This window comes from Homo sapiens, chromosome 3 (assembly GCF_000001405.40).
Source record: "Homo sapiens chromosome 3, GRCh38.p14 Primary Assembly".
In the NCBI taxonomy this organism is placed as follows: domain Eukaryota; kingdom Metazoa; phylum Chordata; class Mammalia; order Primates; family Hominidae; genus Homo; species Homo sapiens.
The window spans coordinates 153,117,436-153,178,383 of NC_000003.12; the positions used below are offsets into that span (position 1 = coordinate 153,117,436).

The following is a 60,948-nucleotide window of genomic DNA, read 5'->3' on the forward strand; positions in this document are numbered from 1 at the left end:
ATTTCTCACTAGTGCATCTATTTTTAATTTCTTTTTCTTTTCTTTTTTTTTTTTTGTTTGAGACAGAGTCTCGCTCTGTGGCCCAGGTTGGAGTGCAGTGGGCAGATCTTGGCTTAATGCAACCTCCACCTTCCAGGTTCAAGCGATTCTCCCGCCTTAGCCTCCCGAGTAGCTGGGACTACAGACACGCACCATGCCTGGCTACTTTTTGTTGTTGTTTTTTTTTTTTGAGACGGAGTTTCACTCTTGTTGCCCAGACTGGAGTGCAATGGCCTGATCTCAGCTCATTGCAACCTCCGCCTCCCGGGTTCAAGCAATTCTCCTGCCTCAGCCTCCTGAGTAGCTAGGATTACAGGCATGCGCCACCACATCTGGCTAATTTTGTATTTTTAGTAGAGAAGGGGTTTATCCATATTGGACAGACTGGTCTTGAACTCCCGACCTCATGTAATCTGCCCGCCTTGGCCTCCCAAAATGTTGGGATTACAGGTGTGAGCCACTGCGCCCGGCCTATTTTTAATTTCTAATTCAACATGAAATTCTTAGTTAACTGTCTCTAAATTGCTGGCTATCTACAAAGGCTTAGGTGAAACACTAAACTTTTACTGAGTATTTTATTTTATTATTATTATTATTTTTTTGAGAAGGAGTTTTACTCCTGTTGCCCACACTGGAGTGCAATGGCATAATTTTGGCTCACTGCAACCTCTGCCTCTGGGTTCAAGCGATTCTCCTGCCTCAGCCTCCCTAGTAGCTGGGATTACAGGTGTGGCCACCATGCCTGGCTAATTTTTTGTATTTTTAGTAGAAATGGGGTTTCACCATGTTAGCCAGGCTGGTCTTGAACTCCTGACCTCAGGTGATCCACCCACCACGGCCTCCCAAAGTGCTGGGATTACAGGCGTGAGCCACCACACCCATCCCCTGAGTATTTTATTTTTAACTTTTCTCTTCCCTAGCAAAAACATAAAATGGATCTCTTTTTAAAGTGTGATAAGGATATATCTGGTGAATTTTTCTTCTGAATATTCAAAAATAGATTTTCTGCATCAGCAATGACAGTGCTCTCTCAACCACACAAGTATCAACAAAGTGCATCTGCACATAAAATATACAGTGAATCAACCTTAATGTATGAAGGTTAAGCAAAGAGTGAAGTCATTTCAAAACAACAACAAAAAATTCTTTTTTCTTTTCTTTTTTTTTTTTTGAGATGGAGTCTTGCTCTGTTGCCCAGGCTCTGGAGTGCAGTGACGTGATCTCGGCTCACTGCAAGCTCCACCTCCTGGGTTCACGCCATTCTCCTGCCTCAGCCTCCCGAGTAGCTAGGACTACAGGCGTCCACCACCACGCTCGGCTATTTTTTTGTGTTTTTAGTAGAGATGGAGTTTCACTGTGTTAGCCAGGATGGTCTTGATCTCCTGACCTCGTGATCCGCCTGCCTTGGCCTCCCAAAGTGTTGGGATTACAGGTGTGAGCCACCGCGCCCGGCCTTTTAAAAAATTCTTAACAGAGTTTAAGATTGTTAAAAATTATTAATGCTTTCATCTCTTTGGTACGTTTTCATGTCTGGGTTTTGGATTTGTTGTTGTTTAAAACAAACGCATGGGCAGTTGGCATTGTACAGGGCAGTTCTTTCTAATTTTATTTTTGTCATGATTTGGAACATGATGAATAACACCTACTTGGTTTGGATCTCAAAGTATAGAAGATGTTGATTAGGATGTTAGCTCATGTCTATAATCCCAGCACTTTGGGAGGCTGAGGCGGGAGGATCACTTGAGGTCAGGAGTTCAAGACCAGTGTGGCCAACACTGTGAAACCCCCGTCTCTACTAAAAATACAAAACAAATTAGCCAGGTGTGGTGGTGAATGCCTGTAGTCCCAGCTCCTCGGGAGGCTGAGGCAAGGGAATTGCTTGAACCCAGGAGGCAGAGGTTGCAGTGAACCGAAATCACACCACTGTACTCCAAGCGACAGAGCGAGACTCTGTCTCAAAAGAAAAAAACCAAAAAACAAAGAATACAAGATGGACATTTAAAGAAGATATCATTTTCATTTCTTCCTATAGACAGGTATGGACTTTCAATAATCTTCATTGTTATCTTTATATCCTCAGCCTGACAAGGAAGCAGCATCTTACAAGGAGAGGATTTTTTAGTACACAGTTTTTCGTAAGCTTATGATATAATCACTTCTAATTCATATAACCATGAAGCAACAAATAAAGGTTATTATGAGATTCTGAGATTTTGTTTTGAAAAGTGACTATGAAAAACTAATCTTTGGTGATAAAAGTAAGAATATAGTTATTATAGGGAATAATGATGTCTAGTTAATCACTGGGAAGGAGCCTGACGGAGCTTTTCATTATCTTGTTATGGATAGTAGTTTCATGGGTGGAATTATACATATATTTCATCTAGCTGTACATTTAAAGTTACTGCCCTTTCATCTGTATATGATATATACTTCAAGAAAAGTATGGACCAGGCGCCATGGCTCATGCCTATAATCTTAGCACTTTGGGAAGCCAAGGCAGGCAGATCACTTGAAGCCAGGAGTTCCAGACCAGCCTGGCCAACACGGTGAAACCCCGTCTCTACTAAAAATTCAAAAATTAGCCGGGCATGGTGGCATGTGCCTGTAGTCCCAGCTACTCAGGAAGCTGAGGCACGAGAATCACTTGAACCTAGGAGGCAGAGGTTGCAGTGAGCCGAGATCATGCCACTGCACCTCTAGCCTGGGTGACAGAGTGAGACCCTGGCTCAAAAAAGAAAAAAAAAAAAAAACAGACCCAGTTTCATCAGAAAGACATATTACTATGATTCAATAGTCAATTGTTATTTAATACCAATCAATAATATTTGACAGAAAGTCTATATAGAATAGAAATATATAAACAAAATTAAATTCATTTTCTTCATTTCTCTAATTTGGAAAAACTAGACATTTAGTCTGTATTACATCATATTCTACACTTCTTACTCTTTTATATTCACCCTTCTTTCTCCACACTCTTTGGCAACAGAAATGCCGTTCTCTTTCCACAGTGGGCCCAGCCATTTGTTCATTTCTTAAAAAGGATAAAGCTGAAATTGAATTACGCTATAAATCCTCTATGACTCTGATTCTGTTCTTTTTGAGTTAAGAGTATTAGGACAATGTAGGTTATGTGTATGTGAGGTTTTGTTTGATTTTAGAGACATGGTCTTGCTCTGTTGCCCAGGCTGGAGTGCAGTGGCATGATCATAGCTCAATGGGGTTCACTGCAGCCTTCAACTGCTGGGCTCAAGCAATCCTCCCACCTTGCCTCCCGAGTAGCAGGGACTGTAGTCTGAGCCACTGTTCCCAGCCATATGTGTACTTTTAAGTATGGTAAATTAAAGGGTTTAGGACTCAGAAAAATCTCAAGAGTTTATTTTTTTTGGGATGGAGTTTATTTTTTTTGAGATGGAGTCTAGCTCTGCCACCCAAACTGGAGTGCAGTGGCACAATCTTGGCTCACTGCAACCTCCACCTCCTGGGTTCAAGCTATTCTCCTGCCTCAGTCTCCTGAGTAACTGGGATTGCAGGTGCACACCACTATGCCTGGCTAATTTTTGTATCTTTAGTAGAGATGGGGTTTCACCATGTTGGCCAAGCTGGTCTTCAACTCCTGACCTCAAGAGATCCACCCGCCTCGGCCTCCCAAAGTGCTGGGATTACAGGCGTGAGCCACTGTGCCTGGCCTGAATTGTTTCTAATACAAAGGATAGATGCTTGAGGGGATAGATACCTCATTCTTTATTATGTGATTATTATACATTGCATGCCTGTTTCAAAATATCTCATGTACCTCATAAATACATACGCCTACTATGTACCCACAAAAATTACAAATTAAAAAATTAAAAACAAACACAAAACCAAAAACAAAACACAGGAGTGCAGATATCTCTTCATTACACTGATTTCCTTTCTTTTGGATATATACCCAGCAGTGGGATTGCTGGATCACATGGTAGCTCTGTATTTAGTTTTTTGAGGAATCCCCATCCTGTTCTCCATAGTGTCTGTCCTAATTTACATTCCTGCCAACTGTATGAGGGTTCCACTTTCTTCACATCTTCACCAGCACTTGTTAATTCCTTGTCTATTTCTTTCTTTCTTTATTTTTTGAGACAGAGTCTCGCTCTGTCACCCAGGCTGGAGTGCAGTGGCATTACCTTGGCTCACTGAAACCTCCACCTCCTTGGTTCAAGCAATTCTCCTGCCTCAGCCCCGAGAGTAGCTGGGATTACAGGCACAGGCCACCATGACTGGCTAATTTTTGTATTTTTAGTAGAGACTGGGTTTGGTCATGTTGGCCAGGCTGGTCTCAAATTCCTGACCTCAGGTGATCCACCCGCCTCAGCCTCCCAAAGTGGTGGGATTACAGGCGTGAGCCACCTCACCCAGCCAATTCCCTGTCTTTTTGATAAAAGTCATTCAAACTGGGGTGAGATGATATCTCATTGTGACTTTGGTTTGCATTTCTCCGATGATTAGTGATGTAGAACATTTTTTCAGATGTTTGTTGGCCATCCGTATGTCTTCTTTTGGGAAGCGTCTGTTCATATCTTTTGCTCACTTTTTAATGGGATCGTTTGTTTTTTGCTTGTTGATTTAAATTTGTTCTATATTCTGGATATTAGACCTTTGTCAGATGCATAGTTTGTGAATATTTTCTCCCATTCTGATAGTTTGTTTTGCTGTGCAGAAGCTCATTAGTTTAATGAGGTCCCATTTGTCAATTTTTGTTTTTGTTGCAATTGTTTTTGAAGACTTAGTTATAAGTTGCCAAGGCCCATGTCCAGAATGGTATTTCCTAGGTTTTTTTCTAGAATTTTTATAGTTTGAGGTCTTATATTTAAATCTTTGATTCATTTTGAATTAATTTTTGTATATGGTAGTTAATTTTTGTGTATGGTAGAAAGGTAAGGGTCCAGTTTCATTCTTCTGCATGTGGCTAGCCAGTTACCCCAGCACCATTTATTTAATAGGGAGTCCTTTCCTCAGGGCTTATTTTTGTTGACTTTGTCAGAGATCAGATGGTTGCAAGCTTGTGGCTTTATTTCTGGATTCTCTATTCTGTTTCATTAGTCTATGTGTCTGTTTTTGTATCAGTACCATGCTGTTTTGGTTATGTAGCTTTATAGTATATTTTGAAATCTGGAAATGTGATGCCTCCGACTTTGTTCTTTTTGCTTAGGATTGCTTTGGCTATTCTGGCTTTATGGTTCCATATTAATTTTAGAATAGTTTTTCTAATTCTGTGAAAAATAGCATTGGTAGCTTGATAGGAATAGCATTGAATCTGTAGATTGCTTTGAGCAATATGGCCATTTTAACAATATTGATTCTTCCAATCCATAAGCATGAAATGTTTTAACATTTGTTTGTGTCAACTCTGATTTCTTTCAGCAGTGTTTTGCAGCATTCCTTGTAGAGATCTTTCACCTTATTGCTTAGATGTATTCCTAGATATTTCTTTTTTGTGTGAGGCTGTTATAAAGGCTTATAATGTTATAAATGACAATCTAAATGACAACTGCATTCTTGATTTCTCTGTCAGCTCGAATGTTATTTGTGTATAGAAATGCTACCATTTGGCTGGGCATGGTGGCTCACGCCGGTAATCCCAGAACTTTGGGAGGCCAAGGTGGGCAGATCACCTGAGGTCAAGAGTTTGAGACCAGCCTGGCCAACATGGTGAAACACCGTCTCCACTTAAAATAACAAAAATTAGCTGGGTGTAGTGGCACGTGCCTGTAGTCCCATCTACTCAGGAAGGCTGAGGCAGGAGAATCACTTGAACCCAGGAGGCAGAGGTTGCAGTGAGCCAAGATCATGCTACTGCACTCCAGCCTGAGCAACAGAGCAAGGTTCCGTCTCAAAAAATTAAAAAAAAAAAAAAAAAGGCTGGGTGTGGTGGCTCACACCTTTAATCCCAGCACTCTGGGAGGCCGAGGTGGGCAGATCATGAGGTCAGGAGTTCGAGACCAGCCTGACCAACATGGTGAAACCCCATCTCTACTAAAAATACAAAAATTAGCTGGCCATGGTGGCGTGTGCCTGTAATCCCAGCTACTCAGGAGGCTGAGGCAGGAGAATGGTGTGAACCCAGGAGGTGGAGGTTGCAGTGAACTGAGACCTAACCACTGCACTCCAGCCTGGGTGACACAGTGAGACTCCATCTCAAAAAATGAAAAAATAAAAATAAATAAATAAATAAATAAATAAATGCTACCATTTTTGTACATTGATTTTGTATCCTGAAACTTTATTGAAGTCATTTATGAATTCTAGGTGCCTTTTGACACAGTCTTTAGGGTTTTCTGTTTTCTTTTTTTTTTTTTTTTGAGATGAAGTTTTGCTCTTGTACCCCAGGCTGGAGTGCAATGGTGCAATCTCAGCTCACTGCAATCTCTGCTTCCCAGGTTCAAGCGATTCTCCTGCCTCAGCAATCCAAGTAGCTAGGATTACAGGCGTGCACCACCACACCCAGCTAATTTTGTATTTTTAGTAGAGATGGGGTTTCACCATGTTGGCCAAGCTGGTCTCGAACTCCTGACCTCAGGTGATCCACCTGCCTTGGCCTCCCCAAAAGTGTTGGGATTACAGGCGTGAGCCACTCCAACAGGCCTAGGGTTTTTTAGTTACAGAATTACATCATCATCGAAGAGATAATTTGACTTATTTTCCTATTTGGATGCCTTTTATTTCTTTATCTTGCCTGATTCCTCTCGCTAGGACTTCCTCTTCACTTTGTTGCTTGTTTTCTTTGCTGTGCAGGAGATTTTTAGCTTGATATAATCCCATTTGTCTATTTGTGCCTTTGAGGTCACACAAACACACACACAATCTTTCCCCAGAACAATGTCCTGGAGAGTTTTCCCAATATTTTCTTCTAGTAGTTTTATAATTTCAGGTCTTAGAGTTAAGTCTTTAATCCATTTTGACTGTTTTTTGTGTATGGTGAGAGATAGGGGTCTAGTTTCATTCTTCTGCATATGATTATCCAGTTTTCCCAACACTATTGATTGGAGACTGCCCTTTCCTCATTGTATGTTCTTGGCAACTTCGTCAAAAATGAGTTGACTATAAATGCGCAAATTTATATCAGGGTTTCTAATTCTGTTCCATTGGTTTACATCTCTGTTTTTATGCCAGTGCCATGTTGATTTGGTTATGATAGCTTTGTAGTATATTTTGAAGTCAGGTAGTGTGATGCTTCCAGCTTTGTTCTTTTTACTCAGGATTACTTTGGCTATTCAAGGTCTTTTGTAGTTTTATATAAATTTTAGGATTGTTTTTTCTAATTTTGTGCAGAATATCATTGACATTTTGATAGGGATTACACTGAGTCTGTAAAATGCCTTGGATAGTATTGTCATTTTAACAATGTTAATTCTTTCATTCTATAGGCATGGAAAATCTTTCCATTTTTTTGTGTTCTCTTTAATTTTTTTCATCCATGTTTTATAATTTTCCTTGTATGGATTTTTTTTTTTTTTTGACAGAGCCTTGCTCTGTCATCCAGGCTGGAGTGCAGTGGTGTGATCTCGGCTTACTGCAACCTCTGTCTCCTGGCTTCAAGTGATTCTCCTGCCTCAGCCTCCCGAGTAGCTGGGACTACAGGTGTGTGCCACCACACATGGCTAATTTTTTGTATTTTTAGTACAGACTGGGTTTCACCATGTTAGCCAGGATGGTCTTGATCTGCTGACCTTGTGATCCACCTGCCTCAGCCTCATGATGTGCTGGGATTACAGGCGTGAGCCGCCACGTCTGGCTTGTATGGATCTTTCACATCTTTGATTAGATTGATTGCTAAGTATTTTATGTTCTTTGCAGCTATTAGAAATAGCTTTTCTGCTTTCTTTTTCAAGAGTGTTCACTGGTGGCATATATAAATGACATTAATTTTTGTGTGTTGATTTTGTATCCTGCAATTTTACTAAATTTGTTTATCAGTTGTTTATCAACCCTAACAGTTTTTTGGTGGTGTCTTTAAGCTTTTCTAAATATAAGATCATGTCATATGAGGCTAATTTGACTTCTTTCTTTTCTATTTTGAGACCCTTTATTTCTTTCTCTTGCTTAATTGCTCTGGCCAGGACTTCCAGTACTGTGTTGAATGAAAGTGGTGAAAGTGCATCCTTGTCTTGTTCCAGATCTTACAGGAAAAGTTTTCAGTTTTCCCCCAATCAGTATGATGTTGGCCATGCGTTTGTTATCTATGACCTTTATTATTTAGAGGTATAGTCTGTCTATGCCTATTTTGATGAGGGTGTTTTATCATAAAGGGATGTTGAATTTTATTGAATGGTTTTTCAGCTTGTATTGAAATAATCATATGGTTTTTGTTTTTGGTTATGCTAATATGATGTATTAGATTTATTGATTTGCATATGTTGAACCATCTTTGCATCCCTGGGATGATTCCCATTTGATCATGGTGAATCATCTTTTTAATGTGTTGTTGAATTTGGTTTGCTATTATTTTGTTAAGGATTTTTCTACCTATTTTCATTAGTGATATTGGCTTGTAGTTTTTTTTGTTGTGTCATCGTCTAGTTTTGGTATCAGGGCAATGCTGGCTTCAGAATGAGTTTGGAAGTATTCCGTTCTCTTCAGTTTTTCTGAAGCGTTTGATAGAACTGGCATTTGTTCTTTAAATGTTTGGTAGAATTTAACAGTGATGCCATCAAATCCTGAGTTTTTTTTAAGAGACTTTTTTTCTTTTCTTTTTTTTTTTTTTTTGAGATGGAGTCTCACTCTGTTGCCCAGGCTGGAGTGCAGTGGTGCGATCTCGGCTCACTGCAAGCTCAGCCTCCCGGGTTCACACCATTCTCCTGCATCTGCCTCTGGAGTAGCTGGGACTACAGGCACCCGCCACCACACCCAGCTTGTTACTGGTCTGTTAAGGTTTTTCTGTTTCATTATGGTTCAATCTTGGCAGATTGTATGTGTCCAGAAATTTATCCATTTATTCCAGGTTTTCCAATGTGTTGGCATATAGTTGTTCATTATAGTCTCTGAATGATTCTTTGTATGTCTGCAGCATTAGTTGTTATGATCCCTTTTCCATTTCTGATTTTATTTGTTTGGGTTTTCTTTTTTTCTTAGTCTAGCTAAAAGTTTGTCAACTTTATCTTTTGAAAAAAATCATCTTTTCATTTTGTTGGTATTCTGTATTACTTTTTTAGTTTCAGTTTCATTTATTTTTGCTCTGATCCTCATTTTTTCTTGCCTTCTACTAATTTTGGGTTTGATCATTTTATACTCGCTTTTCTATTTCTTTGAGGTGCATCATTAGGTTGCTTATTTGAAGTTGTTCTGCTTTTTTGATGGGCTGTTTATTGCTATAAACTTCCCTCTTAGTACTGCTTTTGCTTTATCACATAGATTTTGATATGTTTTATTTTATTTTTTATTTATTTATTTTTTTAGACAGAGTTTCACAGTTGATGCCCAGGCTGGAGTGCAATGGCGTGATATTGGCTCACTACAGCCTCTGCCTCCCGGGTTCAAGCGATTCTCCTGCATCAGCCTCTGGAGGCTGGGATTACAGGCGTCCTACACCACACCCAGCTAATTTTTTGTATTTTTAGTAGAGACAGGGTTTTGCCATGTTGGTCAGGCTGGTCTCAAACTCCTGACCTCAGGTGATCCACCCGCCTTGGCCTCCCAAAGTGCTGGGATTACAGGCTTGTCCGGCTGATATGTTTTCTTTCCTTCTTTTTTTTTAAGAACTATTTTTTTTATTTGTACAAATTTATGGCATACATGTGATATTTTATTACGTGTATATAATGCCTAATGTTCAAGTCATGGTATTTAGGGTATCCTTCACCTGTTTACAATACATTTTTGTTAACTATACTCACCTTACTCTGCTCTGAAACACTGAATTTATTCCTTCTAACTTACTGTATTGTACCCTTTAACCAATTTCTCGTCATGCTCCCTCCTCCCCTCCACTCACCATTCGCAGTCTCTTATCCTTCTGCTCTCTACTTGCATATGATCAAATTTTTTGGCTCCCACACATAAGTGAGAAGATGATGCGATATTTTTCTTTTTTTGCCTACCTTATTTCACTTAAGATAATGACTTCCAGTTCCATCCACGTTACTGGAAATGACATGATTTCATTCTTTTTTATAGCTGAATAGTATTCCATTGTAGATATACTACATTTTCTTTACCCATTCATCTATTGATGAAAGCTTAGGTTGATTCCAGTATCTTTGCTTTTGTGAATAGTGCTATAATCAACATGGGAACACATGTATTCCTTTGATATATTGATTTCTTTTCCTTTGAGTAGAGACCCAGTGGTGGGATTACTGGATCAAATAGTAATTCTATTTTTAGTTTTATGAGGAACCTCCATACTATGTTCCTTAGTGGCTGTACTACTTTACATTCCCACCAACAGTGTAAGAGTTCCCTTTTCTCTGCATCCTTGCCAACATCTGCTATTTGTTGGTTTTTTTTTAATATTAGCTATTCTGACTAAGGTAAGATGGTATGACACTCTAGTTTTGATTTGCATTTCTCTGATGATTAGTAATGCTGAGCACTTTTCCATACACCTGTTGGCCATCTGTCGGTCTTCTTTTGAGAAATGTCTACTCATGTTCTTTGCCCACCTCTTTTTTTGAATTTTATATCATCTTCAAAATTTTTTATTTCCATAGGTTTTGGGGAAACAGGTGGTATTTGGTTACATGAGTAAGTGCTTTAGTGGTGATTTGTGAGATTTTGGTGCACCCATCACCCAAACAGTATATGCTGAACCCAATTTGTAGTCTTTTATCCCTCACTCCCCTCCCACCCTTTCCCCTAGGTCCCCAAAGTCCATTTTATCATTCTTATGCCTTTGCATCCTCATAGCTTAGCCACCATTTATAAGTGAGAACATACAATATTTGGTTTTTCATTCCTGAGTTACTTCACTTAGAACAATAGTCTCCAGTTCCATCCAGGTCACTGCAAATGCCATTAATTTGTTCCTTTTTATGGCTGAGTAGTATTCCATCATATATATATATATACTACAATTTCTTTATCCACTCATTGACTGATGGGCATTTGGGCTGGTTCCATATTTTTGCAATTGTGAATTGTGCTACTATAAACATGCACGTGCAAGTATCTTTTTTGTATAATGACTTCTTTTCCTGTGGGTAGATACCCAGTAGTGGGGATTGCTGGATCAAATAGTAGTTCTACCTTTAGTTCTTTAAGGAATTGCCACACTGTTTTCCATAGTGGTTGTACTACTTTACATTCCCACCAACAGTGTAGAAGTGTTTTCTTTTCACCACATCCACACCAACATCCATTATTTTGTGATTATGGCCATTCTTGCAGGAGTAAGGTGGTATCTCATTGTGGTTTTGATTTGCGTTTCCCTGATCATTAGTGACGCTGAGCATTTTTTCATATGTTTGTTACCCATTTGTGTATCTCTTTTGAACACTGTCTATTCATGTCCTTAGCCCACTTTATGATGAGATTGTTTATATTTTTCTTGCTAATTTGTTTGAGTTCCTCGTGGATTCTGGATATTAGTCCTCTGTCAGATGTATGGATTGTTATATAGCTGCTGTTCCTGCATTCTAGCAGCACCAAGTTCTGAGAGAGACATGGTGAGCTTCTCTTGTTCTTCTGATAAATATTTCTGATACAGGCTTAGAAGTTCTTGGCATTCTCTATACTGTAGCTGAAGAGCTTCCCTTTCTTTGATGATCAGTTCATTCTGTTCTTCTAACTGCCTGATCTTCTTCTCAAATGACTCCTGCTCAGCTTTCAATCTTTCCTCTGTCACTTCCTTTTCCTCATTTACTCTGGCCAGTTCTTTAATTAAGTTTGCAATGCATCTTTTGTCTTCAAGACATAAATCCTTCAATGATGCACTCTTTATTTCTCCCCTGCGGGAACTCTGTTCATCTACTGAATCTCCTGCACCTTTTAAAGACTCCATGGAGATTGAAGCATCAGTCGCCCTGGAAGTCTTAAGTTTAACATCAGCTTTTGGACTCATCAGCATGTGTCTTGATCTGACATTTCCTTCAGTAGAAATTCCTTGAACGTACACTACGGATTGTTCTTCTTCAGAAAAGTCCCGGCTCCAGAACGCCGTGGCGCCGGGGCGGGAGGGGCCCGCCACCTTGAAAACGACATGTTTTATTTCTATTTTCATTTGTTTCAAGAAATTTTTAAAGAAAACTACACTTCCTTATTGAACTCTGAAAGCAGAAGTTTAAAAACATTTTATATGTTTTATACACACACACACACACACAAATAATAAAAACTATTAGCAACATAGTATTCCATAGTATTGTTTTCAAGGATCCTGTGTCAAGAAAAGTAATGTTGAGTGATAGAATTTTTTGTTTTTGAAACAGGGTCTTGCTTGTTGCACAGGCTGTAGTGTAGTGGTGTGATTACGGCTCACTGCAGGCTTGACCTCTTGGGCCTCAAACAATCCTTCTGCCTCAGCCTCCTGAGTAGCTAAGACTACAGGCATGCATCACCACACTCCGATAATATTTTGATTTTTTTTATTTAGTGATAGGGTCTTGCTATGTTGTCCAGTCTGGTCTTAAGTTCATGGCTCAAGCAATCATCCGTCTCAGCCTTCCAAATCACTGAGATTACAGGTGTAAGCCACTGCACCCAGCTGGAAATTCTTTTTTTAAGTTTATTAAAGTGTCTTGGTTAAAATTTTATTTTAGGCAGTAAATGTATTTTTATGAAACTTATATAGAGTTAAAATTCTAAGAATTATACAAAGCCATGTTTTACTATCCCACTGGGAAGTGTGGGTGAAAACTAACGCACTTGCCCATCTTTAAAGTCTTAAAATCAACATTTGCTTAGGCCCAACTGAAACACAGTAAAATCATTTTGAAGCTCTCCAGATTTTTTTAAGAAAAATTTGTACGTTTAGATATATGTAAAAATGTTCTTGTTGAAAAAGCACTGTGAATGGCAAGATTTGCTCTCACTTTGACTATCAGTCCATGACTTACAACCTTTTTACACATAGTTTTCTATTAGTAGTTTCAGTGGGAGTACTCTATAAATAAAACTATATTAGATTCTAACACTTTGATAAGGAATACTAAGGAACCTCAACATGAGTATCCCTCAGATATTTTCAGAGCTTTCACTAAATCTTAATTACCAAGAAGTTACAACAAGGAAGTTTTCAGTTCCCCCCTGAGCTGTCTTACTCATCTTTAAGCATACTAAAATTATGACTCACATTGTTTTTACTTCTTTTTAAGTAGTTTCTATAGCATGGTCTTAAGGGCCACAAAATTTCAGTGATAAATGCTCATTAAATTGAATTGGTTCACTAGACTGATGATAGATGGAGTGGAGACAGAGCCTTATGCCCAAATCAGACTCCTTAAATAGAGAAAACCTCAGCTCAGAACTTGCTTTTGTTTGCTTTGTGACATCATTGATGAATTTTAGAAAACAAAAATCTGTGACATACTCAAAATGATCAGAGCCTTTTTAGTTTTACTCGAGCTCTGGCTTTCCTGTGATTGACGACAGCACTGAAGACTTCTCTTCAGTGCATTTCTGTCTCACATATAATTTCTTGATATTGCATGATTTAAAAAACATTTTCGTCATTACAATTTAGCAAAGTTATTGAAATGTGCTAGGAAAAAATATTTCATGATAATTTTTGTATCTATTTTACATTTGGAATGCAAATTATTAAATATAAATCTTTCCTTTTATTAGCCTTTTTTTTTTTTTTTTTTGAGATGGAGTCTTGCTCTGTCACCCAGCCTGGAGTGCAGTGGCGCAATCTCGGCTCACTGCAAGCTCCGCCTCCTGGGTTCATGCCATTCTCCTGCCTCTGCCTCCTGAGTAGCTGGGACTACAGGCACCCGCCACCATGCCCGGCTAATTTATTTTGTATTTTTATTAGAGATGGGGTTTCACTGTGTTAGCCAGGATGGTCTCGATCCCCTGACCTTGTGATCCACCCGCCTCGGCCTCCCAAAGTGCTGGGATTACAGGCGTGAGCCACCGCACCCGGCCTTATTAGCTTCTTACATATTTTTCAGGAATGCCTTTCCCAAAATAGAATAGCAAGGAAGATTGTTTAAATGATAAGTATCTGCTTTTAGCGATTGTGACATGTAGGCTTCTCTGGAGGCTGTGAAATTTGGGATAATTATTCTTAAATCCATATTACCTCTTCACATATAAATGACTGCCTAGGCTACATATGGATGAGTGTTTTCCATTTTTGGGGCATGTCAGAACATTCAGAACTGATTTCCCTTTCAGCCAGTCAGCAAATATGTACAGCATGCCTGTAAATATTGCATTTCCCACTAAGTAAAGGTCTAGAACACTTTTCCCTTGACATTTTATTTTTCTTTCCTTTTTTTTTTTTTTTTTTGAGACAGAGTCTCACTCTGTCACCCAGGCTGGAGTGCAGTGGCACGATCTGGGCTCACTGCAAGCTCTGCCTCCTGGGTTCACGCCATTCTCCTGCCTCAGCCTCCCGAGTAGCTGGGACTACAGGCGCCCACCACCATGCCCGGATCATTTTTTGTATTTTTAGTAGAGACAGGGTTTCACCGTGTTAGTCAGGATGGTCTCGATCTCCTGACCTCATGATCCACCCACCTTGCCCTCCCAAAGTGCTGGGATTACAGGAGTGAGCCACTGCGCCCAGCCTCTTTCCTTTTTTAAGATGGGGTCTTGCTCTGTTGCCTAAGTTGGAGTGCAGTGGTGTGGTGCAATTATAGCTCACTGCAGCCTCAAACTCCTAGGCTCAAGTGATCCGCCTGCCTCAGCCTCCCAAGTAGCAAGGAAGTGCATACCACCACTCTTGGCTAATTTTTTTTTTTTTTTTTTTGAGACAGGGTCTGGCTCTGTCACCCAGGCTGGAGTGCAGTGGTGTGATCTCGGTTCATGGCAGCTTCTGTCTACCTCCTGGCTTCAAGCGATCCTCCCACCTCAACCCCCTAAATAGGTGGGACCACAGGTGCGCACCACAATGCCTGGCTAATTTTTGTATTTTTTGTAGAGACAGGGTTTCACCATGTTGCCCAGGCTGGTCTCCTGGCTAATTTTTTTTTTTTTTTTTTTGGAGACATGGGGTCTCACTTTGCTGCCCCAGTTGATCTTGAACTTCTGGCCTCAAGTGATCTGCCCGCCTCGGCCTCCCAAAGTGCTGGGATTACAGGCTTGAGCCACCATGCCCGGCCACCATTGCATTTTAAACATATTAAAATGAAGTCCATCTTCACATATTTTCAGATGCTTTTCTTTATATTCCTTTTACTGGGCAACACCAACCTACCAAATGTTGTATTGTAAGTGTTTTGAAACACATTTTAGTGTCTGCAGCAATATTACTTCACAAAAGCAAAAACGTCAATTTAGAGAGTAGTATTTTAAATACCAGCTTAGTTTTGTCTGTTATCACCCTTTCAAGATGGAAAGAAACAATACTGTATATAACCTCTCCTCCACCCCATTACCCACAAATTGTCAACCAGGGGATTTCTACCCTTAGCTTTGACATTAGGAAGGCTGATAGGACACTAGAACCTGAAGGTCAATAGGGTCATTATGGGTCCAGAAATTACAATTAGCCTGGTTACTCCAGATCTTTGGTGATTGCCTCATAAAGTGGGAAGGACATGCAGAAAACTGGTTCATTAAGCCATTCAGATGCAAAAGAGGCTGAATATATACACCAGAAAATTAATTAATCAATTAATATTTTTTTTGAGGCAGAGTTTCGCTCTTGTCAACCAGGTTGGAGTGCAGTGGCATGATCTCAGCTCACCACAACCTCCACCTCCCAGGTTCAAGTGATTCTCCTGCCTCTGCCTCCCGAGTAGCTGGGATTACAGGCATGCGCTACCATGCCCGGCTAATTTTGTATTTTTAGTAGAGACGAGATTTCTCCATGTTGGTCAGGCTAGTCTCAAACTCCCAGCTTCAGGTGATCCGCCCACCTCGGCCTCCCAAAGTGCTGGGATTACAGGCATGAGCCACCGTTCCCGGCCAATTTATTAATTTAGAATTAGGGGTTAGAATGGTGCATGTGCAATGAAAAAAATAAGATCCTAGGCCAGGCGCAGCGGCTCATGCCTGTAATCCCAGCACTTTGGGAGGCCAAGGCAAGCGGATCACTTGAAATCAGGGATTCAAGACTAGCCTGGTGAACATGGTGAAACCCCATCTCTACTAAAAATACAAAAATTAGCCAGGCATGGTGGCACACCCCTGTAATTCCAGCTACTCTGGAGGCTGAGACAGGAGAATCACTTGAACCCGGGAGGCAGAGGTTGCAGTGAGCCAAGATTGCGCCACTGCACTCCAGCCTGGGCAACAGGGCAAGACTCTGTCTCAAAAATAAAAGTAAATAAATAAATAAGATCCTGTGGTGGACTGCCCCTCTCCTTGCTACTTCTAGACATTATGGCCCTCAGAGACCATCACGTCACCTTACAAATTGCTGGGAAATGCTACCAAACTATTGCTCTCAGGTTCTGTTTTACCTAAATTCTTTTTTTTTTTTTTTTTTGAGATGGAGTCTCTCTCTGTCGCCCAGGCTGGAGTCCAGTGGTGTGATCTCGGCTCACTGCAACCTCCGCCTCCTGGGTTCCAGCGATTCTCCTGCCTCAGCCTCCTGAGTAGCTGGGACTACAGGCATGCACCACCACACCCAGCTAATTTTTGTATTTTTAATAGAGACAGGGTTTCACCATGTTGTTTAGGCTGGTCTCAAACTCCTGGCCTCATGTGATTCGCTCGTCTCGGCCTCCCAAAGTGCTGGGATTACAGGCGTGAGCCACCACACCCGACCCTATTCACTTTTCATTAGTCAACCTGGTGGTCCCTTGCTCCCAGAAGGTCACCATATTGATTCTCCACTTAGTGTGGACACCTACTCCACAAAGCACACTACAGCTCAGGACTCCTGGGCTCAAGTGATCTTTCCTTCTCAGCCTCCTGGGTAGCTGGGACTACAAGTGCACATCACCAAGCCCGGGTCTTATTTATTTTTTATTGAAATATAGGTGTTTTTTTACAGTAAAGTGCCTGGTCTTAAATGTAAAGCTTGACAGATTTTACGTAAGTATATACCCATGTAGCCATCACCTGGATAAAGATACAGAACACATCCAGCACCCAGAAGCTTTCCTTATGCTTATCTCAGGCAGTCCCATTGCCCAAAGTGAACTTCTCTGTTTTGAAGTATATTTCCTGGATGCAATGGTTGTATTTTAACTGACTCATCCTGATCTCAACTAGGAAAGTGCTTTAATCTCATTCGAGTCTTAATCCCATTGCAGAATGGATTAATTTTGGGAAATTTTCCTGTAAAAGGTAACCTTGGCCATACAACGTGGATTTTACCTAAACTAGAAAAATGATATGCATTTAAATTGTCTTTCTAACTTGCTGTCTTGCTGTTTTGCTCCCTGATTTTAATGCCCATGTACCTGTCTCCCCCTTCTCCCCCTTACCTTATAGCTATCATCTATTTCCCATAGTGCTGTAGTTAAATCTCAGGGAGAAGAATTGGGCTTTGTGGCAAAGAACAAATCTAGAGAGGAATGAAAGTCGAGGATAGTTTGGAGTCACGCAAACGGAGAAGCATGTTTAGGAAAGTAATAACTAGTAACATGATCTAGGGAGGTAGAGGAATTAAAGATCTCTTGGAGGAATAAATTAGTGAAAAAGGGAAGTATTGTGGGTAACATTTAATAAGTCAAGAGTCTATAAAGTTCACCAGTCCCAGCAGTGAGATGAGCCAATTCATTCACTGGTTTGGCTCTGTCACCCAGGCTGGAGTGCAGTAGCGTGATCACAGCTCACTGTAACCTCTAATTCCTGGGTTCAAGCTATCCCCCCACCTCAGCTTCCTGAGTTGCTAGGACTAAAGGTACTCATCACCACTGCCAGCTAATTAAAAAAATTTTTTTTTGTAGAGACGGACTCTTACTATGTTGCCCAGGCTAGTACTGAACTCCTGATCTCAAGTGATCTTCAAGCCTCAGCCTCCCAAAGTGTTGGGATTACAGGTGTGAGCCATTGCCCCCAGCCACAACACCTATTTAATGTGCAATTGTTGAGTATGCTTCAGGACCAGCAGTAGTGCTAAATACTGTAGTATGTGTTGGTGTGAGGAACCATTTAGCATCTTGTGTTCCCCAAACTGTCTTTTTATGTCTGTTGTCTAAGCAAGCTTTGCCTTTCAATTTAGAGCATACTATTTGGAAGTGCTACTAGAAAGTGTCTTCTGACCAACCTATTAGCTAATGCAGGATTGGATGATGCCAGAAACCATTTAGAAGTCTTATGGACAAAGGTCTTCCAAATTGTGGGCTCCTTTCTTCTAAATAAATATTAATATGATGATATGCATTCAAAATAAATTTATTTACTTTTTTTTGTGGGAGACTGGAGTTTCATTATTGCTCTAATCAGTCTCCTCAAAATAACAGTTTATGTTGCATATCCATGAGTTAGAGTATTCCAGCAAAATACTTGTTATATATTTATTTATTTATTTTTGAGACAGAGTCTCACTCTGTTACCCAGGCTGGAGTGCAATGGTGCAATCTCAGCTCACTGCAGCCTCTGCCTCCCAAGTTCAAATGGTTCTCCTGCCTCAGCCTCCCCAGTAGCTGGGACTACAGGCATGTGCCACCATGCTGGGCTGATTTTTATATCTGTAGTAGAGACGGGGTTTCACCGTGTTGGCCAGGGTAGTCTCAAACTCCTGACCTCAGGTGATCCACCTGCCTTGGCCTCCCAAAGTGCTGGAACTACAGGTGTGAGCCACCGCGCCTGGCCACTTGTTATTTTCATGTAAGCAGTTAAGGGGAAAATATTTGTAAATAAATTTGTAAATAAATTTGTAAATAAATTATACATAGCATATTTTTCTTTGTATTGCTTCCTCTTTAAAGTACTAGTACTTTTCCTAAGTTCTACTTTTTCAATAGCAAACTTACCCCTAAATTAAATTAAAACAAGATTAAAGCCAACTTGATTCTTTTTCATTGTTTTTCACAGAATTCTCTAACTTCAAAGTTTATTCTTGTAATTTTCTAGAAATACTTCAGGTTAAGTTGATGTTATGGAGAAGATGTAATATCTACAATTAGGGCTGGTCGAAGTGGCTCACACCTGTAATCCCAGCACTTTGGGAGGCCAAGGTGGGCAGATCACTTGAAGCCAGGAGTTCAAAATGAGCCTGGTGAACATGGCAAAACCCCGTATCCACTAAAAATGCAAAAATTAGCCACGCATGGTGATGCACATCTGTAATCCAAGCTACTCGGGAGGCTGAGGCCTGAGAATTGCTTGAACCTGAGAAGCAGAGGTTGCAGTGAGCTGAGATCGCACCACTGCACTCCAGCCTGGGCAGTAAGTGAGCCTCTGTCTCAAAAAAAAAAAGAAAAAAAATCTACAATTAATTTTTTTAGTTATTTTAAGAAAGTAAAAGTTTGCATGTATTCAACCTGATAATTTTCTCTTTTAAAATTAAAACTAGTCCTAGTGAAGTTATAAACAGAATTTTTTTTTTTTATACCAGTTTCACTCTTGTTGCCCAGGCTGGAGTGCAATGGCGCCATTTCGGCTCACTGCAATCTCCGCCTCCCGGGTTCAAGCGATTCTCCTGCCTCAGCCTCCCCAGTAGCTGGGATTACAGGCATGCACCACCATGCCCAGCTAATTTTGTATTTTTTAGTAGATACAAGGTTTCTCCATGTTGGTCAGGCTGGTCTTGAACTCCTGCCCTCAGGTGATCCGCCCGCCTCAGCCTCCCAAAGTGCTGACATTACAGGTGTGAGCCACTGCACCCAGTCTAAAAAATTTTTTTTAAGAAAATTAAAAAATAAGAAAAATTAAAACTAGGTTCAGTGAGCCCCTTGGTTAAACCACTAGGCTGAAATTAGTTGAATAAGTAATTAGTTGAATACATTTGAATGAAAATCTTTAAGAACAATCTTGAGGGAGATAAAATGTCACAAAGGCTTAACACGACCATCTGGAGTCTGTATGTGTATACAGGAGGAAGAAATTATTCTGTTTTTTTTTTTTTTGACTTGGTGATTAATGTTTACAAGCTCCATTGAACTACTTCTCTCCCAGAGGCCACCTCTGTAGTTACTGCCCAAATACCTGATGCCTATGAAAAGGACCCCTTCCCCATTTGCCATGTGAAGAATATGTGACTGTAATAGTCTATCTTTCACCAATATTATAAAAGGATTCTGTTGTATGATTGAGGAACTAACAGAAGAGTGGTGAGATTTGATATCATGCAACAAATGCTCACTTCCTATTACTCCAGGTGGTAAGAAAGTGGGGGTAAAGTCTTATGCGAAAGAGAGTGTGATGAAGTTTCAGGAGAGGCAGGAAATGTAAGTAAGTTAAGAAATTCTTTTTTTTTTCTTCTTTCTTTTTTTTTTGAGATGGAGTTTCACTCTTTTCACCCAGGCTGGAGTGCAATGGCACGATCTCAACTCACTGCAGCCTCCGCCTCCTGGATTCAAGCGATTCTCCTGCCTCAGTAGCTGGGGTTACAGGCGCCCGCCACCACACTTGGCTAATTTTTGTATTTTTAGTGAGATGGGGTTTCACCATATTGGCCAGGCTGGTCTCAAACTCCTGACCTCAGGTGATCCTCCAGCCTCAGCCTCCCAAAGTATTGGGATTACAGGCGTGAGCCACCTCGCCTGGCCAAACAATTCTTAAAAGAAAAACATTCTAGGGACAGATCCTAAAGCAAACAGGAAGTGATTGGAGAAGCGGAGGACTAAATATCTTTGGAAAAAACTTCAGAGGCCTGAAATCTAACTCTAAATGCCAGTGGGTGTGGAATGTGAGTGGACCAGGTAATAGCCAATATGGGTAATGGCTACAGACCTCCCTTCTAAAGCATGACCTCTTTCCTTGGCCAGTACATGCTAGTACATACCCTTAAGTAGTTCTAGGGCTCTTAAGGGAACCCTTGAGTCAATAGCATTCCTTTGGTAACCTTTATCTGGGGCCAAAATGTTCCCCTCCTTGTCATGATGGGAATAGAATACAGGAATTGCAAGGAAATGAAGGTATGCACATAATTTAGGATAACATTTTGATACCACATCATAATTTATGAGAATGTTGCCCAAGGATACAGTGCATAAGTCTCATTAATGGAAACTGCTGTAAAGAACCTCAGTGGGTGAAACTACCCTGCCCATTTCCTATGATACTAAGTGCAGTGTGTTCCAGAAACCAGTGGGTAGGGAAAGCATGACTCGGCATTGCCATGGCGGAAGCTGGCAGGGAGGAAAATCCCCAACATGTTCTGTCAGGTCAGCAGTCAGTTTGGCTATAAACAAGTAAGATTGCAATGTTGTGAGGTAATCTTAGTCTGACTCAGTCCTTTGTCAGAACCTCACAGGTTACTTTCATGAATCTTTCCTGGAGCAAATAAAACAGTTTCACAACGATGCCATATTTAAATGTTATGTCTCTGCTTATCCAATTCTCCACTTATCCTTTCTTTTATTTACTTTTCTTGAAATGGGTTCAGTCATAACATCAAGCGACAGAAAAGAAAACAAAGGAGGAAGCAGTGTAACCTTCCTCTCTTTAAGTCCCATTTATCTCTCTACCTGAGGCCATTGTGTGCAGATACCTGGGAAAGTGGATGATAGAGAATAAAGAAAGCATTTTAAAGCAGAGGCAACCTTCAAAATCACTGCATTCAATTCTCTAAATTTATAGATGAAAAAAATTGAAGGCCTGAAGAGGAGTGACATGCCTACATTACACAGCAAGTTAGTGGAAGAACCTAAATCGTAATTCCAGTGTTTTGATTCTAATCTGTGTCTAAAACCTTATAAAGCTGAAAAGGCCTCGGAAATTATGAGGCGGAAGAGTTCTCATGCTCTACTAACATTGTGTTCCAGAGAGGTCTTTTCTTAGGGTACAAACTAACTAAAATGGTGTTGTCATTGCTTTTGAATTGGAGGGAGTTAGCAGTCCACCTTCAGTCCTCAGTCCACCCTGAAGCCCACCTTCAGCCTGAAGCTTCTCCTGCTAGAGGAGGCCCTTCGAGTGCTGCTCCAAAATAATTTGGAAAGTATGGATGCTTCCTGATGCTTTTATTGTACTGATAAGAACTCTGAGGCCTAGTAAGGTGAAGTAATCTGTGCACTGTCCAGGAAACTCAAGGGGAAATGTTAGAATGCATAGACTGGCAGCCCTTGGGCCGGGCGTGGTGGCTCACGCCTGTAATGCCAGCATTTTGGGAGGCCGAGGCAGGTGGATCACCTGAGGTCAGGAGTTCGAGACCAGCCTGGCCAACACGGCGAAAACCCGTCTCTACTAAAAATACAAAAATTAGCTGGGCGTGGTGGCGGGCCCCTGTAATCCCAGCTACTGGGGAGGCTGAGGCAGGAGAATCGCTTGAACCTGGGAGGCGGAGGTTGCACTGAGCCAAGATGGCACCACTGCACTCCGGCCTAGGTGACAGAGAGACTCAGTTTCAAAAAAAAAAGGCCGGGCTTGGTGGCTCACGCCTGTAATCCCAGCACTTTGGGAGGCTGAAGTGGGTGGATCACGAGGTCAGGAGATCGAGACCATCCTGGCTAACACGGTGAAACCCCGTCTCTACTAAAAATACACAAAATTAGTCAGCCTTGGTGGCGGGCACCTGTAGTCCCAGCTACTTGGGAGGCTGAGGCAGGAGAATGACATGAACCCAGGAGGCGAAACTTGCAGTGAGCCGAGATTGCAGTCACTGGACTCCAGCCTGGGCGACAGAGCGAGACTCCGTCTGAAAAAAAAAAAAAAAAAAAAAAAAAAGATAGCCCTTCGCATTTTAAACAACTAAAAATTTGAACTAAAGTGGAGTTTTGAATTTATTTCCTGGATGCTAAAGAAAAAGAGAAAAAACAATTCACACTGTCTACCAAGAGGAAACATCCAGCATCTAAAGAGAAAGTCATAGCCTTCCCTAAAATCAAACCCAGAGTTCTCAGTACTGTACATCTCACAAGACGTACACATTCTGCTAAAGTGTAAATATGTGAAGTGAATCACTCTACCCCTGAGTGCACATACATGTCTTTTTATGAGCTTTAGGCTATAAAATTCTAAGGTCATGTAATATATATAAACAAATCAAATATTTTCTTAGTTACTCATCATTCAAAAATGACTGGACAGATTTCTTTTAAGAAAAGTGGATAATATTTTGGGGATGGTCTGGTTTCTATTATATGCACACATGAAATTCATTTTAGAGGCCCTAAAGACTATTACAATTTATAACCAGTCACCTTTTTAGAGGGACTATTGGTGAACCTCCCTTCTCTATTGAACATTGGAGACAGACATGCCCTTTGTATTCAGATGCTGCTATGCACAGATAAAACAAATATGGTTTTAGAAACATGCAGCAAAGATCAATAGAAGCCACAGGGCATTTGTTAAACCACAGGCAATGAGTCACGTAACAGCACTAGGGTAGTTCACTAATATTACACATTTTTTTTTTTTTGAGTCGGAGTCTCGCTCTGTCGCCCAGGCTGGAGTGCAGTGGCACAATCTTGGCTCACTGCAACCTCCACCTCCTGGGTTCAAGTGATTCTCCTGCCTCAGCCTCCCGAGTAGCTGAGATTACAGGTGCCCACCACCATGCCCACCTAATTTTTGTATTTTTAGTAGAGACAGCTACTAAAATACTGGTCTTTTATCGGTCAGGCTGGTCTCGAACTCCTGAGCTCAGGTGATCCACATGCCTCGGCCTCCCAAAGTGCTGGGATTACAGGCATGAGCCACCGCACCCCGCCTATTCCACATGTTTTAATGAATAAATCACTCAGGTTTATTAGATTCTCTTGCTCTTTTTTTTTTTTTTTTTTTTTTTTTTTTAGCATGACCTGCTCCCCAACTCAGCTCCAGACCAAAGACCTCAACCTATTAGCCAGGTCTCACCACAGCAGGGCAAACTCTATATTTATCTCATTATTTGAATGATAACATAATTTTTCTCTTCATGGAATTGCCTTGCAAAATGGTGACTCTTAGCTGTAATAGCGAAACACTGTGCTGTAATTCTGGAATGGTAATTTCTCTTCACATCAAGATCACTCCTCTCTGGAACGCTGTAGCTTAAAACAGGACAAGTCACTGTGTATTCTGAGTGTAGGGCACTGAAGGGCACCTGAGCACATTCTCATTACCAAGTGTGACAGCTTACCCCCATTAGAAGTGGAAAGAAAATGGCTTTGGAAACTTAGATTTATGTAGGAATTCTCCTGAATCTTCCTCTGGGCTAAAAGATGCATATATGTACAGTTTACTATAGATAATTCCTAGGGTTCAATTGCTAATGGGTAAAAACTCAAGACCACTGGCATTGCTGGGAGACAGATGAACTCTAAATAATAAAGAAAGTGTGGAGTCAAGCCTCCAAGTGAGCAGCGAATATAATCAATGAAAAGCATCACTAGAGGGGAAAGAACTTTTGTGGGGATGGAACTTTCAGAGATCCATTCTTCCCTGGGAGCTTGTATCTGATTCAGAAGTAAAACCACAGTGGAATCACCGAACTTCTGTATGGGCCTGGCATCATCATGTTTTCAAAGCTAGATAAAGCCATCCAAAAATTAGAGAGCTCAAATAAAAATTAATATCCTTAAGTAGTGATGATCCTATTTTGTGAAAATGCCTTCTGTGTGTAGTTTATAATCTTGTGAATTGTTGCTATCAATTCTAATAAGAAATGGGTTTCCCTCATTCTGCCTCACCTATAAAGAGGGATATAGAAACAAGGTAAGGGGCTTCATCCCACTGGCTGTTGTCCAATTATTTTTTAATAGTCATTCAATAAATATTTTATAAGCTCCTCTTAGTACATGCAGGTATTTACTGATCTGGACACTGGGGATATAGACAATGTCCCTGTCCTCATTAGGCATATAGGAGAGCAAGCAAATTAATAAATAAAAAACATAATTACAGGCCAGGCATGGTGGCTCATGCCTGTAATCCTACCACTTTGGGTGAATACCTGGTGTTAGAAGTTCAAGACCAGCTTGGCCAACATGGCAAAAACCCATCTCTACTAAAAAATACAAAAATTAGCCAGGTGTGGTGGCATGTGCCTGTAGTACTGGCTACTTAGGAGGCTGAGGCATGGAATCACTTCAGCCTGGGAGCCAGAAGTTGCAGTGAGCCGAGATTGTGCCACTGCACCCTAGCCTGCGTGACAGAGTAAGACTCTGTCTCAAACAAACAAAAAAGAAACATAATTACAGATTTGATAAGTGCAATGTAACAAGATATATTGTGTGAAATGGGCTATAGGAGGGGGTGACAAATGTTTCCTGGGAAGGGCCATGTGGACTGTATGTGGGCTGTTGTATCTTTGTTGCCCCTACTCCACTCTACTGAAGAAGTCTAAAGGCAGCCATAGAGCCAATATACATGAATAGGCAGGGCTGTGTTCTAATAAAAGTTTATTTATTGACACTAACATTTGAATTTCTTACAATTTTCACGTCATTAAATATTATTTATTTTAACCATTTTTTTAAAAAAAGGTTAAAACCATTCCTAACTCATGAGCTGTACAAAAACAGAGGATCAGATTTGGCCTGCAGACATGCCCTCTATATTAACTTCTGGCTACAGGGTTCAGGGAGAAGGGAATGCTGTTGACATAGATAGAGGTTGCTATGGCCTCTCTGAAGAGGTAACATCTTAGTGTATGAGAGGAAACCAGTTATGGGAAGAGCTGAAAAGAGAGTACCCCAGGCTGAGAAAACAACAAATGCAAAGACCCTGAAGCAGTTGGGGCTCCTAGAAACCACATGTTCTATATAAAAATTTATTAAGAGACAAAACAGTTAAGCTGAAAACCTTTAAAAATAGGTCTTACTGTATTTGTGGGTATTGATCCCTGGTCATTAGGTGACAAGTGTTGGAGAAAGGGATGCCATAGGGCATAAATAATCCTTCAATGAAATTGTATAGTCTCCTCCTGTAATTGTCTCCAGCAAAGAATAAAAGGTTGATTTTTCCCACCTTGCATATGATTACTTAGCAGAGTAAGAGAAGAATCATTTAAAATCTTTGTGTCAATTAAGATAAATTATCTTATAGAAATGGCAGACATTTTTCCTTGAATTATTTTAATTTATGTCTGTACCATCGAGCAGGATTTGTAGTTAAGTTACATGTACAGATGAATAAAATATTCTTATTTCTGTATACATTTAAAAGTCTATTCATCAGGCTGAGCGCTGTGGCGCATGCCTATAATCCCAGCACTTTGGGAGGCCGAGGTGGGCAGATCTCTTGAACTCAGGAGTTTGAGACCAGCCTAGGCAACATAGTGAGACCTCATCACTATTTAAAAAAAATTATTTTCAGTCTATTCATCAGTGTTTTACTTACATGTGAAAGGCGTTTATGCTGCCACAGACTTGTAAACTGGCTCTCTGGGCAGTATGATTGGAGATATCCATAAAAATGAATGATGAATAGATATGTCCAAATATTAATACTAATAGTGGTTTTTCTGAACCCATACTTCATTTGTGATTTCAAAGCTTGGCATAAGAAAAAAAAAAGAAAAAGATTACTTGCAGAGTCACCTTATGTAGGAGAGAGATGATACTTCTGTCTATATTTTGAATCTGTGACAGAAATCCAAATCTTACCCAGATGCTGGTAAAGAGGAACATTTTCTTCATTTGAGAAATAATACCCACAGAACACACCCATCTGTCTGTTGTAAGAAAATGTCCAAGTCACATGTTTATCAAAAAAACCCAAAGTGTTAGCGAGAGCTAAAACATGCCCAGAAAAAAAATTCAAAGAAAACAGTGGGTAATAGTGTTTTAAAATGTGCTCCTGGTGAAAATGGTATCTAGGGTGTCTATTACATAAAAAGTGCCTCCTAATATATTACATTTACAATGTTAAAAGTCTTAAAAAGATGACTATGAGATTCGTCTCAGATGTGAAACAGAAAAATCTTGAAAGATATCACAGAAAAATGTTGAATGATATCATGAAACACTTGGTGTCTATTTCAAATTTTTACCAGGTGAACAAACATACCTTAGTTTGTGTAGAAACTTTTACCTTTGTTACCTCGCATCACTGAATAGTTTAAGGACTTCTGATGTGTAGGATTTTGAGCATTTTAGGTTTTATAATGGGTTATGATAATCTTTGGAAATAACTTCAATTAAATTCAATAATCACTTATCTAATGCCCTATAGGGTCCTAAATACGAAATAAGACTGAAATATTTCTCCAAGATTTCATGTTCATCAGAAAAAACAATTTCAAAGAAGTCTGATTTGAAGCAGGGAAATTAAAAGCTATAATACAGAAAGTGCTAAGGGAGGAGAGGAAGGAAATGGTTAATTTTAACAGAAGAAATCTAGGATGTTTCATAGATGAGCTGGCATTTGAGCTGAGCCTGCAACAAATGAAAATGCAAAGGGAAGCATTTTAATACATGGGAAAACATTTTATATGTTTTTGAGCAGGAAGTGGTCTGGTCAGTTCTGATTGCTTTTGTTTTTCACATTAAAAATTGTAAAATACATAAACTTATAGAAAAGTACTTATATTGTAAATGTTCAACTTCAGTATTTTTCTGAAACAAATATATGTATGACTCCCTTCCTCCCAAGTTAAAAGAAAAGAAAAGCATTAACAGAACCCCAGAAGCCAGTCCTCAAATTAGGGCTGGCTTCATGGGTGTCTGCAACTTGAGCAATTGCACAGAGCCTGGTACCGAGAAGGGTCCTCTGCTTGGTTTTATGTTCTGCTGTTGCCATCTTGAAATTCATAATAATTTTTGAATAGGGGATCCTATATTTTTATTTGGCATTGGGCCCCACAAATTATGTAGCCTTTCCTGCCCCCAATCCTCATTCTACAACATATCCAAATGCAAAGTTCCTCCTATGGTGCTAATCATTATTCTTTGATTTCCTTAACAGTTTACTCTCTACATGTCTGAACAAAATAGTTTAATTTTGCCTTTTATGAATGTTATAAACAGAATCATACAGCATGTCTTCTGTTGTGTCTGGCTTTTTTCACTCAACATTATGTCTTTAAGAGTCATCCATATTATGATTCATTCATTTTCCCAGTTATGTTTTCAATGAGCTGTATCTACCAGAATTACATAGGATTGATTGGTACATGGGGGAGAGCAAGACTGGAGGCAAAGAGACCAGTTAGGAGGTAGGGCTAATTGGCAATAACCATGGTGAGAGCCTGGGACCCATAAATAATAGCAGAGGACATCTCTTCTCTCTAGAAATCAGTATTTCAAAACCCTCAGACATTTAGAACTACTGCAGATACAAAACAAACTTAAAAATCTAAATCAACAGCAACAACAATGCAAAAGCCCTGCCTTGGGGCAAAGAAGTAGGCCCTGAGTATCCAGCAACAAATGATAGTGAAGACAGTTCAGTGAACTGAAAATTATTCCAAGCATGCTACGTTGACCAAGAAAAAAAGGAGTGTTCTAACTGAATATATAATTAGATAGAATACACACACATAAATGTGTTTGTGTATATGTGTGTTATACACTTATATATGCACACTTCTTTTCTGGCATGAAAGCACTGAGGTATAGAAGTAGCATAAGATAAGAAATAAGAAAGTAATTTTTAAAAAGTGTAAAGAAAAATAGTAGAGATGATCTGAGGCTGTGTAGCAAAGTTGGCAGCAGTTGCAGTCATGGAGTCTGTGAATGGAAATGGATGCGGCAATGGAAAGGGGCAAAGGGCTAGAGACAAAGCAAAATAAGACTGGAAAACTCTGCAGAGTGTGTGACAGACAATCATCTTCACCACATCCTCCCCATATCAGTCATTCAGTAATGGAGGTGCATTCCCCTAGTGGGACATATTAAAATCACCTGAGGCCTTCTAGTGGACGACAAGGCCCATTTACATCAATAGGTCAATATTTTATTTAGTTGGTAGCCCACTAAAGACACATCAGACCGACCATTCAACATTCTGAGAAAGACATTCATTATTAAATGCAAGTGACCTTAAATAACAAACCAACCTCACTGCAGTAGGGTGCCAAGGCAATGTCATAGAGCCAGCTGTGTACAATGACATGTATACTACACTAGTTCCAGCAAAAAGCAAAGGGCAAAGACATTTTTTTAATTGTGCTAATCTTAAACAACAAAAGGAGTTTTAAAAAGAGTAAACCTGGGAAAATGAACATGAACAATTCATATGTGTCCAAATTCTTCGTCACATGGCCCTCTCCACAGGGTTGCCTGGGTGTCTGGAAGAAGTGGAAACTGGATTCCCCAGAGTGGGAAATGCAAGAGAGACAGAGCCCAGGACAAAAGCTGCTGTCTTTTTTTATAGCCTAATCTTAAAAGTGGCATACCATCACTTATGTCATGATCCATTGATCATACAGACCAACCTTATACACCATGGGTAAAGGCGATTCAAAGGTATGAATGCCAGCAGGTGGTGAGATCGGTAGGGGCCATCTTGAAGACTAGCTACCATAGAAATTAAGTTGTCCCAAATTTTACATCTAGAAAGTCAAATTTTTTACTTTTACTTTTATTTATTTTTTTTTTTTGAGACAGAGTCTTACTCTATCGCTCAGGCTGGAGTACAGTGGTGCGATCTCGGCTCACTGCAACCTCCGCCTGCTGGGTTCAAGTGATTCGCCTGCCTCGGCCTCCCCAGTAGCTGGGATTACAGGCATGCACCACCATGCCCAGCTAATTGCAATTCCAGCACTTTGGGAGGCTGAGGTGGGTGGATCACGAGGTCAGGAGTTCAAGACCATGCTGGCCAGCATGGTGAAACCCCATCTCTACTAAAAATAGAAAGACAAAATTTAAAAGTAAGTCTGTTAGACTAAAAATCTAGTGCTCTTTTTACTACGAATTGTATGTCAGGACTCAAAAAATGTAAAAAAAAAAGTTATGTTTTTGGCAGATTTCTATGTAAGTGAAAGTTGACAGCTGGGTATGGTGGCTCATGCCTATAATCCCAGCACTTTGGGATACTGAAGTGGGAGGATGGCTTGAGTTCAGGAGTGCAAGACCAGCCTAGGCAAAAAGACCTTGTCTCTACAACAAATTAAAAAATTAGCCGGGAGCGGTGGCTCACGCCTGTAATCCCAGCACTCTGGGAGGCCGAGGCGGGTGGATCACAAGGTCATGAGATCAAGACCATCCTGGCTAACACGGTAAAATCTGGTCTCTACTAAAAATACAAAAAAATTAGCCGGGTGTGTGGCGGGCGCCTGTAGATCCAGGTATTCGAGAGGCTGAGGCAGGAGAATGGCATGAACCCAGGAGGCGGAGGTTGCAGTGAGCCAAGATTGTGCCACTACACTCCAGCCTGGGTGACAGAGCGAGACTCCGTCTCAAAGAAAAAAAAAAAAATTAGTGGGCATGGTGGTGCATGCCTGTAGTCTCAGCTGCCCAGGAGGCTAAGGCGGGAGGATCATTTGGGCCTGGGAGGTTGAGGCTGCAGTGAGTCGTGATCATGCCACTGCACTCTAGCATGGGTGACAGATGGAGGCCCTGTTTCAAAAAGCATAAAATATTTTTTAAAAGTTGAGTTGGTAAAAACTATGCAACCAAACTGGAAAACAAATAAAGCCTTTTAAATGTATTTTTTAATGAAAAGATAAATGATTGTACCTCTTGCCCAATATTTATTGCATGGGCATGAAGAAATGATGTGCAAATTCAATAGAGAGAAAAATACTGAGTTTCTGAAGAGTGATTTAGGGTAGACACTATAGTCTGGCTTACTCAACACCATTCTCCTTTTATTTCTCCTTTGTCTCCCTCCACTATAGAAGGTGGAAATGTTAAATATTAATTTTCCTAGCATCCCTTACAGATACAAGGGCATTCAATGCAGTACCAGCCAAGAAATGTAACTGAAAGTGTCCTGAAGTTTGTGCTTGTGCATTCTTCATTCCACCTTCCCAGGCCATCTTTTTCCTGCCACAGAAACAGACTACATTTCTGGGACAGCAATTCTCTTCACTGAGCAATTGGACCAAGGCCAATTAGTCCAGAAGTCCTCTTTCAGACTTCTTGTTATGTGATAAATATTTATGTGTTTAGTCCCACCACCCTCAGTTGGTGTATCAGTCTGTTTTCACGCTGCTGATAAAGACATAGCTGAGACTGGGTAATTTATAAAGAAAAAGAGGTTTCATGGACTCACAGTTCCACATGGCTGGGGAGGCGTCACAATCATGGCAGAAGGCGAAAGGCATGTCTTACACGGCAGCAGGCAAGAGAGAATGAGAGCCAAGTGAAAGGGGAAACCCCTTATAAGATCAAGAGCTCTCATGAGACTTATTTACGACCTGAGAACAGTATGGGGGACCCGCCCCCATGATTCAATTATCTCCCACTGGGTCCCTCCCACAACATGTGAGAATTATGGGAGCTATAATTCAAGATGAGACTTGGGTGGGGACACAGCCAAACCATATCAGTTGGGTTTCCTGATAAGTGCAGCCATAAGTATTTCTAATTCCTTCAGTGTGAGATAACTTTAGAAGACATTAAAAACAAACCCAGCAAATTCTATAAAGATGAAGTGGGAGAGGGGTGTTAGAAAACTTTTGTGGCTTGTAGAAAACTTCTTTCTAAACAATTTCCCATATAACTTAATTTCCTGTAGTATTCTAGCTTAGGGGTAAGAAAATAACAATGATATATCTTATTTTTATTATTTTGCCTTAGTCTGTAACAGTGCAGGAAGTCCAGGCCTCCTTAATTCCTCACGAACAGCACCATTATGGTGGTCTATCTTGCCCTTTCCCTGACCAGCCTCCCTGGTTGTTCTATGTATTGGACCATTGCTTTTCTTTACTCATTATATTGAGGTCTTTGCAGCAGCTGCCAATGCCCAGTGTGACTGCTTGCTGCCCTAGAGGTCTATCACAGACCCCCTGTGACTGCTGTAGCCATCAAAGCTGCAGACCATGGCATGGCATGTTGCAGAAGCTATGGGACCCAATGCTGCTGGTATCTTGTAATTTCAATGGTTAAAATGTCTTGCTATTCTATTACAGTCTCCTTCCCCCACATAGACTTATTGGGGAAATTCCAAAGGATAATCTAAGATGTAAACTCTACTTTAGACAGACATCTCCCTTTCTCTTTTATGCTTTCTGTTGTCCTTGAATCACACTTATGAGCCTCAACGATCTTCCCTTCTCATACCTCCCCAGTGGTAACTTGAACCTTTACAGAATGGTCTGTTTCCTGGCTTGATTTCCTTGTCCTAGACCTTCCTTCCCTGACTTGCCTGCATCCCAGAATGAAATAAACTTAGGCTCAAGCTTGATACATGAAAGTCATATAAAGTTGGTTCAATGTAACTTTTTTTTTTTTTTGAAGCAGGGTCTCACTCTGTCACCCATGCTGGAGTGCAATGGCGTGATCTCGGCTCACTGCAACCTCTGTCTCCTGGGTTCAAGTGATTCTCATGCCTCAGCCTCCTAAGCAGCTCTTAAGTAGCTGGTGGCGCATGCCACCATGCCCAGCTCATTTTTTATATATTTTTAGTAGAGACAGGGTTTCACCATGTTGGCCAGGCTGGTCTCGAATTCCTGACCTCAAATGATCCACCCACCTCGGCCTCCCAAAGTGTTGGGATTACAGGCGTCAGCCACCTTGCCCAGCCAGTCTAATGTAACTTATAGCTTTACACATTCAATAAAATTTTATTTGGGCTAGGCATGGTAGCTCATGCCTGTAACCCTAGCACTTTGGGAGGCCAAAGCAGAAGGACTGCTTAAAGCCAGGAGTTTGAGACTAGCATGGGCAACATGTCAAGACCCCATCTAAAAAAAAAAAAGTTTATTTGAATTAAACAGAATAAGAATATGCTGACAGTTTAATATTTAGGAAATTGTATGTTACTAGAGTATGCTAGAGTGTAGTGTAGTACCCAAAGTATAAATAATGCTTGGAAAGTCAAAGATATTTTCTCTTGTCATACCCAACCTCCTTGAACCATTTTTACTTACATTTGATGAAGGATCTTTTCAGAACCAGAGGCTTATCTGAGGATAACGATATATCCTGTTTTCACACAATTATTCAGCTCATCTAGAGGAAATATTGTGGTATCTGTGAACATTATTTCTATCTCCTAGCCACCAAATATTAACTCCCTGTGTTAGCCTATAAAAAAAAAGTTTTATTCAAGATAGAAAATTGTACTGCATATGAGGTTTAATGAAGAAGTAGGTTTATCAGGCATGTAATATTTAGGAATTCTCACCCCATTATTATAATGAATATACAATTTTAAATACTGCTTATGCCTGGTATTCTAGTCAAATCAAACACGAACAATTTAGAGAAAATAGCCTGAAATCATGTCAGCATAAGTACCTTTTTAAAAATTTTTCGGGTAAAGATTTTGTAGCCTTGAGAGAATAAGTCATTTCCGAATGCTTATTGGGACATACTTTGCAAAGTATGCTAGGACATACTTTGGAAAGAATAAGGGGAAGATTTCTTTTAAGCCTCAGGAAAAATTTTGAGCAAAAGAGATAGAAGCCTGGGTGCAAACTGACAAAGAAAGCAGAAATGTGTTAGTGATGCAGAAGTCACTGCTGGTGCTTTGAATGGTGCTGACACATCAAAGGGCACTGTTTGCAACAAAGAGGAAGATAATTTCTGGAGAGTGACAAAACCATTTGGGAGAATGCAGCTGATGCCCTCGATTCACTGGTTAATTGTGCAGATGGGCAACCATATTCTGCTGCCCCAGAGTTCATGAACCTGGACATGCTTTATCCCACCTGTAGGACAAACAGTCAAACAACCCCAACCAGGCTGCCCTAAGGGGCTTTGTCAAGAAAGCAACTGCCTGGACAACTTTTAACCTCGGTAGCATTGAGACAACTTTAACATAAAAAATATAAATATTATATTACCCCAAACTATTAAATAAGAGAGAAAAAATGTTAAGTTATCTCTCTTGACTTATTTCCTGACCAGTAGTTTATAGAATACCTGAGGCCTACATTGAGCGGCAAGTTAAAACAGGCACAAGAAAACTAGACCTATGGAATATATAAAATAATTCTGTGATAAAAAGACAAGAAGACTGTTAACCAGAATGTTAATTTTTTGTTTTTGGGTAATTTGTTATATTTACTTTGGTTTTTTTTTTTTCTTTTCTATACTTTCCAAATTTATTACAGTAAATACATACTAGTTATCTAATGAAGAGAATATAAATATTTTTCTTTCTTTTCTTTTTTTTCTTCGAGTCAGTCTCGCTCTTGTTACCCAGTCTGGAGTAAAATAGCACGATCTCAGCTCACTGCAACATCCACCTCCCGGGTTCAAGTGATTCTCCTGCCTCAGCCTCTCGAGTAGCTGGGATTACAGGTGCCCACCACCATGCCTGGCTAATTTTTGTATTTTTAGTAGAGATGGGGTTTTACCATGTTGGCCAGGTTGGTCTCTAACTCCTGACCTCAGGTGATCCACCCACCTTGGCCTCCCAAAGTGTTGAGATTACAGGCGTGAGCCACCACGCCCGGCCTAAATATTTTTCTTACTGTGACAGAACAACTCAGACAACAGCAATGTTTTCTAAACAAATACTCAACTACTCAAAAAAAACCAAAAAACAAAACAAAAAAAAAACTGAATCTCTGAGAGTTTAGGTAGTCAAGGTTTTATTGTAATTTAGCATGTAATAGAAAAAGAAACTCAAGAGACATAGTTAAGACAGTTTTACTGAGTTCATCCAATTTCCCATTAGTAATTGAATTAGTAATTGACTTACACAAGTCATAAATTGATGTGCATATATTTTCACTAAGGGTATGAGCATATAGTTCATTTTATAAATATTTATTTGTTTGTGTGGAAAAAAAGCCTTCAGAAATTTTAAGATAATCTGATCTGACAGATTTAAGAATTGCTAGTATCCTTCTTAATAAAAACAAAAAAACCTGAATTGGCATCTTCACAAATTTCTGTAACCCAAATTTAGCAGCCTGGCAACTTTGTGCTGCACTGCACAGTCACTGTTAGGAACAGCTTTATTATTACTCAGATTCCCAAATTCACACATGGTCTCCCATCTTTCAGCAGGTGCCTTTCCATTTTTATTTACAGAGAGAAGGTTATTTGCAATGGGAACTCTCACCTTTTCACCTTCTTGGCTCCAGCTCCTTTTCAGGTCTCTTGGCTCTTCTTTCCTGTTTGGGAAGGGGGATGCTTCCTCATCCTTGCCACCAGAATTCTCACACCTGTCCTTACACTTTCCTCAGAAATTTCTATTCAGTGGAAATTCTGTTGCTTGGATTTCAATCTTGCCATCTTTACTGATGCTCTCCTTTCAGTGGAAAAACAAACCAAAATTTAACCATTAAAAATAAAACCCTAACAATGCTAGAAGAAAACATTAAATTGTATAAAATATCTTGGAGCGTGAGGGGTCTTCCAATTTGTAGCAAGAAATTCACAAAGGAAACTCATAAAGGAAGAGATCAATATATTCAAAATAGAAATTAAAAAGAAACTAAATAAAAAAGCATAAACAAATAAAAGTCTAATAACAAACTTATAAAGTTATTTGTGAGGCATATAATTGACATGGGACTAGTTTTCCCCTATATAAATCCATAATCAACAATTACGAATCGATAAGAAAAAGATGTTAGAAGTACAATAAAAAATGGCAGATACTGGCCAGGCACAGTGGCTCACACCTGTAATCTCAGCACTTTGGAAGGTTGGGGCAGGTGGATCACTTGAGGCCAGGAATTTGAGACCAGTTTGGCCAACATGGTGACACCCTGTCTCTACTAAAAATACAAAAATTAGCTGGGTATGGTGGCACATACTTGTAGTCCCAGCTACTGGGGAGGCTGAGGCAGGAGAATCACTTGAATCCGGGAGGCAGAGGCTGCAATGAGCGGAGATTGTGCCACCGCACTCCAGTCTGGGTGATAGAGTGAAACTTAACTATTGAGAAGAAATTTTAAATGATTTATGTAAAAATAGCAACCATACAGAATTACAGTCATATTGGTTGAAATATACTATGTGAGTGATCATTTTACTATAACTTATGGCCAAGAGTTGTGATTCTATCTAATGACAGATTAGTAGTTTATTTTGACTAAAAGAACCTTCAGAAACAAAGATTTTTTCCCCTCAATACACGGTTTAGAAATTGGCAAACTATGGATCTGTGGGCCAAATGCAGTCCACTACCTATTTTCATAAAGTATTACTGGAACACATCTATTTACATATTTTCTGTGGCTGTTCTCATGCTACAAGGTGCAACAGAAATGTGTAGGTGCAACAGAGATGGTATGACCTGCAAAATCTGCAGTATTTACTATCTGGTCCTTTACGCAAAAATGTCTGAACTGGTTTTTTAGGATATTTAGCTTATGTGAAACACAGAAATATTTGTTCAGTTTTCCAGGATCATGTCTTGTTAATTTCACATTATAGTCTACAAGGCAATAGGTATTTTAAAAATGTAAATTCCTTGACAGAAATAATTTTATTTTCATATTTTGTGGTAATATGTTCATATTACAATAGTTGAATAGAGCAGTAATTTCCATTTTACATGTGTTTTAAAATAGATTTAGAGAAAACTTCAAAAGATTTACAAACTTCTATGACAGAACTGAATATAACAATCACAAAATTATTTAAATAGCCTGAATACTGCAGTATTACGTGTTACTGTCTTCTTTTTTTTATTTTTTGAGACAGAGCTTTGCTCTGTACCCAGGCTGGAGTGCAGTGGTGTGATCTCGGCTCACTACAACCTCCACCTCCTGGGTTCAAGCAATTCTCCTGCCTCAGCCTCCCAAGTAGCTGGGACTACAGGTGTGCACCACCACACACAGCGAATATTTTTTTTTTTTTATTTTTAGGGGTTTTGCCATGTTGGCCAGGCTAGTCTCGAACTCCTGGCCTCAAGTGATCTGCCCACCTTGGCCTCCCAAAGTGCTAGGATTACAGGCATGAGCCATCACACCCAGCATGTGTTATCTTCTTAAGACCCATACACACAGTCTTTTCTTTTAGCTTCTGATTGCTAGATTATGTAACAAGTGGCCAGTAAAACAGAACTCCTATTAGGCAGATTCCTTAAACCAGACCCTGTGGCTGGCTTTTGAAGGAAAACTTACAAAGGAAACTTCTTTTCCCTCAAAGGAAATTGGGGGAATTGATGTCTCATTTGTCTCCATCAAAACCACAAAGTTTGAAAGACTTACTGGAGCCACTGCTGCAGAAGGGGTGATAGGCTTCAATCGTACATCAAGGCAAGCAGTGGATTGCTGTCCCTGTGTGTCCGGAATTAGTGGGTTCTTGGTCTCACTGACTTCAAGAATGAAGCCGCGGATCCTCGCGGTGAGTGTTACAGTTCCTAAAGGTGGCGTGTCCAGAGTTTGTTCCTTCTGATGTTCGGATGTGTTCGGAATTTCTTCCTTCTGGTGGGCTTCGTGGTCTCGCTGGCTCAGGAGTGAAGCCACGGACCTTCGCGGCGAGTGTTACAGCTCCTAAGGCGGCGCATCTGGAGTTGTTCGTTCCTCCCGGTGGGTTCGTGGTGAAGCTGCAGACCTTCGCAGTGAGTGTTACAGCTCATAAAGGCAGTGTGGACCCAAAGAGTGAGCAGCAGCAAGATTTATTGCAAAGAGTGAAGGAACAAAGCTCCCATAGTGTGGAATGGGACCCGAGCAGGTTGCCACTCCTGGCATGGGCAGCCTGCTTTTATTCTCTTATCTGGCCCCACCCACATCCTGCTGATTGGTAGAGCTGAGTGGTCTGTTTTGACAGGGCGCTGATTGGTGTGTTTACAATCCCTGAGCTAGATATAAAGGTTCTCCACGTCCCCACCAGATTAGCTAGATACAGAGTGTCCACACAAAGGTTCTCCAAGTCCCCACCAGAGTAGCTAGATACAGAGTGTCGATTGCATTCACAAACCCTGAGCTAGACAGGGGTGCTGATTGGTGTGTTTACAAACCTTGAGCTAGATACAGAGTGCCGATTGGTATATTTACAATCCCTGAGCTAGACATAAAGCTTCTCCACATCCCCACCAGACTCAGAAGCCCAGCTGGCTTCACCCAGTGGATCGCGCAATGGGGCTGCAGGTGGAGCTGCCTGCCAGTCCCGCGCCGTGCGCCGGCACTCCTCAGCCCTTGGGTGGTCGATGGGACTGGGCGCCCTGGAGCAGGGGGCGGCGCTCCTAGGGGAGGCTCCGGCCGCACACGAGCCCACGGAGGGGGTGGGAGGCTCAGGCATGGTGGGCTGCAGGTCCCGAGCCCTGCCCGGCGAGAAATCGAGTGCAGCACCGGTGGGCCGGCACTGCTGGGGGACCCAGTACACCCTCCGCAGCCGCTGGCCTGGGTGCTAAGCCCCTCATTGCCCGGGACCGGCAGGGGGCTGCTCCGAGTGCTGGGCCGCCAAGCCCACGCCCACCCGGAACTCCAGCTGGCCCTCAAGCCACGCGCGCAGCCCCGGTTCCCGCTCGCGCCTCTCTCTCCACACCTCCCTGCAAGCTGAGGGAGCCGGCCCCGGCCTTGGCCAGCCCAGAAAGGGGCTCCCACAGTGCAGTGGTGGGCTGAAGGGCTCCTAAAGTGCCGCCGAAGTGGGAGCCCAGGCAGAGGAGGCGCTGAGAGCGAGCGAGGGCTGTGAGGACTGCCAGCACGCTGTCACCTCTCACCTGCAGAAGAAAAGGGGGCTCCTTTAATCTAGTAGTGGTGAGAAGAAAGTGAGAGGAAAATTCCTTTTTTTTTTTTTTTTAAGACAGAGTCTCATTATGTCGCCAGGCTGGAGTGCAGTGGCGAAATCTCGGCTCACTGCAACCTCTGCCTCCAGGGTCCAAGTGATTCTCCTGCCTCAGCTTCTTGAGTAGCTGGGACTACAGGCATCCGCCACCACACCCGGCTAATTTTTTGTATTTTTAGTAGAGACGGGGTTTCACCATGTTGGCGAGGATGGTCTTGATCTCTTGACCTCGTGATCCACCCGCCTCGGCCTCCCCAAGTGCTGAGATTACAGGCGTGAGTCACTGCGCCCGGCAGGAAAATTCTTTTTAATGCAACAGTGCAATTTCTCTCATTCTTGCTGTATTTGGTTTTCTGGAACAGAAGGTTGTGAGGAGACAAATCTTAAACAGACTATTAATTTATATGTTGAGATCATTATTTAATATTAAATTGTTAAACAACAGCTTTGAGACATAGCTATTTTGATTCTCCTATTTGTTTTTGCCTGTAAAAAAGTTTATAGAAAACTTGATTTTAAGAGGTTATTTAATTTAAAATTTAAGACTCTTCTACACACTTTCCTTTGAAGAATAATTAAAATAGGAAAAAAGAATCAGAGTACAAGTTATATAGGCAGACACTGAAATTAGAAAACTAGGCAGATCTTTGTCTCTCCTAGTTATCATGCTAGGATTTTAGGACACTGTTAAAATATAAAGACATAAAATCTCATTACAAGTAATTGTTCTTACAAAATGGCTTCCCAAAGTATAATATGAATAGTATATAGTAGTGTGAAATAATGTGTAATATGTTGTCTACCCAAAGTGTAATCTGAATAGTATGAATAGTATGAAATGATAATGATGGTTTGGTTGATGTACAAAATATTTTTAGAGACATTACTGAAGATTATTAAAAAAGGACCATTGATAAAGTAAAATATCCTAAGCCTACTAGTGGATATGTGGTCATGTTATAATATATTCAGTTACTTAACACATATTGAGAACACAGTAAGGCACAGTTATTCTCACACTTATACCTCCACTTTATTTATTTTTTTGAGATGGAGTCTCACTCTGTCACCCAGGCTGGAGTGCAGTGGCACAATCTCTGCTCACTGCAACCTCTGCCTCCCAGGTTCGAGTGATTCTCCTGCCTCAGCCCCCCCAAGTAGCTGGGACCACAAGCATGTGCCACCACACCCAGCCAATTTTTGTATTTTTAGTAGAGATGGGGTTTTGCCGTTTTGGCCAGGCTGGACTCAAACTCCTGACCTCGTGATCTGCCCGCCTCGGCCTCCCAAAGTGCTGGGATTACAGGTGTGAGCCATTGCGCCTGGCCTACTTCAGCTTTCAAATAATGATATATGGTCACTATCAACTTACCTTTGATGCTTTCAAAATTAGAATTTGTTCAGAATTTTTTGTTTACCTATAGGTGACACTAACTAAAACTATGAACATTATGAAACAAACCTCCACTTACCTAGTACAAATGAAAAGAACAAGCGGGTAGTTATTTTCTTGAGGACGTAAAACAGTCACATTCTAAGAAATCTAATTCTTTCAAGACCCAACCTGTGTATCTTGGAAGGAGGTCACTCTGTGAGCAAAGGTTAGGAATGGGACCCCTGTTTATGCAAAGTATCAAAGTTAAGCTGTCTCTTCCTGATAGCTTTTATGTTAGATTGTTTTTCAAAAATGCCTTTCCACATAATCTGAAAATGTCTTCTTCAGACAAAAGCTTTATCCATTGGATGCTTTGGTATCTTTCCTCAAGATAGCACTGATTTAGTGTTTTCACCCCAATAAATGAAGACTTTGATCACTCCAGCATCTTTGTGACTCAGGGAGACAGACTGACACATTAGTATACATTTTTCTGTGGATCGAAAACATGTTATGTCTTATCAAGGATTGATATGATCTTCTAACACAAATAGAGTTTGGAAAAGGATAAAATACCATTCACACATTCATTAATAAATATTTGAGGGCTTTCTACGGTACTAAGTGCTGTGAAGGACAAAGGTGGCTCTAAAGATAAACTAGACATGGACCTTGCCCTTGAGTATTTCACATGGTGCTTAAGGTGACCAGACTTAGTTATGGAAATGTAATAATTATAGTACAGGATAGATAATGTTTCACGCTGTGAGTGGGGGTAAAAATATTCCTAACAAATTTTACATGAAGAAATGATCAACCCTAAAAATTTGTACACTGGGCCGGGCACAGTGGCTCATGCCTCTAATCCCAGTACTTTGGGAGGCTGATGTGGGCAGATCACCTGAGATCAGGAGTTCGAGACCAGCCTGGCCAACATGATGAAACCCTGTCTCTACTAAAAATACAAAAATTAGTTAGGCGTGGTGGCACGCCCCTGTAATCCCAGTTACTCAGGAGGCTGAGGCTGGAGAATCACTTGAACCTGGGAGGCAGAGGTTGCAGTGAGCTGAGATCGTGCCATTGCACTCCAGCCTGGGCGACAGAGCAAGACACTGTCTCAAAAAAAAAAAAAAATTGTACATTTTTCATTGCTTCATTTGAAATCCCAAAGGTCCAATATAAATCTTTCTGTGGAAGACCATCTGAATGTAATAAAAATTGCTATTGAAGAATCCCTAATAAAAAGTATTCAAATTGTGGCATCTTTCTGGTACTGAGGAGGCCATAAAGGTTCAGTAATACCCATCCACATGGCTACCTAGAGTCTTAGGAATGGTCATTTCTCAAGGGACTGTCAGGCTGTCTGGGTCTGAGCAGTAATTTGATGCACGTATGGGGTGCTGCAGCTTTAGAAACATGTTTCCGTCTATTATCTGTTAATTATTATCCCTCTGGACAGCCTGGCACATGGTAAGGGCAGCTAAGACAGCAGGGTCCTAATTCTGCTCAGCTCTCTCTGCTGTAAAATGATTGATTTGGTGACCGGATTTTCTCCAAGTTTCCTTGTGTAGGTAGGTGCGTAGGGCAAATTATATTATCACCATTTTATAGAAAGGGAAACTAAGGTTAGGAGAGCTTAAGTGACTCGCCTAAGGCCTCTGATAATAACTGATATCCAATACTTGAGATTAGACTTCAGGCCCAGAAGGACAAAGCATCTGCTTCTATATCACACTCAGAACCACACCTAATATTTGTGGTTAAGAGTACCAATAGAGGCCCACATAGCATTAACCTAAGTATTTAAGTCATAAATCAAGATAACAAACTGTTAAACAAAATATGATCTGTCCTCCCACCTTGACAAATACCTCCTACACGGAGCTGGATGGCCAGTTGTGAACTATGAATTCCTGGACTTCTCTAAGGGCCAGGCTGGAAGGTGTCATGGAGGATAAAGCTGATCGCGAATGATCCCTCTTCCTGCATTACGAGGGGCCCAAAGCACCTGGGAGTGCACACCTTAGCCCACAGGTCCAGGTACTGTCCACACCCCAAAGAAGAGCTATTTCTTGGACACAGGAGTGAGTTCAGAGTCCCGACCAGATCCTGAAAGTGAACTTGGCACCATTTGGGCAGAGCAGTCCAGAGTTCTGACTACATGGAGCGTATGTAGTCTAGAAGAGGGTCAGGCTCCAGCTGGGCCATCAGCCTGACCGGAAGAGGGGCACTGCCAGAGGAGAGCCAGAGGGTGGCTGTGGGCGGAGGTCCCTCTTGGGTTTAAGAGCCAGTCTGATCACACAGCCTCTAAAATCACCCTAAGAAAGAATAACATACCGGAACATTCATGTGACGGGTAAGTATGGTCCAGTGGTTATGAGACTAGGCTCTGCAGGCAAATCCCTGGGTTGGAATCTTAGGTTGGCCACTTTCTAGTTGTGGCATCGCAGGCAAATTATTGATCATCTCACAGCCTCAGTTTCCTCATCTTTAAAATGGGTAAATAATCATTATTATGAGGAGTGGCAGTATATGTAAAACGCTTGGTGGACATTACACATTGGGTGGATGTTGACAGGGTTCTCTCCAGCTTAGGCGAGTTTGCCTCTGAGAGGTTTTTCTGGAGAATTATATAAGCTTCATAACATCCAAGCACTCTGACAGTCAAGGTGAAAGTCTCCTCTCTCTACTAAATTGGGGTGAGGCGCGGGTGTGGGCACCACCCACCCCACCCAAGGCATCAGGGGCAGCCCACGTCCCGCCCGGTTCTGTGCCCAAGGACTTCACGCTGCAGACGTGCACGGAAGCTGCTTTGGCCAGGGGTTTGGAGGTTAACTAGCAAACGCAGCGTGAGTCACGGCGGCACTAGGAACTGAAACCGTGTTAGCCATGCCCAGGTTTACCCTCCGATGCGGACGGTGAAACCAGGGAGCAGTGACATCAGGACGGGGAGCCAGCGCTGACGCAGCTCCACCGCCTCCCTCCCCATCCCGCACCCGCCGCCGCCGAGCTCAGCCTGCAGACAGGTCTTGACATCCCTCCTCAGCGAGGAGCGAGGGAGTCGGAACAAGTCGGGGCATCTCCCTTGCACCTCCCGGGAGCGCCAGCCCAGCCAAGTCTAGCGATTGCCCGGCCCGCCAGCGAAGACGCTTCCTCTGAAGCAAGCTTGGACACTCCCCTACCCCTCCGGGTGAAACGAATTCCAAGTGGCCCATTTCGGCTCCTCGCCCCCTCCCACTCCCTGCAAAAAAACTTGGCAACTCTGCGGTTTCTTGCGGACCAAAACCTGTAATTAGCCCTTTGTGCTCCCTTTAAGGGGCAGTCGTGACTGGAAACCGAGGAGTCAGACCCTCTCGAAAACACCAACAAAGAACTATATTTAGTTCTGAGCTCTCAGCCTAAATGCCTCTTATTTTTTCACTTTTACTTCAAAACGCCAGGGTTGGGGAAGTGGGAGGCAGAGGGTGGGGGAGCAACGGAGAAAGAACAGCTGTGCCTCCGCCTCTCCGCTCAATCTCTATAAATAACCAATCGCGAGCGGAGGCTACTTTTTAGCCAATGAAGCGCCCCAAACTGATAAAGCCTTGGCGGCAGCCAATGAACAACACTTAGGGGTGTCAGACTCGCGCCCCGAGACCAATGAGTGCAGAGTCTGGGAGAGGTAATTTGAGCTAGAGTGTGGGTGTGTGGTGCAAAAGCTTCCTACTTCCAAGCCCAAAAACCTGCTCTGCGACTGAGCATGCCCTGAACTAACTGCGGGCGCCCTGAGACTTCTGGATTGGGATGTAATCCGGTCTCCGGGTTTTGACCGCACTCGAGCGGGGAGGTGGGTACGACCCGCGGGACCCTGCCCCGAGAGAGCTGCAGGTACCAGAAGCTACCCCTTTCCTAGTCGGAACAGTATCTCAGACTTGGAGTACCTCCTGTTTTCTTTGTGCAAGGCTGCAGTGCACAGAGTCGGTCAGAGAAGACAGAGTAGCGTTTCTGTGGCGAACGGTTTAGAAAAATCTATGGGGCAGGTTTGCTCCGCCGGCTGCTCGTGCATTCCACGGCACCCACAGGACTTCGGGTTTCCGGCCCCCAGACCCACGCCCGCCCGGGGCTGAGTGAATGGCGTCCTTGGGCCTTTGATAACGGGAGTTGGCAAGACCACAGCCTACTCCATCCCTGAGGCGGCCCGCCGCGCCCACGTGCTTCTCGCAGAGCCGCCGCCCTTGTCCACCACTCCCACAGCTGTAAAATAAAGCGGCCTGCATGCTTCCTACAGCGCTTTCCTCGCTCCCATATACGCACACACACCCCATCTTCCAGCCAGTTCCTAACTCGCGCCACTCCCCAAATCGGACTCAAATCCGGAGCCCCGCCCACTGCCCCGCCCCCTCCCGGCCCCGCGGAAAACCAGGAGCGGCCGCTTGGGCAAGGCGCGGCCGGAACGCACTGGGCATGCTCGCCGGGGAGGGGCGGGCCGGGCTGCGCGCGGCGAGTAGGAAGCCCTCGCCCAGTAGAGGCTGTGGGAGAGAGCGCGATGGGCCGCGGCGGTGGGCGCACGTTCCGCGGGGACTCATGCCACGCGCGTCCCGGCCCGACGCGCAATTAGCAGCCACCTCCGCAGCCCGCCGCCACCGCCTCCCTGCCCTCCCGGGCTGCCGCAGCTAGGAGCTCCAGCCGTCGCCTCGCGCAGGCTGCGGGCATTGTCCTCTCGGTTCGCCGCCCGGGCTGCTGCTGCCGCCGCGGACTGCTGCGGGGCCCGGACCCGCACCCCAGGGATACGCTGCCGCCGCCGCCGGCCGGCCCGGCGCCCGGCCTCCGTTCGGTGGTTTCCGCCCTGCGTTCTCTGGGTTGCTCTCTCCTGGGTTTTTCCTGCGTAGCTGAGGAAGGGGAAGAGAAGTCCAGCCGCCAAGCCCAGCCTTCCCCGGCGCGCAGCCCCGACGGGGCCGCGGCAGGCGCGGCGAGAGCGCTGACGGAGCCATGAGAGAGTACAAAGTGGTGGTGCTGGGCTCGGGCGGCGTGGGCAAGTCCGCGCTCACCGTGCAGTTCGTGACGGGCTCCTTCATCGAGAAGTACGACCCGACCATCGAAGACTTTTACCGCAAGGAGATTGAGGTGGACTCGTCGCCGTCGGTGCTGGAGATCCTGGATACGGCGGGCACCGAGCAGTTCGCGTCCATGCGGGACCTGTACATCAAGAACGGCCAGGGCTTCATCCTGGTCTACAGCCTCGTCAACCAGCAGAGCTTCCAGGACATCAAGCCCATGCGGGACCAGATCATCCGCGTGAAGCGGTACGAGCGCGTGCCCATGATCCTGGTGGGCAACAAGGTGGACCTGGAGGGTGAGCGCGAGGTCTCGTACGGGGAGGGCAAGGCCCTGGCTGAGGAGTGGAGCTGCCCCTTCATGGAGACGTCGGCCAAAAACAAAGCCTCGGTAGACGAGCTATTTGCCGAGATCGTGCGGCAGATGAACTACGCGGCGCAGCCCAACGGCGATGAGGGCTGCTGCTCGGCCTGCGTGATCCTCTGAGGCGGCCACCGCGCGCCGGCCGCGCTCTGCGCACAAAAGCCAAACGCATCCGACTCTCTAAATGTGATTTATTTCTTGCTTTGAGATTGGAGACCACTTTGCATTGGCCAGGGTGTCTTGGGAGCCCGGCTGGCCTCCGCGGCCGGCGTCCCCTGCCTCCACCCTGTGCCCGAGGGGGTGTCCGGTCCTGCCCATCCGATACTCTGGTGGAAATGTGGCTCTTTGCAGCATGTACGTTTCTCCCTGATTTTGGTTGATGCATATTTCCCCGTTTAAGTAGCCGTTAGGGCGCAGTATCGGCAGCTTGACACCCACCAAGCAAAAGTTTCAGCCTGGAAAAAAAATGGGGGGGAAGGGTGGATGAAAAGGAGGGAGAGAAGGTGGAAATGGTTTTTTTTTTTTTTTTTCTATTTTCTTTCTTTTTTTTTTTTTTTTTTTTTGGTCAACAGCCGTTTTTCTAGTTCCAAGTTTTAAATACATGGAAGGAAGTCCGGGAGAACCATATGAAGGAGCAGGAGGAGAGGAAGAAACTTTTTTTCCTTCTTTTCCAGGAGTAGCTGGAAATTAAGATCGGGTTCCTTTTCTGCCAGCTTGGAAGGGCAACCCCATGACTGATTGCGATTCTGAGGATGTCTATGCAAAGTTGGATTCTTGTTACAGTGTATCCAATCTGAAGTATTGCACATCTGAACTGGGACTGTTAACACTGATGCCAATACAGTGTGGGGTGCCAGAAAGTGTCTGCTGATATTTGTGGAAAAAAAATCTATTTTGTTTACCTACTGTATCAAAGGGGAGTCTGGGGGAGAATGGTAGTATTTTTTTTTTTTATCAGCTGTGAAAAAAATGTTACAGATCTGCACATTTTCGTGTGTACTATGGTGTGTGTGTGTATGTGTGTGGTGTGTGTGTGTTTTAAGTTTAGCCTTTTGTTTTTGTTTTTTGGTTGGCAGTAACCGATTTTAATGACTAGCTTTTAAAAATACAGTACAAAGACTTTGTAAATGTGATTCAGGGCCCCCAGCACCCCTGTGTCTGCAGAGTGCCTTCAAAACTCAGCTGTTCCAGCCGGTGCCAACCTGTGAACTTCCCACCATATCCCAGAATCTGCTATTCCCCAAACCACTTCCCAGTTTCCTTTCAGTAATCTTTCTGAAGGAGCCAGGACAATAGGGCCTGTTGTTTAGTGAATTTCTTTATTATTTTCAGCCTTTAAAATGTAATTTCCATCTCTTGCAATGAATTTGTTTCCCTTTTTTTTGCTTCATTTTGTTTAAATTTTCAGGTATTTAGCTCCCCTTTCATATTATTTTTAAATTTTTTAATTACCTGTTGTAGGGTGTTCCTCCAGAAGCAAAGAGCAAAATTTTACTGTTGTGATGTACCAATTCTAACTAATTGTAATTTTTAATTTCATGCGTTTAATCATTGTCTCTTCATTTTAAGACTTTTAATACAAATGTCATTTTTAAAGAAACAAACCCAAAACTATTGTTTGTGTTTCTGTGTTTCATATTCAGTGATTTAATACAGTATCATGGCTGAGGTGGATGGGGCAGGTGCATGATACTCTTCAGAGCTATTTGTGAAATTTTAAAGACAGAAGTGTCTCAGTGACAAGTTGGATGACACTACTCCCAACTTTTTAAATTTGGAGAAAACCATCAAGGTCGAGGAAGCCCTGGGTATGGCCATTACCATCTGATTAGAAGATGAACAGGTATTTTGAATCTGATCTGACATGGAACAGTTTACCTCATTGTAGGTAGGGAACAAGAGAACCCATCTATTAAAATTGCCTTAGATCTGGGAAAGTAACCATCCTTCTGGCAAAGTAGGATGGCACTTTTAAGTTTTTCTTCCTTTTTTCCCTCTGTTTATATTGCACATCAAGTCAAAAACATGTTTGGGAAAGATGGTTTTCAATTCTGAAGTTATACCTAGTGATGTTTTTTGCAGTACATTTGAATGGATTGTAGACACTGCCTCAACCCTTTTGAGGTTTTGATTTGGAAATAGATTTAAAAGAAAACAGGCTAAGATAATATCCTTGTTCTCATTTACACCCTGCAGTTTGGACCACATTTGACCTCATAAGTTTTTCCTTTTAACAGTAGGAGGCAGTGTGAGCTTTTTATTTTTTATTTTTCTTAAGGTGGTCTTAGTAATATAACATGTTCATACATATCAAGAGAGTACTTGGTATACCTTAGGTCTATGAAGTGTAGCTGAAATCTGAAGAGTCTTGACAAAGGGATTTACACCCTTGACAAAACCAAAAGAAATTAACAGGCCACAGGTTTCTTTAAAGCTGTGTTAACATATCTTGCCTTAAAATGTGTGTGTGTGTTTTTGCTTTGCTTTTTTTTTTTTGCCCAAGAGGCATCTCAGTACTCCAGCAATGGAGGAAGAATAGAGAATTTTGCCTGGCAATGGTCCTACTGCCATTTTTTTTTTCCCACTCTGATCTCACTTAAGTTTGATATCAAACACAATTGGGAGGCAATAGTATCAATATCCTAAATGTAGAAATTAAAAGATACTGTATAATTTTATGCCTTTGCAAAGATTCGTTCTTGTATTTGAATAAATTCAGTTGCTAAAGTAGATCCAAAGTGTTAAAAATGCTGAAGTCATGTCAAGTACTGTCTGGAGGGTTTTTTTAAGAAAAGGCATTTGGCATTTAACTGTCTCTTGTTTTATTTTTAAGTTTTTGGAAACCTTTTGACATAAAATGCTGCCAAGTATCTAAGAAATGTATATACTGACAGAAGATATTTGAAAGTGGAAAATTGGAAATGAAATATGTTGCTGGGTGCGTTAATCACCTCCGCCCAGGATTTAGTCACTTGCAGGACCTCTTTATAGTCTAGGATGGCAGAGCAGAAGATTTTAATATGCTTTTATTAAGTGATGTAAAATAAATGCTTTTTGGATTATCAATGAAAGCAATTTTATGTGTGCCTGAAGCAAGAAAATAGCGTTTTTGGTTTTATCTCATATTTTCTTGGCAAAATTGAGAGAAATTAGGAACACTGCTATTTTTTTCTTAAAAATGTTTTTAAGAATATGTTCGTTTCTTTGACTATTAAGAACCCCTTGTGGTATTAGTGTGTGAAGAGATAAGGGCATTTGTTTCAATGAAAAAGTTAGTGTTAAAGGAAGTGAGTCAGGGAGGGCGGAGTTTGTTGTAAGGCAATCACCTGTCAAAACAGAAATTGGGTGGGAAAGGAGTCTTTATCTTGGGGAGCAAAAGCTGACTTTTAAACTTGACCCCTGCTGTTTTTAAACAGCTTTTCCTTTTGGTCTCTGACAGTCAATCCAGGTTTTATGTTATTTCAAAAGGGTTATTTTTGTCCTCCTTTTTTAATAGCTTCAGGAAAGTTAAAGGTATCATCTTAGGTCTAACACTCTAGTCTTTGAGAGTTACGGTTCTTTCGTAGAACAATTTCCATGTTGTTAACTGTTGTAGACTTAATTGAATCACATTTTGGGACCAGATGTATTTGGGGATAGAATTCTTTAAATGTATGGGACTTCATGCTTCCTGATTATGTAATATTTCCTGTGGTTGGGAATCCTAGAATGCCTGATCTATTTTATCTGTTCAGGTAGTTTTGTTATTGTACCCTCTTTTGGGTCATATTCTAGTATTTCTCACAGGGGGTATGAGAAACAGAAAGCTATATGTAGCAGCTGGTCTTGAGAAGTAGAAGCATCTTAACTGTCATAAGAGCATAGATTTTTTGTTTTTCACAACAGCTGGAATAAGTTCCTGCATTATAAGTATAAAGGGAACCGAGATTTAATTTGGAGATCATCACTGTTAAAACGATACCAGACATTTGTCACAGTGTCTTATTTGGGGAAAGTTTGCTAATATACATTTTGTCTGTGAAAATATAGTAAATTTTAAAATACTAATATAATGTGGTATTCTTGATTACAGTATTTTATGCAGACTATTAGGAATGATTCAGTGCATTTAACTGAACACAGAGCTAGTTCTAGGTGAGTGAGATCTTTATCTATTAACTGGATTTTGAAGGTTTGAGAAGGCTATGGGGATCATCTGGTTGAAAGGTTCTCAAACTTGACCATATATCAAAATCACCTGGAGCTTAAAACATGTACTGCTGGGACCCTCCTCCAGTTTCTTACCCAGTGGGTCTCGGGTAGGGTCTCAATTTTCATTTCTAACAAGTTTCCAAGTGATTGTGTTATTGCTGTTCCAGGGACCACACTTTGAAAACCAGTGATCTAGACTGAACTCCAAATGAGTACTATACTGACAGCCACCTAGATATTGAGAGACACAGACTTCAGACTCATGTCACACATTTTGGAGTGCTGTCTACTACAGTTAGAGAATAATCTCTATTGAAATCTAAGCTAAAGAGGACATATACCATTTATACTAAGACTAACTGTTGTGTGTGAAATAGAATAAACATTGCAGGTAGTTTTTGATCATTTTCACATTATTACAGGAACATTTTGACTATGGTTTTCAATGTTAATTCAGAAGTTGACTTTAAATGAAAATGTGGTTAGAATAGAGGCAAAGCCTAAGTGATCAGAATCAACATTCCCCTTCTCCCCAACCTAGGGGAAAAAAAATTTGAAAAGTATGTCTTCAATAAAAGGGGACACTTTATTTGTCTTCTCTTCAACATTAAAAAACAAAGATTTTAAGTTTTCATGGCAAGGGTTCTAAAAATCATTGTGCCAGAGAATTTAAATCTTCATATCATGGTAAGCACATGCGTATGTCTGTGACTCAGTTTCTTAGCCAGACTTCCAGGTGTTAGTTAATTCCTTCTCATTTAGTTCTACTGTAATCCATTCTGGGAAAATGCATACCACAAAACTGTGTATCTTGCAGCTTCTTTCGTTATGCATCTTAATTCCCTCAGAAGGTCCCAGAACTTTATGTTAAAGATCTGGGTTTTTAAAGACAATTTGGGGGCCTTCTAAAGAAACAATAGTAGATCTAATTACAAGTAGTGGATTGCTTACTTCAAATTTCTCTTTTACAATTTAGAAAGTTTAGTACCAGTTTATAGACTGAGGGAGTAGTAGCTACTATTTAGATGCTGAGAATAATATTATCATGCTTGGGTGGGGAAGAAAGGCCCTTACTCAAATCTCCATTTTCATTTTTAATGCTTCCTGGACTTCAGTTATTTTCTTGCTTTTGCCTCAAGAATAATAAATATTTTTGGTTAAAATTTTTTTTGTTCAACCCTGTTGTTGTTACTGTTATTTTCATAGCACAGTAGTCTACAGCTCTCTATAGTAGCTTAATAGCTATTTGCTGAATGAATGGAACATGGAGTGTTACATCTGAAACTATTCTATTAGAAGGTGAAAAGTGTTGATTGAAGAATGGTAGGATTTTATCTTCCCTACCCATGATAGATTTATTAAGATTGTCTTTGGAGCTATGTCTTCCATTCCAACTATACAGAAATAAACTTTTTTAAAGTTTAGTTTGCCCATCTGATAAAGGAACATTCCTGTATGCTATTCTAAGGTTCATTTTCAACAAAAGTTACAGACATTTATGGTTGATAGTTTGAGATCTATGACAGTTTTAGGGAGCTCCATATTCAAAAGGCTATTGCTGGTGATAGTACAATGAAACACTGACTTCAGTATATTTTTATCTTGGCTTTCATTTTACGGTTATTTCTACTACTGTTAATATGGACTAATACTTGATTTTGTGAACCTGTTTTAATTTTAGGGTTATATTTATGTTGGAATAATATATTTTAAAAGTGTCCTATACTATGAATTTATTTGCCATATATAAGACAATCAGAATTATCTGGTAGTTTATTCTAATCCTGGTTAATAATCATTAGGACTAAACTATTTACATTAAAGAAGGAAAAAACAATGAGATGATAATTTTTTTTTTCTTTGAGACGGAGTCTTGCTCTGTCGGCCAGGCTGGAGTGCAATGGCGCGATCTCGGCTCACTGCAACTTCCGCTTCCTGGGTTCAAGCAATTCTCCTGCCTCAGCCTTTCCAGTAGCTGGGACTACGGGCGCCCTCCACCACTCCCGGCTAATTTTTGTATTTTTCATAGAGACAGCATTTCACCATACTGGCCAGGCTGGTCGTGAACTCCTGACCTTGTGATCTGCCCACCTTGGCTTCCCAAAGTGCTGGGATTACAGGTGTGAGCCACCGCACCCAGCCTTTTTTTTGAAATGGAGTCTGGCTCTGTCGCCCAGGCTGGAGTGCAATGGCGCGATCTCGGCTCACTGCAACCTCTGCCTCCCAGGTTCAAGCGATTAGCCTGCCTCATCCTCCTGAGTAGCTGGGATTACAGGCGTGCACCACCACGCCCGCCTAATTTTTGTATTTTTAGTAGAGATGGGGTTTCACTACGTTGGTCAGGATGGTCTTGAACTTCTGACCTTGTGCTCCACCCACCTCAGCCTCCCAAGAGTTGGGATTACAGGCGTGAGCCACTGCACCCGGCTGAGATGATAATTTTATTTAAAAAAAAAATTGTAGAGATAGGGTCTTGCCGTGTTGCCCAGGCTGGTCTCAAATTCCTGGGCTCAGGAGATCTTCCCTCCTCAGCCCCTCAAAGTGCTGGGATTACAGGCCTGAGCCACTGCATCCAGCCAGGAGTGACAATTTCTAAAGCCTTAATTAGTGAAATGGTTTGTTTTGAGAAGCAGAAATGACTAAGTGGTATAGACATGCAGGAAAAGCAAAATGGGCCTTATGGCTATTGAAATTATGAGTGTTGATCTGTTCTATAAATTGGAGGAGACAGCTATTTGCATTCTTTCTTATCCAGTTGACTAAACTTACTCATTTTAAAATGAATTATCTTGCAAAATTATGTGAGGTTAAGTTTGTCAGAGGATTGAAAACGTGGTTGGTTTATTTGTGGTAATTGTGAAAAATTGCAAAGGTAGCAAAATTTTTTAAAAAATGGAAAAGAGAAAGATTATTGATGCCTTGTGAATACAGGTGTCCCCAAAAGGCCTGAGACCAACCTTAATTATCAAGAATATGGTTGCAGTGGAAATTGGTAAACAGCTGAAATTGATTCATTGATTATTCAACACTTATTGAGCACATACTACTATTATTAATAGCTGTACTGCGAGCGCTAATACTTAAAAGAGGAAGTCAGGTGAAGGCGCAACAGCTTTATGCTCTTTTTCACTATAATCTGTGAAATAGTGTATATTAAACAATAATAGTATATGGAAAAGCACATCTACATGTGTCATCAGTTATAATACTGTGGGGCTGTTTGGCAGACAATAGAGTAGATAAATTTATTGAACATTGGGCCTTTGAAAGGTATGTGGAAATTGTAAATAAAAATGGATTCCATGAATTTCAAATAATAATTGTTCTGTTGTATGTGAAACTGTGTAATAAGATTGTCATTTTATTTACTTTTCTGCATCATTTTCAACTTCCTTTTTGAGATTAGCTAAAATTGAACACTTACAAGAGGAAATGATTTTACTTTTATATTTTCATGTCCAAGGGAAGAGGAAAACATGAAGAAAACAGATTTATAAAATTTACTCACAAGGCTGGGCACGGTGGCTCACACCTGTAATCCCAGTAGTTTGAGAGGCCGAGGCAGGTGGATCACGAAGTCAGGAGTTCAAGACCAGCCTGGCCAAGAAGGTGAAACCCCGTCTCTACTAAAAATACAAAAATTAGCCGGGTGCGGTGGGAGATACCTGTAATCCCAGCTACTCAGGAGGCTGAGGCAGAATTGCTTGAACCTGGGTGGCAGAGATTACAGTGAGCCAAGATCGCACCACTGCACTCCAGCCTGGGTGATAGAATGAGACTCCATCTCAAAAAAAAAGTAAAATAAAATTAAATTTATTCACTTATATTTTTCTTTAGTGAGGAAACCAAAGGAAAAGATAATTTAGGTTATATTCTGAAAGAAATAAACAGTCACTGGCTTTCTGGTTCTTCATGTAAAGAAGATTCAGGACAAGATATTTCTTTTGAAAAAGATAATCTTGTAAAAATGAGTGTGCCAAAGAAGTTGACATTTTAAGTAAGTTAATATTTTACACAAAAGCTCTTCTTCTGTTACCTCTTATGCTTACTGGAAGAAAGCAACCAGCACAGAGAAAGAAACGTTGGGTAACAAGCTGGAAGAGATAACAATAATAGCAGTTATTGTAAAGCCATATGAATTGAAGGGTGGGGTTGTGATTATTAACCTCCTGTGGTTTGCAAGATGATTTCTAGTCACCATTTTGTACAGACTGTCTCATGAATTTAACAACATGCTTTTTAAATGTGGAAGGTTACAGAATTGTAGGGGTAGCAGAATCGTTTATGTGAAGGTACTTAATTAAAAAAAATTTTGACTGCCATTGAACCATTTATGAAATGCAAATTTATTAAAGTTTCATAGCTTGAGTAAGGGTTTTAATATTTTATATGTTATCTGGCCATTTGTAAAGTTTTCAAAATCTGGTTATTCATGAGCTCAGAATATTCTAATGTTATTTAATATTATACATATTAATATAATATTTTAGATATTCTCTTTAGAGGCTAACATTATATTGATTTATGTCTTCTTCAGGAAAAGAACCTCTATAGACATCTGTATTAGCGTAATCCTATAAGAGTATATATTTCAATAAAACATAGTTTGAATTATATTTTAGATAGCTTTGAATTTAACCTTTTCAGTAGATAATAGAATTACAAGTATATTTCAATATTATTCCTCATGGAGTAGAAAAAGTATTAAGTCCTGAGTTTTTTTACTGAGTTTAGATATCTTATCTTAGTCATACTGGCTGGGTGTGGTGGCTCACGCCTATAATCCGAGTACTTTGGGAGGCCAGGGTGGGAGGATTGCTTGAGCGCAGGAGTTCAAGACCTGCCTGGGCAATAAACAGAGAACGTGTCTCTATAGAATAAATAAGTCATTAATTATTTAGCCATAGTACCTGTTTTTCTCTTTCTTTTATATATCATTTCATTCATCCACATCTGGTTTATGCAAATGGTTCTCTAATATAATCCACATCAATTGATTAAAAAAACTAAGAACTGTGTAACTGATGGCTATATAAATGTGCTTTTTGACGTATGTTTCCACTATATTTGAGGTGCAGACTGAGACACATCCAACCAGAGATCATTGCCTCTAATCAGACATTACCTTTAGGTTTGGGCATAAGCTCTGTTTTGGTTTTAAAACTGATGAATGAAGTTTTCTAGAAAATGAATTAGATTGTAGGAATATTCATCTTAATATACTTCGAACTGTGGAAAAATATTTGCAGACCATCTCTTCTTCCTCACTAATCTTGTACTGAAGTAAGAAAAAATGAGAAATAAGCTAAATGCATCTCTAAGAAAGTATCGTATCATGAAAGGCAGAGTCAACAACGGTGAAAAACCTAAGAAGCAAAATTGTTTTTCTGCATTTTTGTACAAACCAGCTTTTATTTTGTTATTGAGGAAGTATAAATAGTGGTAAGGGTAATGAAATATTTTTCTGAATCATTTTGTTAGCGTTCAGCAGGAGGTCTTTATACTGTTTCCTTGTTGCTTAGACGTAAGAATGTGATGGAGCTGAGAAGGGAGAATAAACTGCAGGCCGAGGTGGAATTGTTCTTCAGCTCACACTTCCACTCCTACGTTCCTCCAATACCAGAGGATTTCCTTGTGTTCGAAGTTGTGATCTGCTGTGACTCAAGACTGAGGCTCAGGGCTCCTCCTGGCCAAAGGTGAAGAAGCCTATAGGATGCAGTGATGCTGCTGCTGTAATAAATTGGACTCAAGGCAGGATTTCTCAACCTTGTCCCTGTTCACATTTTGAGCTAGGTAATTTGTTGTGGAGGCTGTCCTAGGCATTTTAGTATGTTCAGCAGCAGCCCTGGCCCCTACCCACTCGATGCCAGTATCATCCTCCCCACCCCAGTGGTGACAACCGAAAGTGTCTGCAGACATTGTCCCTGGGAAGGGGGAGGGCAAAATAGTCCCTGGTTGAGAACCACTCCTCTAAACTAGACCTTGTGTGGATGAAGGAGGCATAAACCAGAGAGGAGGTTTGAACCTAGAGTAAACTAGCAGCAGTTAAGACTTCCCTTTCCCCAGAGCATTGCAATTCATGCTTCTCTTCAAAAATAATAATGCTTTTTTTTTTTTTTTTCTAGACTGAGCTTCTTTCACCCAGGCTGGAATGCAGTGGCGCGATCTCGGCTCACTGCAACTTCCGCCTACCAGGTTCAAGTGATTCTCCTGCCTCAGCCTCCCGACTAGCTAGGATTACAGGTGCACCACCACGCCCGACTAATGTTTGTATATTTAGTAAAGACGTGGTTTCTCCATGTTGGCGAGGCTGGTCTGGAACTCCTCACCTCAGGTGATCTGCCTGCCTCAGCCTCCGAAAGTGCTGGGATTACAGACGTAAGCCACCACGCCCGGCCTACAACACTATTGTGCTTCTGACAATATAACTTTGGTCAGTTCATTAAATCCACACCTAAGAGAAATACGTAGTATTCAGGGATTAACATTTGTTGGAAATTTTGGTTCCCTGGAGGGAGAAGGAATATTCAAAAGAGGAGTGTGTTCTGGTTGAGGTGATGAACTTGGATGGCCAGAGATTATCTCTGGGAAGCCTGATGACTAAGCAGAGAGGCCTGTGTGTTAAGTATGAGAAGTCCTGAAGGGGAGGTTGAGAGCAACTATGTTGCAGTTTTGTTTCCTGCCCCCTTAAGTCTTTACTGGGAGACAGTTGGAAGGTGCTCATCCTTTACTCATCTTCCTCCAGCTCACCTCATAGCCTCTTTCCAGCCCACTCCAGGCTTCTATTCAATACCTGACCTCCCTGCTGGGATAGAAAGGATGCACTTTATGCATTCTGTCCTTCTTTATTTTCATTTTTACAATTAGCTCCTTCTGTCCCCTCCCCTCCCCTCCCCTCCCTCCCATCTTTCCTAACAAATAACAGTGTGTCCAGGGCGACTCCTGCTGCTTAACTTCACACACCTACCTGTGCCCAAACCTCTCAGCAAGCCTGTCAAGAAGGGGGCAGCAGAGACAGTAGTGATTGGTGATTGCATTGTAATAAAGTGCCTCGAATCTGACAGCCTGTGGTTAGCACATACGGGGTGGCTGCCAACCCCCTGGAATACAGTATTAAGTATACTGTTAGCAAGTTCGTTAATGTGGAATTAACTCAATGATCATGGATCTTTAATTTACTCTGAATCAGACACGGTTGTTTTTGTCCTTAAGTTTTAAATGAAATGGACATTTAAAAACCTATGCAGCATATTCCTAAGCTTTCAGCAATCACACTATTAGCCACCCTACCTGTTGGGACAATTAAGATTCTGCATTTTACAGGGGGCACATTTGGAAATTAAACATTCCTAGTATATAGTGAATGTCAAAGTTTTTTTTTGTTTTGTTTTGTTTTTTTTTTTTTTGAGATGGAGTCTTGCTCTGTCGCCCAGGCTGGAGTGCAGTGGCACAATCTTGGCTCACTGCAGCCTCTGCCTCCTGGGTTCCAGTGATTCTCCTGCCTCAGCCTCCCGGGTAGCTGAGATTACAGGCACGCACCACTGCGCTCCGCTAATTTTTGTATTTTTAGCAGAGATGGGGTTTCACCATGTTGGCCAGGCTGGTCTCGAACTCCTGACCTCAGGTGATCCTCCCACCTTGGCCTCCCAAAGTGCTAGGATTACAGGTGTGAGGCACCATGCCTGGCCTAAGCCACTGAGCACAGCCAAAATTTTGTAAATGAGCAAGAACAATCTCAAGTCCACCAAAAGGTTCTAACCAACTAGAATAATTTTTATAAACAAGGTAGGTAATAAATGAAATAATTCTTTACAATATAAAAAAAACTTTGATTAAAGTGAGTGATTTGAGAAGCTAAAACTTGCTTTTCAAATTTAGGAATAGTCTTGTATTAGAATGGATGATGTAGGTAGAAATATTTTATCTGTAATGTCTGTATAAATTGAAAATGGAAACACAATTTTTTTAAAAAAAGTTTAGATTCAGGGGATACGTGTTTGAGGATGCCGGTTCGTTACATGGGTATATTGGGTGATGCTGGGATTTAGGCTTCTAGTGAACCCATCACACAACTAGTGAATGTAGTACCTGATATATACATTTCAGGTCCCGCCTCCCTGCTTCCCTCCCTCTTTTAGGAGTCCCAGTGTCTAGTGTTTCCATCTTTATGTGTATATATACCCAGTGTTTAGCTCCCACTTTTAAGTTAGACATGTAGTATTTGATTTTCTGTTTCTGCATAAATTCACTTAATGGCCTCCAGCTGCATTCATGATGCTGCAAAGGACATGATTTTGGTTTTGTTTTTTTTTTTTATGGCTGCATAGTATTTCGTGGTTTATGTGTACCATATTGTCTTTATCCAGTTCACCGTTGATGAACACAGGTTGATTCCATGACTTTGCTATTGCCAGTAGTGCTGCAGTGCTGCAATGAACATACAAGTGCAGGTTTCCTGTTTTTTTTTGTGGGGCGGGGACAGGGTCTCCTTCTGTTATTCAGCCTGGAGTGTAGTGGCGTGATCATGGCTCACTGCAACCTTGAACTGCTGGGCTCAAGCGATCTTCTTGCCTCAGCCTCTGAGTAGCTGGGACTATAGGCATGTGCCACCATACCTGGCTAATTATTTTGAATTTTCTGTAGAAACAAGGTCTTGCTATATTGCCCAGGTTAGTCTCAAACTTCTGGGCTCAAGCAGTCTTCTTGCTTCAGTCTCCCAAAAGAGTGGGATTATAGGTGCAGGCCACCAAACTGAGCCAAGGTGTCAAACAATTTTTTTTTGCTTAGGATAGACACCCAGTAGTAGTATTGCTGGGTAGAATGGTAGTTTTATTTTTAGTTATTTGAGAAATTTTCATACTGTTTTCCATAGAGGTTGAACTAATTTACATTCCCACCAATGGTGTGTAAGCATTCCTTTTTCTCTACATCCTCTCCAACATCTGTTATTTTTTTACTTTTTAATTATAGCTATTCTGATTGGTGTAAGATGGTATTTCATTGTGGTTTTAATTTGCATTTCTGTGATGATTAAGGATGTAGAGCATTTTTTCTTGTTTGTGGGCCATTTATATGTCTTCTTTTGAGAAGTGTCTGTTCATGTCATTCGCCCCTTTTTAATGGGTTTTTTTTTTCTTTTTGATTTGTTTAAGTTTCTTACAGATTCTAGATATTAGTCCTTTCTTGGATGCATAGTTTGCAAGTATTTTCTCACATTATGTAGATTGCGTGTTTATTCTGTTGATTGGGAAACAAGATTTAATTGGTTACGTGATCACAATTAACAGAGAAAACAGATTTCTTGTTTTTTTTTTCTGTTTTCTTCTTTTATAATCATCCGTGTCGTTTTGCAGCATTTTTTCCTTATCTTTAGGTTTTATTGGCTTTGAGGAGTGTTATATTTTCTTTCTAATTAAAAAGTCTAGACTGGGCACAGTGGCTCACGCCTGTAATACTGGCACTTTGGAAGACCGTGGCAGGCGGATCACTTAAGGTCAGGAGTTTGAGACCAGTTTGGCCAACGTGGTGAAACCCCGTCTCTACTAAAAATACAAAAATTTAGCTGGGTGTGTTGCATGCCTGTAATCCCAGCTACTTGGGAGGCTGAGGCAGGAGAATCGCTTGAACCTGGGAGGCGGAGGTTGCAGTGAGCTGAGATCGCACCAGTGCACTTCAGCCCGGGCAACAGAGCAAGACTCTGCATCTAAAAACAAACAAACAAACAATAAATAAAAAGTCTATATTGAGAAAATACTCACTTATGAATCGCTCTATATAGTAGCCAAGAAAATGTATGTATTAAATTGAAACAATTGTGCAGGATGTTTTACAATGTCATTATTTGCATTTACCTTTTATAGCCTGGGAATAATTTTTAATGCAACATTTTCAGTGGAAATGAAATTCACCCTTTGATTAATTATAATTTATTATTTTAAAAATGTAATAATTATTTTTAAAAGTATTATCTCTCTTTACATTTTATAGCAAACTTAACTCATAATTTTTCTGTTTAAACTTTACTCAGAAGAGTATCACTTTATGAGTAGGACCAAAAAAAAAAGAATGTATGTGAATTCCCTAAAGTCACTGTGTAGTTGTTTGCATTGATCAAGGTGGTGATAATTTTGGCAAAATATTTGCCCTCTTAAATACAAGTAATAGAATTATTAATAATTGATTTGTACTGGCCAGTAGGGATGCATAAAAAATGTATTCAGAATGGCATGTTGTAAACAATTTTGTATAATGAATAGAGTAGATAATACAGCAGAAATAAATAAACCAGGCCAGTTGTGGTGGCTCACACCTGTAATCCTAGCACTCTGGGAGGCTGAGGCTGGAGGATCACTTGAGCTCAGGAGTTTGAGACCAGCCTGGGCAAGAAGGAAGGTCTAGGGCTGAAGGCTATTGTTCAGATTCATTTGTCCCATGGGGTGTTCCCTTGATGTGATACTCACCCCCTCTTCCTATGGATGTGGCTTCTTGAGAGCCCAGCTGTAATGATTGTTATCTCACTCCTGGATCTAGCCACTAGGCAAGTCGACCAGGCTCCGGGCTGGTACTGGGGGTTGTCTGCACAGAGTCCTGTGAGGTGAACCACCTGTGGGTCTCTCGGCCATGGATACCAGCACTGTATTTGGGGTGTTTCCTGGGTCCTGCAGGAGCAATCTGTTTCCTTCAGGGGGTCTGTGGGTCCCCTAGGTTTCCTGATTTATTCCTGCAGTCATTCTGGAGCAAAAATTCATGATGAGAGCCTCCACACACTGCTCTGTCTGTCCGAGTCGGAGCTGCAATCTAGTCCTGCCTCCCGTTTGTCATGATCCTATGTGCATTTTAGAGCAAAGATGAAATCTGTATGAAACTTATTATCTAAAAAATTGATCTTTCAGTGTATTTTTCTTCTGGTATTTTAAAAAAATATATAGTTCACTTAAACAGAGTTAGAGCTTTTGTCCAAAATACTAAGTTATGATTTGCATAGCAACCATAATTCACTTCTTACATAACTGTCTGCTTCATGCCATAGTGAATATATGCAATATATTCAAACATATCTTTCCTTAAGAT

At 41.3% G+C, this 60,948-nt stretch overlaps 1 protein-coding gene, 1 long non-coding RNA gene and 1 pseudogene across 2 annotated transcripts, besides 12 other annotated features; 1 reads left to right on the forward strand and 2 right to left on the reverse strand.

Moving 5' to 3' along the window:
* On the reverse strand, nt 11,635–12,205 carry KIAA1328P1 (KIAA1328 pseudogene 1; annotated as a pseudogene).
* Nucleotides 20,634–21,833: an enhancer, noted in NCBI's record as "P300/CBP strongly-dependent group 1 enhancer chr3:152855858-152857057 (GRCh37/hg19 assembly coordinates)". NCBI's record gives its function as "activates an origin of replication core promoter dependent on BRD2, BRD4, P300/CBP, MED14 and CDK7 cofactors, with strong dependence on P300/CBP, by STARR-seq in HCT116 cells {active_cell/tissue: HCT116}" and the evidence as "EXISTENCE:reporter gene assay evidence [ECO:0000049][PMID:35650434]".
* Nucleotides 21,327–21,456: an enhancer, noted in NCBI's record as "active region_20713". NCBI's record gives its function as "activates an Ori minimal core promoter by ATAC-STARR-seq in GM12878 lymphoblastoid cells {active_cell/tissue: GM12878}" and the evidence as "EXISTENCE:reporter gene assay evidence [ECO:0000049][PMID:35858748]".
* Nucleotides 21,477–21,586: an enhancer, noted in NCBI's record as "active region_20714". NCBI's record gives its function as "activates an Ori minimal core promoter by ATAC-STARR-seq in GM12878 lymphoblastoid cells {active_cell/tissue: GM12878}" and the evidence as "EXISTENCE:reporter gene assay evidence [ECO:0000049][PMID:35858748]".
* On the reverse strand, nt 34,803–37,868 carry LOC124909451 (uncharacterized). The gene is made up of 2 exons (XR_007096136.1): nt 37,397–37,868; nt 34,803–35,484 (listed from the first exon to the last, which is right to left on the reverse strand). It is a non-coding gene; the product is annotated as an uncharacterized LOC124909451 (long non-coding RNA).
* Nucleotides 42,597–43,128: an enhancer, noted in NCBI's record as "H3K27ac-H3K4me1 hESC enhancer chr3:152877821-152878352 (GRCh37/hg19 assembly coordinates)". NCBI's record gives its function as "activates a minimal SCP1, AML or CMV promoter by ChIP-STARR-seq in naive H9 embryonic stem cells {active_cell/tissue: H9 hESC(naive)}" and the evidence as "EXISTENCE:reporter gene assay evidence [ECO:0000049][PMID:30033119]".
* Nucleotides 43,129–43,658: an enhancer, noted in NCBI's record as "H3K27ac-H3K4me1 hESC enhancer chr3:152878353-152878882 (GRCh37/hg19 assembly coordinates)". NCBI's record gives its function as "activates a minimal SCP1, AML or CMV promoter by ChIP-STARR-seq in primed H9 embryonic stem cells {active_cell/tissue: H9 hESC(primed)}" and the evidence as "EXISTENCE:reporter gene assay evidence [ECO:0000049][PMID:30033119]".
* Nucleotides 43,198–43,577: an enhancer, noted in NCBI's record as "active region_20715". NCBI's record gives its function as "activates an Ori minimal core promoter by ATAC-STARR-seq in GM12878 lymphoblastoid cells {active_cell/tissue: GM12878}" and the evidence as "EXISTENCE:reporter gene assay evidence [ECO:0000049][PMID:35858748]".
* Nucleotides 43,748–44,077: a silencer, noted in NCBI's record as "silent region_14829". NCBI's record gives its function as "represses an Ori minimal core promoter by ATAC-STARR-seq in GM12878 lymphoblastoid cells {active_cell/tissue: GM12878}" and the evidence as "EXISTENCE:reporter gene assay evidence [ECO:0000049][PMID:35858748]".
* Nucleotides 43,748–44,458: a biological region, named in NCBI's record as "H3K27ac hESC enhancer GRCh37_chr3:152879114-152879682".
* Nucleotides 43,890–44,458: an enhancer, noted in NCBI's record as "H3K27ac hESC enhancer chr3:152879114-152879682 (GRCh37/hg19 assembly coordinates)". NCBI's record gives its function as "activates a minimal SCP1, AML or CMV promoter by ChIP-STARR-seq in naive H9 embryonic stem cells {active_cell/tissue: H9 hESC(naive)}" and the evidence as "EXISTENCE:reporter gene assay evidence [ECO:0000049][PMID:30033119]".
* Nucleotides 44,338–44,387: an enhancer, noted in NCBI's record as "active region_20716". NCBI's record gives its function as "activates an Ori minimal core promoter by ATAC-STARR-seq in GM12878 lymphoblastoid cells {active_cell/tissue: GM12878}" and the evidence as "EXISTENCE:reporter gene assay evidence [ECO:0000049][PMID:35858748]".
* Nucleotides 44,558–44,897: a silencer, noted in NCBI's record as "silent region_14830". NCBI's record gives its function as "represses an Ori minimal core promoter by ATAC-STARR-seq in GM12878 lymphoblastoid cells {active_cell/tissue: GM12878}" and the evidence as "EXISTENCE:reporter gene assay evidence [ECO:0000049][PMID:35858748]".
* On the forward strand, nt 44,791–53,192 carry RAP2B (RAP2B, member of RAS oncogene family). Its single transcript, NM_002886.4, has one exon. The coding sequence runs from the start codon at nt 45,259–45,261 to the stop codon at nt 45,808–45,810; it is 552 nt and encodes a 183-aa protein (NP_002877.2). The 5' UTR covers nt 44,791–45,258; the 3' UTR covers nt 45,811–53,192.
* Nucleotides 44,968–45,217: a silencer, noted in NCBI's record as "silent region_14831". NCBI's record gives its function as "represses an Ori minimal core promoter by ATAC-STARR-seq in GM12878 lymphoblastoid cells {active_cell/tissue: GM12878}" and the evidence as "EXISTENCE:reporter gene assay evidence [ECO:0000049][PMID:35858748]".
* Nucleotides 53,193–60,948: the final 7,756 nt, after the last annotated feature.

What these genes read in the sequence shown, in the direction of transcription:
- RAP2B (NM_002886.4), top strand. Translation starts at nt 45,259, where the DNA reads ATGAGAGAGTACAAAGTGGTGGTGCTGGGCTCGGGCGGCGTGGGCAAG.